Source organism: Canis lupus, chromosome 11 (assembly GCF_011100685.1).
Source record: "Canis lupus familiaris isolate Mischka breed German Shepherd chromosome 11, alternate assembly UU_Cfam_GSD_1.0, whole genome shotgun sequence".
NCBI lineage: Eukaryota > Metazoa > Chordata > Mammalia > Carnivora > Canidae > Canis > Canis lupus.
In genome coordinates, this window is record NC_049232.1 from 14522587 (window position 1) to 14594675 (window position 72089).

Here is a 72089-nt window from a genome sequence, read left to right on the forward strand (position 1 = left end):
AACCTGCTAGAGCCGCTGTTATGATCCCACACCAGGTGACTTTGCCCAGCCTGGGACTGGCAGCCAGCACCTCCCAGCCTCAGGGGCTTTGTGGCTGTGCTCTAATTTATCCCAGAAGGACTGCCCAGCCACTGACGTCCAGGAAATTAATCACAGAACACTGCCTACTTTAGGAAAATCCCATATTCAGCTTATTATATCATCACAGAAGTCAGCAGGACTGGGGATAACCTCAACACTAAGAGGCTGCACCAGATATATTCTTTGAGCTCATCTGCCCTGAGATTTTATTTGACTGGGTTCCTATTCCTTTCTCTTCAGATGGGAGGTGTCCTAGTTGGGATATGTTCTCACCTGTTTCATTTTGTATTGTGTCTTCTTTCTGTATCAGGTAGGCACCAGATGCCTGTCATGCAGTTAGGAATTTACAGCCCCTCTTCTCAGATAATATAAATCAGGACTGTAGCAAGTAACCAAGAGGGTCGTGAAGTCAGCCAGGATTGTTCCATGAGGGTGAGCACTTCAGAAAGTTTTTATTTTCAGGGTTTTGAGAATGTATTGTTTAGTGTAAGTTTCACCCTTTGATTTTGTTTCTAACCTACACCAGGTATTAGTTGCCCTTTGCTACATAGCAGCTAGTATTAAGTTATTATTACTTTTTTAAAAAAGATTTCATCTATTTATTTATGAGAGACACAGAGAGAGAGGCAGAGGCACAGGCAGAGGGAGAAGCAGGCTCCCTATGGGGAGCCTGATGTGGGACTCCATCCCAAGACCTCAAGATTATGACTGAGCTACCCAGGTGCCCCTAATTATTATTAGTTTTATCAGCAATGCTTTTATTCCCATTTGATTTAAGCCTGTCTGGGGGAGCTGGTCTCCCAGATCTTCCAAGGAAAATTCTGATCCCACTACCTCTGCCCCATACCCCCAGCCCTCTGTTCCTTACACACACACACACACACACACACACACACACGGTTCTGCCCCCAATAGGCCTCTTTCTGCCACATTGGCTGCCCATTCCTTTCTGTGCCATTCTTTGCACATTATTTACTTTGCATAATTTTTTCTTTCATTTGTATATGCCCAAGAAGGATGTGCCTGGGAATGGAAAACTTTCTTTAGGCACATACCCAGCCTATTCTCACAGTGGCTAAAGACAAAGCATCCTTTCCAAGCAGGGTGGTTATAATCCAGGGCTCTGAATCAACATCAGGCCTGGTATGAGTTGCACACTTCACTGTTATCTCCAATTTACTGTCATCAAATGCCCAATTGACCAAATTCACTACTTTACAAAAAGTTACTTCTTGTATCAACTTATTAAGTTGTAGGCAATCCCCATGGAAAATAATTTTAACAGTTTTTGTCGATTTCCATGAAATTACATTTGACTGTTGAAAAGTTCTAGCATGGTTTAGTGTGATCTCAGCAGTGAACATTTTATTTTACTGTGGCCAGGAAAAGCTTATTGATGTCTGGATTTTTCTGTAATTTTGCTTTACAGTTTTTGGAAATGCACATTTTTAGTGTGTTTTGAATTACCAGTACTGTGCATATCTTGATGTCAAGGATTTTATAAACAATCAAGTAGATTTCATTAAAACATATGCAATACAGTCCTTGCCTTTTGGCCCTTTCAGGGTTCACAGATATTTTTATCCACTCAACTCAAATACATTTTGGGTATGCTTCAAAAATATGAGAAGTCTCAACATTGGAAATGTGAACCGGACACAGAACTGACTCTGAACTTCGAAGGACTAACAGATTTATTGTATAATCAACTGGGTGAAATGAGTACAGTGAAATAGAAGCTTAAACTCAATCTAAAACTAAATAGAAGACCAAACTTCGAAACAGAGCCTTAAGGACTGTTGAAACTTCCAGAGTAACTTTGCTATATACTCTAAATAGATAACAGAAAACAAGTATTTGGAGAATCTGTAACCTGGCTAGTAGGCTTTCAACAAATTGGGTTCGGCAAATTGATTTTTGGTAAATTGGTTTCTGAAAAATAAGCTTTTGGTACATGAGAGAAGTTGAAAAATTTGACAAATTGGTCATTTGGTCAAGTGGCTTCAGAAATTGATTTTCAGAGAATTAGGTTCTTCCACAACTCCCCAGAAAGAAAAAATAAATGACACAAGAACAAGATGGCACATGGTAATACCAATTAGGTGTCCAGTAAGACATCAGTGTATTTTTTCTTTCCACTTGAGAAGTTGTGACTGCAGACTGACTTTGAGGACGAAAGCATTAAGCAGTCCATCTTCTGAGTTTAAACAACTACCAGGGATGCCTGGGTGGCTCAGTGGTTGAGTGTCTGCCTTTGGCTCAGGTCATGATCCTAGTGTCCTGGGATTGAGTCTGCAGGGAGCCTGCTTCTCCCTCTGTCTATGTCTCTGCCTCTCTCTCTTTTTCTGTGTCTCATGAATAAATAAATAAAATCTTAAAATGAAACAAAACGACTACCAGTAATATGTGCCCCTTAGAAAGCATAAAAAATCAGTACCGGTCCCACCATGTTTCACTAGCATCCCCTCTTAACCTCTCACATGCCCAGGCTGAGAGGCATGTCAGTTGTGATGCCTTTTGGAGAAGTATAGTGTTGTTGCAGGAAGGTAGTTCCCTTTCCAAGGTCAATGGACAGGGGAGCAGACCGCAAGAGAATTACTCTTAAATATTGGCACTGCACAGAAGAAAAGAAGACTGGTATTTATGGCCGGCCTCTTTGGATGCATTCTTGGCTATTAAACTTGCTGACCCAATCCTGTACTACATGATCTAAAGAAGAGAGAATTAGGGGCACCTGGGTGGCTTCAGTGGTGGAACGTCTGGCCTTGGCTCAGGTCATGATCACAGGGTCCTGGGATTGAGCCCTGCATTGGGTTTCTTGCTCAGCAGAGTCTGCTTCTCTCTCTCCTTCTAGTGCTTGCTTCGGCAGCACATATACTAAAATTCTCTCTCCCTCTCCTCCTCTCCCTGACTTGTGTGCTCTCTTTCTCAGATAAATAAATAAAATATTAAAAAAAAATAAAGAAGAGAGAATGAAAGAGAGACACTGTGGCGAGCAACAACAGGGAGGACAGAGGTTCAAATGAGTCCTCAGGTTCCCCACGCTGAGGTAAGAGAGATGGATCCTGCACATGCCAGCAGGTCCTGGCGTTGGCTGTGTTGCACAGATGAGACCAGAGATGCCATCCTGTTGGAGTTAGTGACACATGGGAGCAAAGATGTACACAAATGGGAGAGATGCAGTAAGTACAGCCCTTCCTGGAGCTCATGAGGGAGCCAGGCTGAACCTCACAGAGGACTACTAGTGTCTAGTATTGGGCTCATGATCCTTTCTCCCTGAATCCACAGATAATAGCAGATGCAGCTAATCAAGGAGAGGACGGTGCTCCTGCTTAGCCATGAGATCCTTGTGCTTTTCCCTTTTGCTCCTTCCCCCCTTAGCACACTGGATGAAGTTGTGAATAAAAGGGAGACTTGGATGCTTCCGCATCTGCCATCCTTTCTTCAAACTGTTGGAACCACAGGTTCCACGTAACAATGAAGATAGATAGTTAGGTGACCATCTCTGCATGGAGCCTGAGATTGGAGTTGTTTTACCTTTTTCAAGATTTTATTTATTTTAGAGAGATAGAGTGCATGTGTGTGAGTTTAGAGAGGGGCAGAGAGGGAGGGAGAGGGACAAGTAGACTCTTGTTGGGTGTGGAGCCCTTCCTGGGGCTCAGTCTCATGACTCGCAGATCATGACCTGAGCCAACATCAAGGGTCAGGTGCTTAACCAACTGAGTCACTCAGGTTCCCCAAAATGAGCAAATTTGGAGTTTTAAGAATAAATAGACCTGAACCTTACATAGAAAATGATACTATTTTTTCCTAAGATTTGTTTATTTATTTTAATGAGAGAGAGAGAGAGAGAGAGAGAGAAAGAGAGAGAGTACTACAGGACCAGGGGAGGAGGGGCAGAGAGGTAGAGAATCTCAAGAAGATTCCCTACTGAGTGTGGAGCCTGATGTGGGACTCAATCCCATGACCCTGAGATTATGACCTGGGCCCAAACCAAGAGTTGGACTTTCAACTGACTTTCAACCTGACATTTCAGGTGCCCCAAAATGACACTATCTTTTGTAACTAAGATTCAAGAAAGTTATAGGCACCTGGTCTAGAAAGGAAATTTTCAATATAGCTCAGCTGGGGACAGTTACCAGAAAAAAAATAAAAGGATTTCAGGTTTAAACTTCCATGAACTGGATTCATCAATAGATTACGAAAGCCCATGGAGTGAATTAGCCAAAAAGTGGTGGAACTAGAATTAAAGTGTTTTTAAGGGGATGGAGAAGAGGGACAGGGTTTGTTTCTTTTGTTTTTTTGTTTTTTTTTTGGGACAGGGTTTAAGAACAATTTAGGGTAAAGGGTTTACAGGACTTGGCAACAGAGTGGATATGGAAAGCAAGAGTAGAGGATGACATGTACGTTTCTGGTTTGGGTGTCTTGTGTTGAGGTAATTGAGAGACAGACTGGAAACACAGGTGGAATGGAAGAAAAATTTAGGATTGGAGTTTGCCGTGCATGCAGAGGATCCTGAAGGAGGCAACAAAGAAGAGAGAGTGAATGAGAAATTTTTCTCCCTTTCCTCACTTAAGAAATAAAAGATATAGCTGGGAATTTCCAACTATATATACACACACACATATACATACACACACATACACATACACGCATATATGTATGTGTGTATATACATAGGTATATATACACATATGTATATATATTATATATAGAAAATAATGTGATTATTTAAAAATCATAAGGTAAAAAGTGGGTATGTAGATGTTGAAATGAAGTAGTAGGAAGCACTGTTCAGAATGGAATGTACCTGATTGTGAGAGATTTTGTAAAAGATGTTTCTGTTCTAAACATATTTTTCTTTTTCTTTTCTTTTTTAATTTTTTAAAAAAGATTTTATTTATTTATTCATGAGAGACACAGGTTGAGAGGCAGAGACATAGGCAGAGGGAGAAGCAGGCTCCCTGTGGGGAGCCCCATGCAGGACTCGATCCCAAGGACCCAGGGATCACAACCTGAGCCAAAAGCAGACGCTCAACCACTGAGCCACCCAGGCGTCCAAAACCATTTTTCTACTTTGTTGAAAGTCTCTCTTTCATTATCACTTTTCCCCTCCATTAAAAGACAAGAAATTGCTATTTTACTTTTAAAAATAGGTCATATTTTTTTCTGTGTGGAACAATAATACTTATTCATAGTAGAAAAGGTGGAAAATATGGAGAAGAATAAAGATGTTGTTCTCTGTTATATACATGTTTTATTGCATGTGTTTAAGTAAAAAACATCACTACGTATCCAGCATATAAGACTGAAAACAGGTTCAGGTGAGCTAGGGCAACTGCTGATTTCTGCAGAACATTCTAAGGATAGATTAATAGAAGTTTGTGAGTGTGCAGTATGCATGTCTGTGTTTTGGTGGCAGTTACATCAAGTTAACAATGACAGTTTTTGTGTTGTTAATATGAAAATAGAAAGTGTGAGTATGTCCTAGATACATGACAGCATATTATTTTTGTTCAATGGAAACAGATGTTATAAAGAAATTGAATCAGAAGTAATCTTGATGGAAATATTTGCACAATGTTATATACTGTGTAAAGATGCAAATTCCTTTTCTCTTTTTAGCTGTAACTTCAACTCTTTTGGGAAATAGGGGATATATATATATATGTGTGTGTGTGTGTGTGTGTATATATTTAAAGCAATATATATATTATATATATATAATATGTATATATATTAAAAGCAATAAATAACCTAAATGAAGAAAGTAAACTTTAAAGGTAAAAAGTCTGGTGCCCAGGATGCTTCCAGTATAAGCTATTTTATTCCAGCCAAGTTGTTTCCCTCTTCATCTAATGTCTAGAACATAAAAACGAAGGTAGAATCAGTCAAGAGCCAACTAAAATGAAAGTAGCATCTTAAGTCACGAAATTGACTATGTCTTTTCCTTCTTTCTGATTTGTAAAATGTCCAGGGGAGTTACTATTCTCATCTTGCTCATTTAGGGCTATTTAGACAAATGTGAGCTCTACCTGTAATGTTTTCTCACTCATCATTAAATCTTTAATTTTTTAAAGTTTTCAAGTCCTAAGCTCTCATGCTTAGGATTTTGATGTAGTTCAAATCGATTTAATAATGTATCAGTCACGGTTCAGTCAGAGAAGCAGAGTGGCGATGATGAATGAATATACATGACTTCCTTCTCTTTCTTTCTTTCTTCTTTCTTTCTTTCTTTCTTTCTTTCTTTCTTTCTTTCTTTCTTTGTTCTTTCTTTCTTTCTTTCTTTCTTTCTTTCTTTCTTTCTTTTCTTTCTTCTTCTTCTTTCTTTTTCTTATCACTAATTTAATGTGTTTGGTTTTACTGTTGCTGTTTAAATTTTTAATGTACTTGCAGTGCATTTGGGGTTAGGAGAGGTGAAGGCAGTGATTCAGATTTAAAACATTGAATTTTAAAATATGCAGATTTCTATTTCCTCTTTCCCCTAATTTAGGGGTCAGTAGTTTATTTTTATTTTTTTTAAAGATTTATTTAAACCAAAGATGTAAAGGATCTATACCCTAAAAACTATAGAACACTTCTGAAAGAAATTGAGGAAGACACAAAGAGATGGAAAAATATTCCATGCTCATGGATTGGCAGAATTAATATTGTGAAAATGTCAATGTTACCCAGGGCAATATACACGTTTAATGCAATCCCTATCAAAATACCATGGACTTTCTTCAGAGAGTTAGAACAAATTGTTTTAAGATTTGTGTGGAATCAGAAAAGACCCCGAATAGCCAGGGGAATTTTAAAAAAGAAAACCATAGCTGGGGGCATCACAATGCCAGATTTCAGGTTCTACTACAAAGCTGTGGTCATCAAGACAGTGTGGTACTGGCACAAAAACAGACACATAGATCAATGGAACAGAATAGAGAACCCAGAAGTGGACTCTCAACTTTATGGTCAACTAATATTCGATAAAGGAGGAAGGACTATCCATTGGAAGAAAGACAGTCTCTTCAATAAATGGTGCTGGGAAAATTGGACATCCACATGCAGAAGAATGAAACTAGACCACTCTCTTTCACCATACACAAAGATAAACTCAAAATGGATGAAAGATCTAAATGTGAGACAATATTCCATCAAAATCCTAGAGAAGAACACAGGCAACACCCTTTTTGAACTCGGCCACAGTAACTTCATGCAAGATACATCCATGAAGGCAAAAGAAACAAAAGCAAAAATGAACTATTGGGACTTCATCAAGATAAGAAGCTTTTGCACAGCAAAGGATACAGTCAACAAAACTAAAAGACAACCTACAGAATGGGAGAAGATATTTGCAAATGACATATCAGATAAAGGGCTAGTTTCCAAGATCTATAAAGAACTTATTAAACTCAACACCAAAGAAACAAACAATCCAATCATGAAATGGGCAAAAGACATGAACAGAAATCTCACAGAGGAAGACATAGACATGGCCAACATGCACATGAGAAAATGCTCTGCATCACTTGCCATCAGGGAAATACAAATCAAAACCACAATGAGATACCACCTCCCACCAGTGAGAATGGGGCAAATTAACAAGGCAGGAAACCACAAATGTTGGAGAAGATGTGGAGAAAAGGGAACCCTCTTACACTGTTGGTGGGAATGTGAACTGGTGCAGCCACTCTGGAAAACTGTGTGCAGGTTCCTCAAAGAGTTAAAAATAGACCTGCCCTACGACCCAGCAATTGCACTGTTGGGGATTTACCCCAAAGATACAGATGCAATGAAACGTCAGGACACCTGCACCCCAATGTTTATAGCAGCAATGGCCACAATAGCCAAACTGTGGAAGGAGCCTCGGTGTCCATCGAAAGATGAATGAATAAAGAAGATGTGGTTTATGTATACAATGGAATATTACTCAGCTATTAGAAATGACAAATACCCACCATTTGCTTCAACGTGGATGGAACTGGAGGGTATTATGCTGAGTGAAGTAAGTCAGTCGGAGAAGGACAAACATTATATGTTCTCATTCATTTGGGGAATATAAATAATAGTGAAAGGGAAGGGAGGAGAAATGTGTGGGAAATATCAGAAAGGGAGACAGAACGTAAAGACTGCTAACTCTGGGAAACGAACTAGGGGTGGTAGAAGGGGAGGAGGGCAGGGGGTGGGAGTGAATGGGTGATGGGCACTGGGGGTTATTCTGTATGTTGGTAAATTGAATACCAATAAAAAATAAATTAAAAAAAGATTTATTTATTTATTTGAGAGAGAGAGAGAGAGAGGGTGCATACGAGTGGAGAGAAGAGCAGAGGCAAAGGAGAGACAGGATTTAAGCAGACTCTACTCCCAGAGTGAAGCCCAACATGGATGGGGCTTGATCTCATGACCTTGAGATCATTACCTGTGCTGAAACCAAGAGTTTGACACTTAACCTAGACTGTGCCCCTTAGGCACCCCAGGAGTCAGTAGTTTAGAGGATATTCCACCCACTGCATTCTGCATCAGCAGTCTGTGGTTCTCTAATAATCTGTGACACTCTCTTTCAAGTGCAGTGCCATCCTCCATTTCTTTCTATATGCAAACACTCATGTTATTCATCTTTTCTTAATTTCTTTTCCCTTTTTTACCTTTCTTAGATCAGATTGGTGGAAACAGAGTCTGGGGTGGAGAAGTGCCTGCAGAAGGCTTATTGGGGTGTGCCTTTATGACATACGTACACAGTGAAGAGTGTAGGGAAGCACCGGGCTTTGAGAACATGGTTGCAGCTGAGGGCTGAGACATTCCTGCAGGGAGTGCTGGAATTGGGACCACCCTCTAGAATGATCCCAAATCGTGGCAAGGGGACTGGGCCTTTGTAACCTTGTGTGAGCCCATCATTGTTCCTTGAGAAGGGAACCTTAAGTGAAGCAGTTCACTAGGACCAGAAAGTGTCCAGAAAGTCTCTTAGCTGTGGCCCATCAGCAGATGATCTTCCCAGCAACGGGGGATGTATGGTTGGCCTCAGTGAAGGGTGCACGGTGGGGTGCCATGCATCTACTGTACTGCTGGATGGGAAGCCCTCATCCCTGATTTTTTAAAAAAATTTATTTATTTATTTATTCATCTGAGACACAGAGAGAGAGGCAGAGACATAGGCATAGGGAGAAGCAGGCTCCTTGCATGTGGGACTTGATCCCAGATCCTGGGATCACACTCTGAGCCAAAGGCAGATGCTCAACCACTGAGACACCCAAGCATCCCTCGTCCCTGATTTTTATTGTCATTTTCATCTTTTGCTCTGACATTACTGCAAAACTTCCACTCTGGTTGGAGCCTAAAATTACAATAAGTTTTTATGTAGCTACTTAGTTATTTTTGGCTGTGTAAAGATTTTGTCAGTATTAAAGCTGTTTCTTCATTTTTGTTTGTCTCTGTATGAAGAAAAGTTAAAGATGTGAATATTTGATTTCCTCTACCAATCCTTTTTAGAGATGAGTATTTCTCGAAGTAATTATTCTGGAATGGAGATCAGGGGCCAAAAGGACAATTAATTCCCAGAAATTTCACAGATATTGGTGTAAGATGATTTATGAGCACATTGAGTATCTCCCAGGGAGAAGTCAGGGGCTTGTGGAGATAGTATAAGGTATAAGGCAAGGACATTGTCCCTAAAGAGCATGAAGTTTAGAAAATTAGAAACTGTAACCGAACTTGTTCAGCCACGAGTGACAGAAAAACAAACTAAATTGACTAGTGTGATAGTTAGTTTTGTGTGTCACATTGACTGGGTCAGGAAATGCCCAGATTAAATGTTATTTACGGGTGTGTCTGTGAGAGTGTTTCTGGATGAGATTAGCATTTGAATCAGTGTACTCAGTAATGTACACTGCCTCCCCCCTTTGCCCCCAGGTAGATGGGGTGTCATCCAACCCTCTGAGGGCAAGACTGGAATGAAAAGGCTGAGGAAGGAGGAAACTGCTCTTTTTACTTCCTGCCTGTTGAGCTAGTACGTCAGTGTTTCCTTGCCTTTGCTCTAGGATTTATATCATTAGCTCCCTGGTCCTCAGCCTAGGACTCAGGTGGGGAGTTTTCCTGAGTCTCCAGCTTACGGATGGCAGCTGTCGAACTTTTCAGCCTCCATAATTATGTGAGCCAATTTCACAATGGGTATATTCCATTGGTTATATATATATATATATATATATATATATATGTGTGTGTGTGTGTGTATGTATATGTGTATATATATGTGTGTGTGTGTGTGTGTGTGTGTATATATATGGAGGGATTTGTTTTGTATATATATATTTGTTTTTTTTGTGTGTGTGTATGTATATATACACTCCATTATATGTATATAATATATATATATAATGTATATATAATGCATATATATATATACACACACACACATATATATATACACACACACTCCATTTCTCTGGGGAACCCTAGGGCAAAATGGGAATGTTTTGTTAAGTTTTTTTTTTTTAATTTATTTATGATAGTCACACCGAGAGAGAGAGAGAGGCAGAGACATAGGCAGAGGGAGAAGCAGGCTCCATGTACCAGGAGCCCGATGTGGGATTCGATCCCGGGTCTCCAGGATCGCGCCCTGGGCCAAAGGCAGGTGCTGAACCGCTGTGCCACCCAGGGAACCCCCTTTTTTAAAAATTTTTTTTGGGGGGGGGAGTTTTTTTTTAAAGATTTTATTTATTTATTCACGAAAGACACAGAGAGAGAGAGAGGTAGAGATACAGGCAGAGGGAGAAGCAGGCTCCACTGAAGGAAGCCCCATGTGGGACTTGATCCCCACCCCAGGATCATGCCCTGAGCCTAAGGCAGACGCTCAACTGCTGAGCCACCCAGGCGTCCCACAAAATGGGAATTTATCAGCAAACCTAACTATAAAGTTTGTGCCTCACTGGATCAAGAGATTCAAATGATGTCACCTGGAAATGGTATCTCTCCATTTTTCAGCTTGGTTTTATCTAGAGATCTATCTCTAACCTCAGACAAGCCCTTCCATGATGACCTCTGGTAATGGTGTGCCAAATCCAGAGACCAGTTCAAACTGCCCAAGAGCAGACTGTGTCTAAAGACCAGTAGAAGCCCATACCCTTTGGCAAGTTTCTTGGTCATTGCCAGCCAGTTTGGATTCTATTTCACAAGCAATGAGAAACCACTAGGAGGTTTTGAGCAATGGAGTTACATGACCTGACTTATATTTTTAAGAATCTTCTCTGGTTTCTGTGCAAAAGAATCAATTAAGACAGGTGATGGGACTATTGAAATAATTCATGCAAAATGATGGAGGTTTGGACTAGGTATAGTGGTAGAAATGGTGGGAAATGGTTGTTTTCTGTGTATTTTTGAAGTTAGAGCTGACAGGGTTGCCTGGTAGAATTAAGTTGCCATTACCTGAAATGAGAAACATGAGAAGGAACATGTTTAGGGTTGTGGGTCAAGTATTTACTTTGGGAGATTTTTAACATAGATTAAGTTTGAGAGGCCTATAAAAGTTCTAAATGGAGATATTGAGTGAGAATGTGGCAAACAAACTGGGACTTCAGAGGAAAGTTAGGGACCAGAATGTATATTTGGTTGTTATTAGCATATAGATAGTACTTTTACCGGATGAAATTCCTGATGCAATGAGTAAAATTAGGTAAGGTGAGTCAAGCTGGAGCCTTGGATCAATGGAATACTTAGAGGTTAGCAGTATGAAGAAGAACCAGCAGAAAAAGAGATGAGAGTGTCCAATGAACCAGGAGGAACATCAGAAGTGTTGTTCTAAAAGTGAAGGAGGTAGTCCATAGAAGGAGGAAGGAAGTAAAAATATTGTGTAACAATTGCTTCTGATAGAGTAAGATGGAACTTGGGTTTGGTTATAGCATCTAGCAATGTGGAAGTCAATGGTGATCTTGGCAAGAGCTGTTAGGAGTGGTAGGAACAAAAATCTCATTGGATTTGCTTCAAAAGAGAGGTAAGGAAAGGAAGTGGGAACAGCTATTTCACAGCCACATCGTTGAAAAGGGAAAGGAGGCAATTACTGAATACCTATGTTTGATCATGAGAGATTGTTTAAGTATGTTTTCATGGTCATGGTTCACCCAGAAGGAAAACCGACTTTGCGGGAAGGAGAGAATAAATGCTAGTTAGACCAATACCCATGCACAGATGGGAGGGGTAACTCCGTGCATAGCTGATGGGCATGCTGATGGTCATGGTCCTTGATAGGGGAATAGACAGTTCATCTATAGAAAGAGCAGATTCTATGCAAGGAGAAGAGTATGTTTGGTAGTAAGAGCCTCTGGATGCTATTTAGGTAACTCCTAGTTCCTTAGAAAAGTAAGAGAAAGGCTTTTAGATGAGAATGAGGAGTGAGGCAAAGTTTGAGATTCTATGGAGAGAGTATAACGTGAAAAATATTCTCTGGGAAAATGGGAAGATGAGTTGATCAGAGAAATAAATATAATGCAGGGCCATGAGTGTGAGCAAATAGCACATTCCTAGTAAGTGAAATTAAATCTCTGTAAAGCTAGAAATACTCTTTCCTTTGTGCTGCCTTTCCCACTCCTAAAATGTATTCGTCGTAAAACCTACTCACAATAAAGTCCAAATCATAGCCATTTATCCATTTGAAGCATCTGTAACATCTACCTATGTTAAGAGAGAACTGGGACCAAGGCAGATGAGATGGGGCGTGCAAGAAAAGTAGATGGATCCACAAGCTTGTAAAACCTTATTTCTCAGCATTTGAGGTTTAGGATCCTTGGGCAAATAGAATCATAGTTATTTGAAACTCAAATGCTTATGTTTCCAGGTCCAAAAGAATCTGTGTGAGAATGGCTTTTCAGACTTCGCAATTTATAAACTTATCTTTTTCAAGTAGTCTTCAGGTTTTCAAGAGGATGGAACCTAATTAATATGAATCACTTCTATGCCCCATGTAGGTTAAAGTGTTTGAAGTGGCAGAAGAAAGTAATAATTGCTGAAATATTTTTTTTCTTGTGTTGCATTAGGACTTTTAACAAATATTAACTTGCTTAATGCTTAAATCATCCTAGTCTGGTAGGTATTTGTAGTACTTTGGTCTTCTCATTGCACTTTTTCTAGTGGGAGAGGCCCATCACTCATCATTTGTGATTTTGTTGGAACTCTGTTTGCTAGCATGGATGTGTGATGCAGATGGTTTCTCAGCATTAACTTTCTTCTCCAAGTGGGCTAATAGAGTCTTCTGTGGGAGTTGATATATGGGTACTGGGAAAGAAAGGGTGTGCATTTATTCTCTAACTCATTTGGTGAATATTAATCAGTATCTACTACGTTGCAGCCACTGTTCTAGGTTTTGGGGATAAAGTAGTGGGCAAATCAGTGTTTCTCTTCTCAGGGAACTTTCTACCCTCTGAGATGGAGTATTTTATGAATCATGTTTGTTATTCAGGAGAATTTATTTGTTGTGCTTCTTACTGTCCAATCTGCTTGAGAATGAAAAAAAAAACAAACCCCAAAACCAAAAACCAAATCAAACAAGACAAACAAACAAACAAACAAGCCACAGGGAAACTGAGTTAAGAGACTATTAATTATAACAACACTAGTATGTCAATCTTGGATACTTGGTTTCAGCCATTCCTTATGCCAAATCTATTCCTTGACCTATAAGTTACTTTTCTTTTGGTTTACTTCTCCTTAAGATAGTTTCAGTTGGGTTTTCATTTAAATTGTAAAAAATATTTAGTGAGTGCCTCTGAATAGACTAAAACTCTCTTGGATGTGGAGGATATAGAGAAGAAAAGACATAAGGTCTTGGTGTTATGGAATCTTATAGGAGGAAGGCAGATAATAAATAAATGATTAATAAAATTTCAGATAGTAATATGGCTTTGAAAAAATGAGAAAGTTTAATGGAGTAGAAAATATATGTGTGCATGTGAAAGTGTGTGGAGACAACTTTATTTTAAAATGTCAAAGAAAGTCTCTCTAAGGAATTGACATTTGAGCTGGGATCTGGGTCGTCAGTGAGCCAGCCATGTGAAAATCTGGGGCATGAGTATCCCAGTACAAATACAACGGGAAAATACAAGTATAACGTCTCTGAAATCCACATGTGCTTATTGTATTCAAGTATCAGAAAGGTCATGATGAACAAGGTTGGTGTGTGAGGCATGATTAATTCATGCAGAGCCTCTTAGAACCTGCTATAGAGTTTGGATTATATTCTAATTGTAGTATGAGTCCACTGGTGGCTTTGCAGTAGAAGCATACACTTATCTGCATTATGTTCCAAAATAATTACTTAGTCACACGAAGAATGAATGACAGCTGGACAAGAAGAAGAGTGGTAGAGATACCTGGTAAAGTCTATTAACCTAAGCAAGGGATGTTGCTGGCTTGAACTAGGGTAGTTGTGGCGAAGATAGGGAAGTGGATATATCCTTAGACAGAGCAAGCAGGACATCCTGATGGTCGGATATATGAGTGGAGGGTGGGAGATGGAGAGTAGGAGAGGAAAATCAAGGAAGCAATACTGAGGTTTCCTAGGTTCTTGGCTTAAGCAATTAGATGAATAGGGGAGGTGGAAAGGTATGGAGAAGAAAAGTTTGGCAGGTCTGAAGGTGAGGTGGGTGGATGGATGTTACAATTTTCATATGGGATGTGTAAAGTTTGAAATGTTTCTTACCCATCAAAGAGCAGAGGTTGAGTGGACTGTTGTTGAATTTGACAGGATGGAGCTTGGAGGTGGAGCTCCACCAGGCTGGAGACATAAATATATATTCTATGGGAAGCCATGGGAGCTGATGAGCTCTTTCAGGGGGTGGGGATACATAGAGAAGAGGGACAAAGTTGGAGCCCTCGGATATTCTGACACTTAGAATTTAGGCAGAAAAAGAGGTACCAGCAGATGAGATTGAGAAGTAATCACTACTGAGGTTTAAGAAAGCCCAAGTGATGGTGATATGAAGGAAGTCAAGAGAAGGAAGAGTTTCAGGAGGAAAGAATGTGCTCAGCCATGGGCACTGAGGATCAGCTCCTGAAAGTTGGGAAGAATACTGGTTTTCTATGTTGAAAAAGAGAAGTTCCAATTGACTGGTCAGAGAGTCAGGAGCTTACTAATGGTTGTCTGAAGAGAGGTGGAAAAGTCAGAATGTGGTCACAGAGCATCAGCCTTTCTTTGGGAAGAGCTTAACAATGGAGGCAGTTGCCGGAGGAAATACAGAGTCCAGGAAGGGTTGCTCGTGGCCAAGAGTCCTGGACAATACTGTGTCATTATCCTCATTACACAGATGAGGAAATTGGGGCTCAGGGAGTGTGCATAACTTGCTCGATGATACGTGCCTAATATGTGGTGGTATTACAGTTCAAAGTCAGGGCTGTCCTGCTGAAGTCCACACTCTTTCATACCACAAAGTCAGCTTTGCTGTTTACTCTGCATACAGTATCCAGCATTAATAGACAATATTACAGTGAATAATAATTGCAACATACAATGTATCATTATATTGTTACTGCTGTTATGATTATTCTGATTTCCAGGAGTCCAGTACACTTTTCCCATGGTGCCCATCACATATCTCATCTACATCAAGCAAAAAAAATACTACCAGGTGACACGTGTTTACATAGTCTGGATTCTGGAGCGTGATGAACCTAGTGATTTAGCATATGATGAAAAGTTTCAGAACTCCGAATTCTTTATTTCATCATCTATGCACAAAGGTCAAAAGTAATCACTAGTCCCTGGGTGTATAAAACAAATTAATTTTTTTTTTCGAGAGTGTTAGAAGTTGGGTGTTTACCTATTCTCTGGAATTTCATAGTTCCTAATTGTCAATTATTCAATGGGAGAGGTATACATCCATGTGAGAATTTGTAGGACGGTCCTCTTATGAGTCATTGTATAGTTGTCATTCGTGTTTATATTCTGCATTTCTTCATTGAGGCCTAAACTTTAAATTCAATGCCCAGTATGCCTGTTTTCTGAGATACACTTTCTTCCTCTTAAATCATTAATTTGAATACTTACGACTTTCTTTGTACCTTTCCTCCACATTATTCGCCTATATGTTGGTAACCTTGAATTTGTGAGATATTCTTTTTTTTTTTTTAAAGATTTTATTTATTCATTCATGAGAGAGAGAGAGAGAGAGAGATATGCAGACACAGGCAGAGGGAGAAGCAGGCTCCATGCAGGGAGCCCGACGAGGGACTCAATCCCGGGTCTCCAGGATCATACTCTGGGCGGAAGGTAGGTGCTAAACTGCTGAGCCGCCCAGGTATCCCGAATTTGTCAGATATTCTTAACCCTTGTAGAGTTTTGACCGAATTACACGGTCTAACTGCTTTCTGGTGTAAGCCAAGCAATGGGCACCATTGCTTAAAAGAGAAATCTAATTGCTGCCTCACTGCTGATTCCTTTTGTGATTCTGGATAAATGACTAGCCTGCCCAGCTTCCTTCTACTCTCACTACTGAGCTGGTAATCAACAATCTTCTCTTCCCAGACTATTAGGTTCCGGGCTTTCCGTGATGTCAGATGTTGTGATGGTTTGTGCTGTTTTTATTCCAGAGGAGGAGTAGTACTTACTAATCTTACAAAAGTGTTGTGAAAATTAATTGGTTAATGTTCACAAAGTACTTTGAAGATTAAAAGCCCAGCATAAATGCTTATTATTGTTTTATGCACACTAAGGGCCTAGCTGGGCAGCCGAATGTGTTTCCCAGAGATGAAAGGATTGTGTGACATAGAGAATTGTGGTTTGTGCTGTAAGGTTGGCAAACAGGTTACTCAGGATCGCCTACGTGGGAATCATGCTCACCTGACCCAGGTGTTCCACCAAGACCTGGAAGAAGGTTATTTGTCGCAACTAGTGTTGACTTCCAAAGTAGCCCAGCCGAGATGACGACTATTTCCTGATAGTCCGTGTAAGGAGGGACTGATGGATTTCTTAGGTAGAGACGGAAAGAAAGGAGGAAGGTAGCCCTGAGAAGCTAATGCTATTGCAGAGTGCTCAGAAGCCTACGTGATGATGATAAGACGAGGGTGATTGCCTGGAATCATGCTTGGTCAGGCTCAATATGCCCAGCAGGTTCCCACTGAGGTCAGAGCCATTAAATAGAATCTGCAAGTCTGCAAATGCATTTCTTAATCCTGAACACTGCTGGAAGAGTTTGCATTGGTATAGCTTTTCTGGAGGAGGAGTTGATAATAATTACCCAAAGCATTAAAAGGAGACATACCCTTAAGCCATCAATTGCCCTCCTAGGAATTTATCTTTAGCAATATTTATCTGCTTACTTTGGTGTTATTAATAGTTGCAAAAATTTAAACAATGTAAATGTCCCATAATAGGGGACTGATGAAGCAAATAATGGTTCAAATATAAAATGAAAGGTTATAAAGCCATTAAAATGAGATTCTGGACCGTTATTTGTTAACAAGAAAAGATATTAACATAGTAAGTTAAAAATATATTAAGAAAAAGCCAGCTGTAAGCATAACCTATACCATGATAAAGAATTCTGAAGTATTTTTGTTTTCTTATCTGCTTATTCCTATTTCTTAATTTTTCTCTCTTAAGCATTACTTTTTAAAATAACTGACATAGAAAAAGAACACATACATTCCCATCGGTATCCATGGAGAAGGAAATATACAAAATAGTATGACAATGAAGATTGGTACAAAAACTTGAGAAAAAAAAATCTCTAACTCCTTTTGGGCTCACGGTTACCACCCAAAGAAACCTCTCCCTACATCCATACCCAGTCCTCTTCACTTCACGCCCAAGCTGAGGCTTAAAATACTGGAGTTTTACTCTATGGCCACACAAGCTAGTAGTAAAGGGAGTCAGTGTCCTGTGGGCAGAACCTTTGACCAAGAGAAGATCAGGAGCCATTGGGTATAGTCTACTTTCTTTCTCTGAATGTACTGCCCTGAAGTGCAGTAGGTAATATGCTTCTCAGAAGACTCGAAGGCAAGAATAAGCTATGAGCAGCACTCCGTGTACAGAGATAGTCAGTTCTATTAAGCACCCTTAAATTAGTCTTATCCCTCCTTCTCTAGCCCATTCCCGCCCTTCCCTCACTTCTGTTTCTCTGCATTACACTTGCTGACAACGTGGTAGCATCCAGGCTTTTTCTTAAGCTCTGTTTTCTGGGGAGCACCAAGCTAAGACACATTATGTGAGACACATCCACACGCACCAGATTCCCAAGGGACTTACTGCCATTCACTTCATGAGACTTAAAATAAGAATAGCTAGTATTTGCTGAATGGTTTCTATGTGCTAGGCACCAGACATTATGTCACCAAATCCTCATATGATTATGATTATGATTATGGGGACACGATTTTATGTTTATAATTGAGGACACTCTGGTCTACAGAGGTAAAGATGCCTGCCCAAAGTCACAGAGTTGGGAACCGAAAGTGAGGTGTGTCCAATGCTAAATTTGATGCCCTTCACACCACAGGGTATGTATAATCTAAAAGCAGGTGCTGCAGAAGAATCATAAGAGATGTCTCCCACCTCAAGGATCATAGTCAGGCGAAGCAGTCACAGGTAGGAAACATAAAACGTCAGTAAGGAATGGGAGATGGTGTTTAGTAAAATGTTAAATTGTGTGACACAGACTTTAATTGTTACCAGATGCAGAAATAAAGGAGAAACTTGAGAACCTGGAGGGAGTCCCTGACAGGGAGGATGTTGTACCAAAGCTGAATCCTAAAGGGTGAGTGTGATCTGAGAAGATAGAAGGAAGAGAGGAGTAAAGCCAAAGAAGCTCAAGGCTGAGCCAACAGAGGAGAGGATTAGTGTGACCTAAGTGTGGAATAGAGAGGGAAAGTCCAGGATAAAAGACAAATGTCCTGGGGTGGGATTTAGTAAACTCAATCGCTGAGGAGCCAGACTGCTGTGGTTCCTGAAAGCAAGCAGCACAGTTTAAGTCTGTCATGTTAGGGAAAAGGAGCCACTCAATCCTTCTGAACAGGAGAAAGGTGTAATCACGCAGTGGACAGAATGATTGGGTAGGGACGAAGAATGTAAAGGCAAGAAGGTTTTGCAGTTGTTTTAAGAGTAATGAAATATTCTAATATTTTGCTTGGTAGATGTCAGATCTTCATGTTTATAAATTAAACACACAGGTATGAGCGCGCGCACACATCAGATGCAATTACAGGTTGGTATCTCATGAGTCTTCCTTTCATGAAAATATGGGTTAGAATTCCCCAGAGACACCTGTCCCAGGAACGCAAGCTCCCACAACAGTAATTTTATTTCAGCTAAGATCATAAGGACAAATAGCATTTATTTAATATTTACTAAGTTGCAGGCACTGTGCCAAGGTCCCTACCTGTCATGAATCTCCTTACAACCCATTTAGTCACCACTGAACGATGAGTCAGAATTCAAATCTAGATCTGCATGTTCCTTGGTTGTAGCCTTCCATCCCCTGACACATTTGGGAGTCAGCTTCCCAAAGCCCTTCTCCTGGGAAGGTGTGGGTTCCTTGGGACACAAGGATGACACTTGTTCTTTCTGAGGATCCATGTCAATTAATTAAAGTTTAAGAACGTCTCTGTTTATGAGGACCTTAGGAGACTTTGCATTGCTCCAGCTCACCGACAGATTCCCAAGTTGACTTGTCATTGAGGGAATTTAACTCAGAACAAATTCCCGTCCGTCATGGACCCGTGTAACCTTAAACGATGAAAGGAAATTTGCTAACATATTTATGCTGACAGACCTGTTCACAGGGAGGAAAAAACAAAAAATAAAAAACAAAGTCCCCATGTTGCATGTTCCCTAGACAGTTCTAGGACTTGGAAAATGGGAAGTGGTGACACTTTTTAAGAAAAGCCAGCACCAGTTTTTTCCCAAGGGGGAATTTGCTGGGTTAATGTATTAGAGTATAAGTAAAACAAAATAAACCTTGGAGAGATAGACTTTTTTTCCACAGTAAAGGCCATCGCACCTTTCAAGAAATGTTTCAGTAGGACTAGATTTTATGCTCAGGTCAGCTGGTAGCCTTCTGGTGCAATTTGAGGGATTCTGGAGGAGATTTCTCAATCTAACAGAATAGAACAGCACATTCATAATTACAAGTGCTTGAATTTCAGCTGTTAGGTATTCTTGTCTGTCTTCAAATAAAAGCTTTGGGGCTTTACACATTACTTATTAAAATGTGAATACCCTGGGAGGTATAACACCTTGGATCCTTTTCAGATAATACGTTGAGGAAGATTCTGTTTAATTCAGTTTGTTTCAATTCACTTGACTTCAGTTAGATTTATATGAGCCCCTTCTAAGTGCAAAGGCCTTTGCTAGATCTTCACTGTGGGAGGAAAGATGACTCAGGTAATTCATCTGATATTCAAGAGTTTTGGCTTTGTGAGCTTTATACTCAATAATGCTCAACTCTGCTATTGTAGCTGGAGAGCAACATGCAAATCAATTTGTCTATGTTCCACTAAAACTTTATTTACCAAACGGGCTGTAAGCTGGAGGCTGACCTCTGTTCTAAATGCTTCTAAGAGGGATGCCTGGGTGGCTCAGCGGTTAAGCGTGTCTGCCTTGGGCTCGGGGCGTGATCCTGGAGTCCTGGGATTGAGTCCCACATCGGGCTCCCCACATGAAACCAGCTTCTCCCTCTACCTGTAACCCTGCCTCTCTCTCTCTCTGTGTGTCTCAAGAATAAATAAATAAAATCTTTTAAAAAAAAGATGCTTCTAATAGGGCAGAAGACTGACTTACACTCATTATCTGATGACATAAAACTCCAAAGAGGAAGTTGTAGGACATTGGACTTGATTGAAAAAAAAAAAAATCACTGGAATCACCTGGAAAATTAAAATAAAAAAAAAAAAAATAAGGCTGCCTGGAGTCCTTGCCCAGGTCCAGAGATCTAGATGGAATTGGTCTGGGGTCTGATTTGGGCAGTGAGGATTTTCTTCTTTTTTTTTTTATATATAAATTTATTTTTTATGGGTGTTCAATTTGCCAACATATAGAATAACACCCAGTGCTCATCCCATCAAGTGCTCCCCTCAGTGCCTGTCACCCAGTCACCCCCACCCTCTGCCCACCTCCCTTTCTACCACCCCTAGTTCATTTCCCAGTTAGGAGTCTCTCATGTTCTGTCTCCCTCACTGATATTTCCGGCAGTGGGGATTTTCAAAGATCAACACAGTTTGAAATCACCACGGTGGGACAATGCCTGGGAGATGTTGCTAGATGCAAGAAGGCTCCAGCAGGCAGTTTAGGGCCAGGGGAAAGGAGATTTGCAAAGCTGGCTGTGTGCTTCAGTTCTTTGGGAGAAGAGTATTTAACATGGAAACTTTCCTACTGCATTGTAGGACTCAGAAGAATGTTTTTTTTTTTTTTAAGATTTTATTTATTTATTCATGAGAGACACACAGAGAGAGGCAGAGACATAGGCAGAGGGAGAAGCAGGCTCCCTGAGAGGAGGATGCAGAACTCAATCCCAGGAACTGGGGATCATGCCCTGAGCCAAACGCAGACGCTCAACTGCTGAGCCACCCAGGTGTCCCGGACCCAGAAGAAATTTAAGAAACTTTACTACACTTACAGAAAGATAAATAACTGATGGTGTTTTACAAAATCAGAACAGCTTGTGTCTACCTGAACCTTGAAAATATTGCAGTCCTGATTCTTGCTTTTGGCCTTGATCTGTAATATCTGTATTCAGATGCTACCTGTATTAATTTTCAAGGGCTGCCATAACAAAGTACCACAAACTGTGTGGTTTAAAATAACAGAAATTTATTTTCTCACAGTTCTGGAGTCCAGGATTCTGAAGTCAAGGTGTTGACAGAGCTATACTTTCTTTGAAAGCTCTTGGAGAGCTTTGCATCACTCCTTTTTTATTTATTGCATGCCTTACTCCTAGCTTCTGGTGGTTACCAGGATTTGTTTGTTTTTGTTTTTGTTTTTGTTTTGCTTGTAGATGTACCACTTTAATCTGTGTCTCAAATCATACAGAATTCTCCTTTCTTTGTGTCTGTCTTGGTGTCTTGTCTTCCCTTCTTTGAAGGACACTGGTTATATTGTATTAAGGACTTGCTCTGTTCCAGTATGACCTCATTTAATTCCTATCTTACAACTATAAAGATCCTATTTCCAAATAAAGTCTCATTCACTGATACTAGGTGTTGGGACACTCCCACAGGAGCATTTACTTTACCTTTGTGTTTGAAAGGCAGAGGTAGTACTGAACAGGATGGAAGGAACATTCCACTTGATTCCTAAGGCAGATATCGTGACTTCTGGGCCTAAGAATCAGGAAAATGATAATCAGGAGACATGTGAAGAAATTTGAAAAGGAAAAGCCCTAGAAAATGTAAAGACTGCAATAGAAGAGGAAATCAAATAAATCAATTAAAAAGTACTGTGTATATTGTCTGGATTTGAGAAAGAGGCAACCCAAACTCCATCTGTGGCCTCTGCAGTAGCAGTGAAGTCCTGCTTCTACAGGCCAATGTTTTTGCGGTGGTGCCTTGTCTATTCAACCCCAAATGGCCAGAACCTTGGTCTGACCCTAATCACTGGAGAGAGGAGGAGTTGTGGTTTGGAAGGGTGTTGTCCCTTTCCTTTCTAGGATGGCACGAATATAGCCAGTTTGCCTGTTTGTTATAAAGAAGGGTGGCTCCTCTGGATCAATCACCTGCCTCCTTATTCTCTTAATCTAAATGGTCCATCAGACATGCCACTTCAAGCCTGGAGCATACTGAGACCAAGTGAGAAATTGCAAGTCATGGGGGGAGGCGGGGAGAATGGGCACCAGATAATGGGTGAGATGGTGTGCCTCAGTGTTCTCACCTGTAAACTGGGGATGAGAGAACCAATCCCAGACGCTTGCTGTGAATGTTCACTGAAACAAGATGTAAAATAAAGTTCCTAGCACAAGACCAGGAGGCAATCATGTTAATAAAGTACCAGGACCAAAGCCTGGCATTTTGATTTTCCACAATTCAAAACCCAGGATTAGGACAAGACTGTATTAGGGGAGGAAAGGGGGCAGAGACATGCTGTAGCACTCAAAAATGACTCCTTAAAGAGATTGGCGGTGCCCAGGGTGGACAGAGAGGAAGTGCTGCCAACTCAGATGAAAACTTCAAGAGGCTTGTCCCCATGAGTGCAGGAATGAGAGGGGCCACAGCCTCAGCAGGCATCCGTTGCTAGACAGTCAGTCTAGTTCCTACAGTCTGCTGGGCAGGTGCTCACCCAAAGGGCTCCTTATAAATAGGAGCAGTGCCATCCACAGCCACCGTAGGTTCCCAGGGAGGTAGGGCTGCCCCGGACGACCCAGAGTTTGCATTTAGAAAGAGGTGTGGGTTGGCACAGTAACCTTACTTTGTCGATGAAGTACCAATAAAGCTGAGACAGGCTGGGGCCTTCAGTTTTCCAAAGCTGAAATTTTAAAATGAATCCAAGGCTGGTGGAGAGTATTCAAAGGGCAAAGAAAAAAGTCTCTGTTTGTTCATTTCCCCCTTTCTTCCTCCTCCCAACTTCTTCAGAAACTCTTGCTCTCTTTGTCACCTTCTTGGGTGTGTATGCACACACATGTGTATGTGCATGTGTGTATATGTGTGTATGCTCACGTACAGGTGTGTATGTATGCATGCGCACGTGGGTATGTATGCATGTATGTGTGCATGTGTGTGCGTGTGCACCGGTGTGCATGTATGCACGTGTCAGGCATGCCAGGGAGAGTGTTCTGGGGCCCATCATTGGGCAGAACGAATCAAGATTAGAGACTCCCAGTCAGCAACGAAGGACGGGGTACCTGGGGGTGTGAAACACGATCAGACCTGTCTCTCTCCTCTGCCTTCTCCCCTGCCATCCGTCCATGCGCACAGAACAAGAGGGTATTAATCGCAGAGCCAGTAGAATGCTGTGGGTGGAAAGGTGGATTAGCAGGTGCCTGCTTCGAAATGCAGGTGTGCCGTCAGACCTGAGCAGTCGGGGACAGAGAGCCAAGCTAATGCCAACCTACGATGGGTGCTAATTCTCATTTCCTGGGATGACCGGGTGGCTCAGTGGTTGAGCGTCTGTCTGCCTTTGGCTCAGGGTATGATCCCTGAGTCCTAGGATCGAATCCCACATCAGGCTCCCCTTGAGGAGCCTGCTTCTCCCTCTACCTATGTCTCTGCCTCTGTCTCTGTGTCTCTCATGAATAGATAAATAAAATCTTAAAAAAAATAATTCTCATTTCCTTTTTCTGTCCTAAACTCTGGAAGCAAACTTAGCCTACTACATAGCAGGGGATATTAGGGCAAAGGGGACTATTTTGTCTTCTGTAGTTACAGAGTCCCATATACACAGTTCTGAATTTGGTTACGGAAGCCTGAAAAGGGACAAGTTGCTAGTGAGAAGTAAAGCAAATACATTCATAGAGTTGATCCAGACCCTAAAATCATTGATGGGGGGCTAGTATCTGCCTTCAGAGCAAATCACAACTGGCGGAATACAAGAAAATTCTGTCTACTTTTTTTTTTTTTAAGATTTTATTTCTTTATTCATGAGAGACACGAAGAGAGGCAGAGACACAAGCAGAGGGAGAAGCAGGCTCCCTGTGGGAAGCCTAATACGGGACTTGATCCCAGGACCCCGGGATCACACCCTGAGGCAAAGGCAAATGCTCAACCACTGAGCCACCCAGGTGCCCCTGTCTACTTATGATTGGGTGAATTTCCAATCAGAGCATCACACACCAGTCATAAAAAGGGTCATATTTTCAGTTTTCAAATGCTCATGTAATGCCAGAACACACTGTTTCACTACAAATCAACTATAAGAAGGTGCCTGGAAAGGCCATGGAGGGAAGAAGAGCAGCAGGGATGCACAAATCAGAGGCTGAGAAGGATAAGCAGCAGAACAAGGGGTGTGAGTAAACCGTCTCTCTTCGAGGATGCTTCTGGTTGGTGATGATGGAAGGCTTCTTAGGAAAACGGCATGTGAGGTGGACCTCAGGGATGAGACCAAGCCACTGCAGGGAGGACAGTGATCACAGAAGAGGAATACAGATGCAAGGGCTATATGTTGGAAGTGGGCTTTTTTTGTATGAAGCACAGGCAAAAGTAGACTGCCCTATCAGTGTTTCTCAAAACCCTGGGAACCCTTGGACAACCCAGTGACCAGGCCTCCTTATAGAGCAGCTGGATCAGAAACTCATGTGGTGGGACCAAGGCAACCAGAACTGTCTCGTTCTGGTTGGAACCACCAGGAGGTCCCAACATGCTAGCAAAATGAAGAAACTGGCTCACTTGTCTTGCTTGCAAGGCTGGCTTAGGCTGGCATTTGGGTTCTTAAATTTTAGGAAGGTTCTTGGCATTCCCTAATAAGAGTAGCTCCCTGTGTCTGACCTGTATCACATTTATGCTGAATGCCTGCTCTTCTTCTGGGGTTCTGGAATTTTGCTTTGGGCTGGTAGAGGGTGCCTATACGCCCAGCCTCCAGTAAAAACCTTGGGCACTAATTCTACTGACCTTTCCTAGTAGACAATATTTCACATGTGTTGTTGATGTTGCATGAATCCTTCAGCCATAATCAATCATAGCTGTGACTCTATATGGGTCCCGTGAACTGTCCCAGTGAATCATCAAATCTGGCAGTGATTTGGGGGACCAGTGATATAACAAAGAGGAGGAACATGAAGACCAGTCTCATCAGAAAGACCAAAAGATCCTGCACGAGTCCATTTTTAAGAGTTGAAGCAGATCCAGATGCCTTTGCGAGTCATAAGGAGAAAGATTTGAATTAAAATTGTTTATGCAGGCCTTCTGATTATAATGGAACTGAAAACTTTTGTTTTCTACTTGCTCGAAAGAAATAAAAGGTGAGCACAGTGAAAAGAACACATCATGAAAACAAAATTTCAAAGAAGCAATTATTGAGTCTTGGTACCTGTAGTAAAATGTTAAAACTTCATGGTTTGGGTCCTGCTGCCTCAACATCCCCCTCTACATAGGTTGTGAGCAACCAGCCCAGGTGACCAGGTGCAGCAGTGTGATAAAGTTGGTCCCTGCCATGGTTCTCCTCTCTGCGCTCCCCTGACCGTGATGTAGGGAGATTCAAATGTCCTGAAGCAATCCTGGTGAGCCCTTTTTTGTGTACCCTACCCTGACCCCTAGTAAAGGTGCTTGCCCATGGGTCCTCATGCTCTCTCGGCTTCCACCTGCTTGGCTGAGGCTGCTCCCTAGGTCTGCTCACATATGGCCCACTCTTGGTGTGCAATGAATGACTCTCTCTCTAGGACCTGTGAGAGTCTCCTAAACTTTGTTTTCCCGTGCCTTTCTTGTGGACACACCTCACGGACTAGAGACATTTGTTTTTCCATGTATGAATTCCAACCTCATAAAAGAAAAATGTGATAAATTCCAAATGAAGTAGAAAGGCTAATGAAGTGAACATGCCTGCTTTATCTGTCTTAGCTCAGGCTGCCATAACAAAATACCATAGATTGGGTGGCTTAAAGAACAGAAATATATTCTTTCATGGTTCTGGGGGCTGGAAATCCTAGATTAGGTGCTAGCAAGGTTGGGTTCTGATTCTCTTCCTGGCTTGCAGTTGGCTGCCTTTCTCACTAGAAATGCAATTTCACTCTTCCTCTTCTTCTAAGGGCACTAGTTCTGTGAGATCAGGGTTGTCCCTCATGACTTCATTAACCTTAATTACTACCCTAATGGTAGGATCTCCAATACAATCACTTGAGGGGGTGTGAGGGCTTCAACATATGAATTTTGTTCAGGCACAATTCAGTCCATAGCATTATCCTTCCCTCAGATCTTCACTTGACCTCCAGCCACCATCTTTCTTCATAACCACTTTTCTCAAATGAGAGGTTATAAGTGTGAGCAGCATTTCTTCACCATGTACCATGCCTTGGACCCTCTGCAGTCTGTTCTCCTCTGTTAAAAGTCCACTGGATTTTTTTCTCCTTCTCTTGGCCTTCACACACTTTTTTTTTTTTTTTTTTTAAAGATTTATTTATTTATTCATTCAGAGAGAGCAAGAGAGAGGTAGAGACACAGGCAGAGGGAGAAGCAGGCTCCATGCAGGAAGCCCGATGCCTTCACACACTTTTTGTATTTCTTAAAATATTTTATTTCTATTCATTTATTTTTAAAGATTTTATTTATTTGAGACAGAGGGAGAAAAGGGGGGCAGGGTGGTGGGAAGGGCCCAAAGGAGAGGTAGAACAAGAATCTCAGGCAGTCTCTGTGCCAAGCGTGGAGCTGGACTGGAGGCTCGATCTTATAACCCTGAGATCATGACTGAAGCTGAAATCAAGAGTTGGATGTTTAATAGACTGTGTTACTCAGGCACTCCAAGATTTTATCTTTAAGTTATCTCTCTGCCCAGGGTGGGGCTTGAACCTAAAACCCAAGATCAAGCGTTCCACCTGAGCCAGCCAGGCACACCCAATTTTTATACATTTTAATTTTCCTGTGTCACCCATTATGTTTTTGCCCCCTTTCTTCTAAAAATTCTTCCTCCTCATTACTTTTCAAACTCTGAATTCACACCAAGTTTGTAACAATCTCTGTCTCATTTTTTCCTTTTCCAATTGCTTTTTAAAAACCTCTACTTCAGAAAATGTCAAAACTACAAAATTGGAGAGAACAATATAACAAACCCTCGTGTAGCCACTTTATCAGATTATAGCATATCTTTTTTCATTGATATCTACCGTCCTGGGATTGTTTTGAAGCAAATTTTGTTTTGAAGCATTTTGTACATAAATATTTCAGAATATTTCTTAAATATAACAATTTTTAAAGTCACAACCACAATACTTAACATATCCAAAAATGTTGGCAATTTTTTAATATTATCAAATATCCATAATTTCTTGATTGTCTCATTAATATATTTTCATGGTTAGCTCGGCTCAAATAAGGACCCAAAATAAAAGCCACACATTGCCAAGAGTGATCTCTCAAGTGTCTTTTAATTTACAGATAACCTTTTCTCTTTCTTTGCTATTTTTTTCTTTCTAAGAAAGCAGGTTATTCATCCTCCAGAGTTTCTCTGTCTCTTTTAAAAGATTTTATTTATTTATTTGATAGAGAGAGAATGAGTGAGAGGGGCAGAGGGAGAGAGAGAGAGAGAGGACTCCAAGCAGACTCTGTGCTGAGCAGCAGTGCCCAAAAGGGCTCCATCCCAGGACTCTGGGATCATGAACAGAGTTGAGGGGCTCTTTCCTCTGTTTATAATCTGCTAAGCAGCTACTTTGTCTTGCTTAACTGCTATATGCAGACTAGGTCTTAATTTAGTTTAAAAAAAGAAGAAGAAGAAGAAGAAGAAGAAGAAGAAGAAGAAGAAGAAGAAGAAGAAGAAGAAGAAGAAGAAGAAGAAGAAGAAGAAGAATCTCTAGCCCTCATCTGAGTTTGAGTCCAGTTTTCCTAGCAGTACTGCCTTGCTCCTTGGGAATACACTGTTGTCAAACATAGCAGTGAAATCAGCTTCCTCTCAGCTAGATCCCTCTCCCCTTCTTGTGCGAAATGTCCTCCTCTTGTGTAGAACGTCTACTTTTTAGCAATGGACTCCAAGAATAAGGACTCTTTCTCAATATGGTAGCCATTGTCTTTCAGTGTATAGCACAGTCTGGGGCAGAAATTCACTGGTTCTTAGAAACATGAAGGAATGTCTTATCAGCAGAATGAAAGATATTAACTCTTAATTACTTCCCAGAAATACAATGGGCTCATGTTTGATTGCATTTGGAATCCCTATGGCACTTCTGCCCCCTTAACCTGTCCTACAGTGTTTCCTTCACTCCCTGAGTTAATGTTTATTAAAAATGCTTTGGGCTACACTCTGGGCACTTTATTTCCCTTGAATACATGCCATGGTTCCTCTTCTGGAAGGGACTCAATGTGGTGAGTGACATCAGTCACACAAACAGGTCATTATAACCCGGTGTGGGTTGTACAGTGATGCTTTACATGGGGAGTTAGGGAAGCACTATGGTAGTTTCATTCTTAACAACCTTGCTGCTCATAAGGCATTTTAAGTTCTCAAGTCTTGGGAGAATGTCCCCTGTCTTTCTTCTATCCACACAGCATGAATTGAACTGGGAGTACAGTCAGCATTGACAAAATTCTTTCTGGGAAATTCACCTACACCTGTGTTTTAGAAACCATACATTTTAGCCTTGTGATCTGAACATCTAGCTAATTCTCTTATCTTGTTTTTCTTCCTTTGTTAGGAAGAAATCATACAGATATAAATCAGATGAGTACTACAGTGTGGTTTGATGGCATCAAGTTTGAGAGAAACAAAATACCGTTGTGGCCACCTGCCAAAATGTCCTTCTGTGACCATCAAAGCCAGACACTGTCACACAAGGCCTCTCACACATCTGGAATCAATTCTTTTTGTGATGTGTGTGTGTGTTTTCTATGCAAGGGAAGTTCTAGATTTAGGAAAGTTGGAGTGAGAAATTTTTAATCTCATCAGGAAAAATTACTCACAGTTAAGAGGTCCTTTACTCCAGCTGTGGGTCACATGAAAAGTTCACAAACGGTCAGTGAATCTGCTTATTGACTTTTATGACTTCAGCAGTCAAGTCACGGAATGTTCTTTAGCTCCCAACAGAAATTACCCTCTAAAGTTAGATCAGAGCAAAAACCCTTAACTGGCCAGTAAAGCCCAAGTGATTTTTGTTTCACATATGGGGAGTAATTTATTATGTCAATCACAGAAGTTTAGTTTTGAATCTAACACTCGATGAAAATGTTAATCATTAAAGTGATAGTCTGTAAAAGCATTTTAATTTTATGTTGCATATTTTTTTCTTCTGACAAAAAACTAAAGGATTTTAAATTTCTCCTCATTAGTATCTCTGCAAAACCATAAGCCTTCTGCAGGCTTCAATATATAGAGTTATATTCGCACATGCATTTATATCTATACTTACCCCTCCTCACCTAGCCCCAAATTGGATTTATGTGTATACCGCCACTTCACACTGTGCCCAAAGGTCTTTGCTGTTGAGGCTGGAGTATATAGATCTCTTTTAAAGGTAACTTAGTTAAAAGGAATGAAACTTATTCTAACTTTCCCTGAGGGGGAGAACAAGATCTTTAATGATAGGTTGACTCTTCGGACTGGTGTTCCATGGAAGGAATAGATAATAATTAATGGGAATGATGGTTAAAATATTCTGAGTTTATTTCATGGAACAAGTCACTTGTTATCTATCATTTCTGAGACAGATATAATTTCACCCATCCTTCTGTCTCATCTATTTATTTACTTTATTTATTTAGTTATTATTTTTTAAAGATTGTATTTATTTACTTGAGAGAGAGAGAGAGAGAGAGAGAGAGTCAGCACAGGCAGGCAGGGAGGCAGGCAGAAGGAGAGGAAGAAGCAGGTTCCACCGAGCAGGGAGCCTAACACAGGGCTCGATATCAGGAGCCCGGGATCATGACCTGAGCTGAAGGTAGATGCCCAACTGACTGAGCCACCCCGGGGGTCCTATTTATTTATTTTAGAGATGGAGCAGAAGTGGAGGGGCAGAGGGAGAGGGAGAGAGGGAATCCCACACAGACTCCGAGGGAGCAAGGAGCTCGAGCCCAGGACCCTGAGCCAGAATCAAGAGTCAGAAGCTTCACAGACTGAGCCACTCAGGCACCCCCGGCTCATTCCTTTACCCTGCAGATTCTGTACTCGCTACTGTTTCTTTTTCTTAGCCACAAATGGGCTTAAATCACATTATTATCATCTTTTGTTGTTATTTTTCCAATGATTCACTTTTTTGTAGGTCAGTAATAACAATTGAATATAATAATTTTTTTTTTGGGGGGGGGAGGTAAAGTATAGTACTTTGACACACACTATCTTGTAACTGAGCTTCCCTATCCGCTTGCAAGGAAAGCTGAGGACATAGCAATATGAGAAGCTAAGGCTTTGCGACTCTCAGTGAATTCCCTAAGGTCTCACCACCAGGACCAGAAATTGCTGAGTCTTAATCCTCACTGTCATGTCTCAGATGCTCTTTAGACCATCCCTCATTTTTTTTCACTGGGCATCCAGGGTGCAAACGTGCGGTGTACCTGATCGGTATGTGTGGAATATTCAAGCACATTTATTTAAAGGTCACAGGATAATCAGTCAGGACTGACCCAAATAGACATAGCTCTGTACCCACAGGAACAGCAGGTTAGAACGTGGGCAGGGAGCCCAGAATGTGTCTCCCCACAGGAAGACGGACAGGAATCTCTCTGGAGACTGGCCAGGAGGCCAGAAGGTCTCCCAGAGGGTCAAGAAGGCTGCCAGGAGGAATCTATAATGCTTCCACTTTAGGCTTAAAAAACATTATAGTCACAGCAGGCATATCTTGTACTCTCCATGACGCTGCCAGAAATGCACATACATCGGCTTCCATGTGGATGCTATCTTGCTGTGAAGGGTGAACCTACAGGCCGCTTTCTAGTTCTAACTTTCGGTCAAACCAACCAACGTAAACCGTCAGCGGTGTATGTGGGATGACAGTCTTCCAGATCTTTGCTGATTGTACTAGGCGGGTAATTAAGTCGGGCATAAGTCATGGTTGGACTGCTTTGCCACTGCATGCTCAGATTTTCCCCACGGCCGGCTGTGGGGAGGCTGCTCCCCACCTACCCAACCTCCACCCTTCCTTCCTCCTTTAGTCATAGAACCCTGGTTTTATGGAGGACAGCCAGGGCACAATTAAAAAATCATTTTCCACGCTCCACCTTGTAGCTAGGAGTGGCTGTATGGGTATGTTTTGGTCAACAAAACGTTAGCACAAGTATTCTGCGGGCCGCTGGGAACCTTTCTTAAGAGGCAATGGTTTGATCTGTCTTCTTGCTGCCTGGAATGTGGTTGTGATGGCTGGAGTTCTAGAAGCTATCTGGAAAGCCTGAGGACAAGGGCAACATCCTAGGAACTGATGAGTGAAGGACAGTAAGGAGACCGAGTCACAGAAAACTCTGAGGAGCTGCCATGACAGCCCTGGACTCTGACTTCCGGACCTATTTTAAGTGTGAGAGACATAAGATTCCACCTTGATGATGCCACAATTATTTGCATGTTCTGTTATACTGCAGTGAGGCCTTATGCCAAGTGACACACGGATGGGCACACGGTGAGAGAGGAGATCTAAAAAGTGGTAAAAAAAAAAAAAAGGAGGTTAAAATGATTTTAAAAATAAAAAAGGAAGAGGAAGTAATTTGAGGTCATCTAATAACAAAAGAGAATAAGCAAATCATGTAACTGGACACTATTTAATTCTGCTCTTTTCCTGTTCTTTCTGCTCCTACCCTTTGCTCTATAAACACCACTGTCCTGATAGCAGGAATGGTACACAGAATAAAGTGCCAAATTACCAGCTTCTAAAGGTTTATGTAGACTTTTAAGAGTCTAGAGAAGAGATGATAATATATATTTTAAAATGACTTAACTTCTTATTAAGGAGAATTTACAACTTACTCAACAGCAGGAATTATATTATAGTAAGTCCCAAGTACTCATCACTCAGTCCCAACAACCACGAGTCCATGGTTAACTTGTTCCATCCAGAGCTCCATGTTATTCTCCTTTCTCATTACTTTTTTTTTTTTTTAAGATTTTATTTATTTATTCATGAAAGACACAGAGAGAAAGGCAGAGACATAGGCAGAGGGAGAAGCAGGCTGCCTGCAGGCAGCCCGATGTGGGACTCAATCCCAGGACTCTGGGATCATGCCCTGAGCCGAAGGCAGATGCTCACCACTGAGTCACCCACCCTTCTCATCACTTTTAAAATAAACTCTTCATTTTGGAATAATTTTAAGTTTTCAGAAAACTTGCAAAGAGAGCACTGAGAATTTCCACATACCTTCACCCAGATTTCCCTCTTATTAAATATCTTTTTTTCTTATTAAATATCTTATGTTCCCATCATGCAATTGTCAAACTGAATAATTAATAGTGGTATTTAACTATTAATTAAATTCAGACTTTTTTCTGATTTCACCAGTTTTTTCCCAGTAATTTCCCCCCCCCCTTTTTTTTTTTAATTTTCCTTTTTTTTTTTGTTTCAGATTCCAATCCTGGATACCATGCTGCATTTAGCCCTGTGTTATTTTGAAGCATATCTTAGACATTAAATAGTTTCACCTGTAAATGTGTTAGTACAGATCCCTAAAAGACAAAGACTAATGTTAGTGAAGTGCTATTGTTACACTCCCAAAACATCAACTCTTTAATATCATCTACATCAAATCAAACACTTTCTTGTTTGTCAAGGTCATGTCCTTTTTTTGGTACTCGTTTTTCCTAGTCCTAGATCCAAACATGACCCAAATATTATGATTGGCTTATAGACTTTAAAACTTCTTTTGTTCAATGGGTTTCTTCTTTTCTCTCTCTTTCTTTCTTTGCAATTTATTTGTTGAGGAAACGAGGTTGTCTGTTTGTCCCCCCCACCCCATCTGGTTTTTGCTGATTCCATCCTAGAGGAGTTGTTTCCCATGTTCCCCTATCCTGTAATTGGTACTAGAGCTTGATCAGATTAATTCATTCATTCGTACAATTAGTTTTGGCAAAGATATGTTATAGACTATGGTGGTACATTTCCATTACTTTCTGGCTCTCTTTTTGCAATGTTTGTGGCTGTTGAAATCCTTTGTTATAGAGATTACAAACTGATGAAATTGTAATTCTAACATTTCTTATTCATTTATAAGCTGCAGTATCCTCCCTGCCCCCACTATTTGGTTATTGTCATCATATAAGAAGGCAAGATAAATACCCTTATTTACCACTTAAAAAAAAAAAAGAGTTGATCTCTTATCCTCTAATGTTGATAATGAACTTACAGTCCATGGTCTGGGAGAACAAGCTTTTCTTTCCTTTCTTTCTTTCTTTTCTTTCTTTCTTGATTTTATTTATTGTTTATTTGAGAGAGAGTGAGCATGAGTAGGGAGAGGGGGGAGGGAGTGAGGGAGAAGCAGACTCTCTGCTGAGCAGGGAGCCAGATGTGGGGCTCAATCCCAGGACTCTGAGATCATGACCTGAGCCAAAGGTAGATGCTTAACCAACTGAGCCACTCACGTGCCCCAGAACAAATGTTTCTTATGTTAAGGTACTGAATGCTTATGACAGAGAGTATTTGTTTAGCATTTCTACACTTCTCATCTGAGAGCCCAAACAACTGACCTGGAGAAGTGTGATTAATAATATAATTAAAACAGAATTATAAAATAAATAACATATAATTTATAAAAATAAAGTATATAAATAAAATATAGTACCATGAGACATTGCACAGGGAAAATGAAACAGGAGCTTTCTTTCCCCTAATTAAACAGAGAGTGGGAAGGGTGAGCACTACAGAACAGACCTCAGTCTGGGAATCCTGAGGAGTTAAAGCTCCCACTGTGTGTGTGTGTGTGTGTGTGTGTGTGTGTGTGTGTATGCATGTGTGAGGGAAACATGCAGGTAGATTTGGGGGAATCTGGGAGGGGTGGTGGACTTTGCACCTCAGTTCTCAAAATATAGCTAGGAAAGATGTAACTTCGTAGAGAAGCCTCAGGGTTGGACTGGCCCTGGAGCAGCTGGCATTTGTTAGTGGCTTGGTAAGGAGGCAGATATGGAGGCAGGGAGGCCAAGGAGCAACCCCAGGAACAACTCCAATGCAGGGAGGGTGCAAGGCCTACAAGTGCTGACACGACTGGGCTGTGGGGCTGGAGGACACCTCATGGTTGGTGGGAGGTAGACATCAGAGAACAGCTGAGTACAATGGGCAGCTCATGTTCAGGTGGGCGACCTACACCCAAAGGAGACCCAGGCACCAGAATTTAGATGACCCTGGCCCAGGGGGAAGAGATCTCAAAGCATTCTCTTGCACCTGCTGCCATGTGAGGATTTAGCAAGAAGGCCATCTAGGAGCCTGGAAGGAGGGCCTTCCCCCTTCACTGAATCTGCTAGTGCCTGGATTTTGGAATTCTCAGTCGCCCTAACCATGAGAAATAAATGTTTCTTATTTAAGCCACCCAGTCTATGGTATCTTTGCTATATCAGCTCAAATGGACACTATTATTTTCTAGATTCATGTGTGTGGATTACCCTTTATGTCTCTAGGTTCTATCTCTCCATTTGTCAAAGGAAGAGAATTTGAATAGAGCACTAGACAGGCTGCACCATGATTCTGCAAGCTGCAGTTGGTTCTCTCACGACAGCTGCTATAGTAAGTAAAGTAACCCAGGAAGCTCTATCTTACACAGATAGCTATAGTTTTGGCCATATTATATTTAATAAAACCAAACATTTTCCCCAGGATGGCAGATAGCTACTGTTTACCTGCTCAGCAACTACTCCTTTTAGTTTGAGGAACTTCTTTTTCCCCTTACTCTAAACACAAAGTTTTATTTCACTTGCCACTCTGAGGTCCTGGATTATCTGGCTATGGGAATGGTCACATGACCCAGGCCAACCAATAAGAGTCTTTCTTGAGAATTTTTGTTTCTTTTGTTTTTTATTTACAACCAGAAGAAAGAGCACTCTCTGATGGCAGAGCTGGGAAGATATAAGATATTACTAGTTATGGTTTCGGCCTCAAAGAAAACTTTGGCATGTGGAGAACTTTAGAAAAAGAGAAGCAGAGAAGAGAATCCTATTCTACTTGAGTTCCAGTTCCTTTCGCTCCAAGTGTTATATCACCTTCATAGAGATTGGGATATGCCAACAACAAAGACCTCTTATGACATAAAATAGATAAAACTTACTTTTATTTGTAACCGAAAGAGCACCAATTAAACCAAAGTCAATTGCATATGGGCTGAAAATTAGGGAGGCATGAGAAGTGGCTTAGCATGACTTTTGGAATAATACCACTGCTCCTTATTGAATGCCAGAATATAGGCCTCACTTACACTGCTTAAAAAATACATTCTAGATAAATGAAAGAGGTAGGCCAACGTAGTTCAAGTTCTTTGCACAAACATTTTGCGCTATTGTTCTGTTTTTTCATGAAGTCATTTGTGTTCCAGTCCTCAAAGCCTCGTGGCTTAGAGATTGCAATACATGGCATTCTCTATATAGCCTTTTAATAATCCCCAAGCCTGAAGGTAATCCACATATATCTCTTTCAGGTCACTACAAAAAACTCAACTAATTCAACCAAGATCAGTAATTCTTAAGGGTACCATCTGAGTCACTATGAGCTCTTTTTTAAAAGACAGACATTTAGTATAAGTAGGTCTGAAAACTCCACAAGTAGTACAAAATGCATCCTGATTAAGATTCACTTCACTGGATTTTCTTTCAACTTCCATGAGTATAGAAGAGCTGTTTAGATACTGGTGGGTGGTCATGAGGCTACATTAATATACAACTATGCCAAAATCCAAAAAAATGGTCAACCTCTAAATAACTATCCTTGTCTCCAGTTTTACCCTGTTAAAATATCTATGGTCAGTTTGGTTTCCTCCTTCCAAAAATAGATGTCACACTTTGAACTTAAAATATTTTTTGGTCATAATGAGTCTTAGACATGAAATTTCTTTCTATTATCCTCCCTGCCTATTTCTCTCACACTCTCTCATATCCTTCTGGTTGTAATTTCAGCAGCCCTACATTCCCAACATCAAACAGAGGTTAAGTACCGTGTTATTTAAACAAGATGAGTGTATTTGATAATGACTGAGTAGAAAAAGTGGAGGAAGAATAAAGCAAAGAGAGGCAACTCCCAACAGTGGGGCAGAAGGAAAAATGTCTCAGCAACACCACATTCATCGGTCTCCTCAGTAAAAATACTGCTCTCATAACATTATAATTCAGCTCCCTAAATTTTTATGTTTCCCACTTTGGAAAACAGCTCTGTCTAGTATATAATTTCACCCTTTTATTATGACATTTGAGAAAGTAGCCAAGACTGGTTAGGTTTAATTACCCCCATCAAGTTATTTTAGATGTCAGTTTCTACAAGTTATTCACAAATGGGCAGATGGCAGAAACATGTTATTCCAGAATGACCAGACTCTGGTAGAGCTAGGGAAAAACACTGACTCCCCTCTTTGATGTTTGCGGTGTTTTGTGAATACATATCTTGTATGTTTGCTTTGGTGAGCTCATTGTATGATTTTAGAAGAACCGTCAGCTGATTTGTTTGCTGTTTCTTTGAATAATAGTAAAAAATATGAACCAAGTGTTTTCAATTAGAGATAATAAAATAATGGATAATTGTCCTGAATTCACCATTTGCTGTAGTTATTTTCTTCAAGGTACGGTCCTGAACTTGATTTTGAAATGCTAATGCATTCTGATTGCATGACTTCATCTGAATGTGCCAGATGAAGAAACGGAATTTGCACTCCTTGAGAATCTGTACTCTGCAGTGTTCTTAGCTTTGGTAATCATATACCCCTGGACTGCGTGTGTGTTCAGAATGGACCACATGTGGACATCTTTGGTCAGTGGCATAAGCCTTTAATTACTGTTCAAATATAGATGAGCATTTTTCTTTTTTAAAGGATATATTGTGGGTATAGAATAAAATAAGCTTTTATATATATAAATGGCCTGAGAACAAAACACTGAAAAACTTACAGAAGTAAAATTATTAGTATTCTTTTTTTAGATTTTATTTTTATTTGTTTATTTAATTTTCAATGGATGAGGATCCAGAATAGGTTTATTATATGGAAATAAATTTTTAAAAGTTTTTATTTGAATTCTAGTTAGTTAGCATATAGTGTAATACTCATTCCAGGAGTAGAATTCAGTGGTTTATCGCTTACATACAACACCCAGTGCTCATCACCTATTTAGGTCATCCCCCACCCACTTCCCTCCCTCAATCCTCAATTTGTTCTCTATAGTTAAGTCTCTTACAGTTTGCCTTCCTCCTTTTTTTCCCTTCCCCTATGTTCATCTGTTTTGTTTCTTAAATTCCACATATGAGACAGATCATATGATATTTGACGTTCTCTGTCTTACTTTGCTTAGCATAATCTACTCTAGCTCCATCCATGGCATTGGAAATGTCAAGATTTCATTCTTTTTTGATGGATGAGTAATATTCATTGTATATGTCTACCACATCTTCTTTATCCATTCTTATTAAATCACATTGCATAACATTTAATCTTTTGATCTAGTTAGGGTACTGATAATCTACTCAATACAACGTGACGGTTCTGAGATTTTACCCTATTGGTAAGATTACAATGGTTTGCCTGCCAGGGTCATGGATTTTGACAGAAAACCAGAGACTCCTGGGTCAGAGACAAAGCTATTATTACTCACAACAGCAGTATCCACAGATTGCCCCAGATTTCTTACTGTGAAGGACAGGTAATGCCGGCACTTACAGTGGGTTATGTTACAGGAGAGGAATCCTGAATTTAGGTAACAGGAATCATTTATTATGGGCAGTGAGCAGGCCTAAAATTTGCCCTGAAAAGAGATACTATCTTTATTTTATTGGATGATAAACAAATATGCCTTAATTTCTTTGGAGGAACACTATATCCGAGGTATACCAAGACTTTTTAACTATACAAACATCCTTAAAAATATAGTCCTAAAACAGGCAGTCAGTGGCTTCACTCTATGATGTGTTCAAACAGGGGAGAGTCAAAGAGTGGTGTCTTACAATGGATGCAGTGTACAGAAATGTAAATTTCCTTTTTTTTGTCTCTGTAATCAAACCAAACTTAGCTTGGAAATCACCTTTCCTTTTTTAATGTGGAAAGCTTCCACTTCTTAAGATAAACTCAGTTACTTCTAGCTTAAAATGTATTTCCATTTATAAATTTCAGTTAATTTGAGATCCTCATACTGTTTTTCTGCATATCTTTCAGGAATAACAATTTAGGGGCAAACACTTGAAATTATACTTAAAAAAAAAGATTTTATGTATGTATTCATGATAGACACACAGAGAATGGTAGAGACATAGGCAGAGGGAGAAGCAGGCTACCTATAGGGAGCCTGATGTGGGACTTGATCCTAGGATTCTGGGATCACGACCTGACCCAAAGGCAGATGCTCAACCACTGAGCCACCCAGGCGTCCCAACACTTGAAATTATACTCACCACATAATATCCTAAGCCATCCATGTAATTCTTTTAAATCTTATACATATGCAGTACTCATGGTCTTTACTTTATCTGTAGAAATTAAGGCACTAGGGAGGTCATGTTGCTCTAAATTACGTAGCTAGTAAGTGGTAGAGCTCAGATTCCATATGTTCTCATTCATGTGGGGAATATAAATAATAGTGAAAGGGAATATAAGGGAAGGGAGAAGAAATGTGTGGGAAATATCAGAAAGGGAGACATAACGTAAAGACTCCTAACTCTGGGAAACGAACTAGGGGTGGTAGAAGGGGAGGAGGGCGGGGGGTGGGAGTGATTGGGTGACGGGCACTGGGGGTTATTCTGTATGTTGGTAAATTCAACACCAATAAAAAAATAAAAATAAATAAAAAAATAAACTATAAAAAAATAAAATAAAATAAAAATAAAAAAAGATAACTAAAAAAAAAAAAAAAAAAAAAGATTCCAACCGGGGGTCTCCAGAGTAGGTGCTCCTAACCTGTATAAACTTTCTAAGTTCTCTAGGCTCTCTGTGCTCCCAAAGACTTATATACCATCTGTACATCTAATCCAGATTTAGTTGAGTTCCCTCTGGCTTCCCCTGTTGTGTCTTGTCCTATAGCATAGCCTCTGGCTTTATCAGCTCAACTACCAGTACCTTGTGAGACTATCTGCCAACTCCCACCTGCTTCAGAATTTCTCTCCAGGGATTCAGAGCTCCCTGATGGTATGGGGAGGCAGCTCGGTGAGGCCTTCCACAAATTCATCTACCAAAACTGCCCCTGAGTGACTGCTTTTCCATTATTCAGGGGTTGCATTAAAAACATGGTTTAAATCTCAGCTCTGCCACTTACTTGCTGTATAACCTGCAGCATTTTGGCTCTCTGTGCCTCAATTCCTAGACCTCTAAAGGAGAGATAATAAAACTGTATCCCTCAGAGGGTTGATGTAAAGATGAAATGAGTTAATTTATACTTGGCAGGTAAAAGTGCTACGCTAACTGTTTAATCTATTATTACACATGAGAGGAATGTCAGGAAAACAGCTTTAGAGTATGGAACTGACAGAAATTTATAACCAATAAAACATGTTCTAAGTTAGATGTGGTTGAGGTGATCTTGACAAGTTTAACTTTTCTGCCACATAGACAGAGGCTTTAGTTTGGTTTAGTTTAGTTACAGAGAAAAAGAACGTTCATTTCTGCACATGGAGTCTTGTGAATTGTAATTGTGAAGTTTTCTTTGTGGTATGTGTAGTTATGCAAGCCAGAAAAGAGCATTTTTAGATAGAAACCTCTTCTTTTCTGGTGTTCTGGTACATATTTGGTGTTTCTACAATTTTATAAGGTTTTGTTCTGTTAAGGGAGCAGGAACAGGACCCATCTCAGGTGTCCCCCGCTACCCACACTTAAAAAAAATATATTATTTATTTATTCTTGAGAGACAGAGAGAGAGAGAGACAGAGGTAGAGACACAGGCAAAGTGAGAAGCAGACTCCCTGTGGGAAGCCAGACACGGGACTTGATCCCAGGACCCTGGGATCATGCCCCGAGCCAAAGGTGGACACTAAACCACTGAGCCACCCAGGCGTCCCTGATACCCATACTTTTAACATGTTTCCTAACATTATTCTTTTACCATCTACTGAATGAATTCTTATTTAATTTCAAGTGGGAAAGTGTGAGCTTCTTACCAGCATGATGCATTTTCCCCATTGTGAGACTTAAGGTATTTATGCTATGACTGAATATTTAAGCTTTTGTTTCTTGATATGAAAACCCAAACTTTTGGGACTAAGAGAAATCTTCCCCCTTTAATCACCTGACTCTTGCAATAGAACACTGGAGCTTTTTCGTCTTTCTCTGCTATATATTTATAAAACCTACCCAGCCACTGAATTCACTTCTTTTTTCTGAGGCGTATGTCCTTTCTGTGAGGCAGTGACTGTATCACACTAATAGGTGGGGTACTCATGGCAATGAGTAAGGGGCTGGGAAGAATAAACCCAGATAGCATCTCAAAATATGTCACCCAATATACATAAAATGTTCCAGACAGTGAAGTCCTTTGACATGTGTTTTAGAAAACAATATGTTGGTAACTCCATGATGAAAATCTAGACTTGAATTCTTATGCTCATTGGAGCTTGCTAAGTTTAGGAAAATTATTGATGCCAGTGGCTCCAATTTCTGCTTCATTTTTCTCTGAAATAAGGGCCAGAACCAGGTCAAGATGAATGAGGTCGGTCAGATACTTGCCTTGGGTATAAAATTTAGGAGGTACCAAAAAATTCAGTTAATTAAGATAAATCCCATATTAATGTAATAACTTCAAAATCAAAAAATAAGGCAAAAATTCATGTTGAACAAAATAACAAAATTTTAAATAAAAACACAATCAGTATTACTGATATTTCCTTTTCCATCAGGCTCCAATGTGGCTGGATATAGTATTATTACCGGTTCTAAAACTCTTTTTCTCCCTATTGTTAGGCCCCTTTCTCATTAAGAGTTCTTCATGTGTGTGATGGCGTGAGAAAGCCTTCAAAGACTGATACTTGAGTGCATAAAATCTTTTTTCTTCCATTTACCTTTGCAGCTTAACTAGCTGGTATTCTTTGTAAATCTGCTTAAGGAACGAAAGCTTGATGGTGTTTTTTGCTTGAACTGTGTGTCTGTTTTCTTTAATCGCTTTGTCCTATGAAATTTAAGCAGTTAGAGATGTTTTCTTAGGAGCTTTTCTACCTTATTATTATATAACAAATATAACTTATTTTCCCCTTTTCCCTCATTGTAGAAAACAGGGCCTGCCCGTGAAAATAGAGTGAGATTTTCATGATTTTCTTACCCAGTTGGCAAAAATCAAGCCAACCCAACAAAACTACTAATAGCATTTTAATACTTGGGAGCCAGTGAGGGAGATAATACATTGGAGACAATCATGTTGACATTTTATTATTTCTTCAAAACTGAAACCAACCTCAATTTGTAACAGAGAAGTGCTTTCAAACTTGCAAATGGTTCATCATTTCTTTTCTAAGGTTGGACCATCTAAGTATTGAAGAAGATGTTTGGGGTTGGCCCAGAGTGAGGCCAATGAGGCCAGAAACACTGACATAATTGGAAGGAAATGACTTGTGACTCTGACCTCAAGGGCCAGGCCTGAGGGTATCTGGAGGTGGGTGGAGGGAAGAATGAAGAATGCAGCAAGAGAACATCTCCATGGAGAGCCAGGTTGCTGTATGACCCTATTAACCGAAAGGGTCTCTGGTGCCCAGTCTGACAGACAGCTGGGTGGAAAGAGGATCCTCCCACCTCACAGTTGTCATAACACCCTTTTTTATTCTAGCATCATCAGGGACTGCTTTTAAGAACATTTTGATAGATGGCATTTTCTGCAGTGTTAGTAGTGGGAGGAGGTGGGGGGTAGAATCTATTTGCTGCACAGACAGTTTCTGTGATTTTAACAAGACTTCCCCACCCCCTTCAAGCCCAGCCCTGTAGACAGAACACACACTCGCTTGTTACCACTCGCCTTGTGGCCTCTGGGATTCCTTTCTCTATAGCTGTGTTTCTCAATCCTTTGCATCTCTCCAAGGCAGAAGTAGCAAAAGCAGCAGGAAAATGGCAAAGGAATACAAGCCTGTGCTGTTTCTGGAACACACTGAGCTTGTGTCCACACTCTGGTGGTAGAAATTCTGCCTTAAGAAAAATATTCCACTACAGGGCTCTTTGTCTGCTTTCCAAAGCACACAAAATGGATTAACTTGAAATGTAGGCATCCAAATGCCTGACATGGAGATGACCCCAACTAAAGTGACTATGCACAAAGTAAGAATATAGAAGGGTCCTCAGGATGTGAAAGACACATCCCCCACTAGGGTATACATAACACACGATGGTGTTCAGGAGGGCTTTACTATAAACATGCATGTCTCTTCTAGGGGCTGCTCCTCCCCCTTTCTCCCATTCATCAAAGTGTTTCAGAGTCCAAGTAACAGAGAGCTTTCAATGAGTGTACACATGATTTGGTCAATATTTTTTTTTTAAGATTTTATTAATTCACAAGAGAGAGACAGAGACAGAGACACGGGCAGAGGGAGAAGCAGGCTCCACACAGGGAGCTGGATGTGGGACTCGATCCCGGGTGCCCAGGATCAGGCCCTGGACTGAAGGCAGCGCTAAACCCCTGAGCCACCAGGCTGCCCTTGGTCAATATTTTTTAAAAAGTAAATCAGTTGCAAAGTTCAGTACTTTTACTATCTGCAGAAACAAATTTATTTTCACACACCTCATTTCTAATCAACACCCTGCAGCTTGTTGAGAGACCTTGTGTTGGGAACCCGATCCAGTATCTTCTCTTCTAATATATGCATTCACAAACCCAAGTGATAACACGGCATGTTCCATCTATATTTTGGCACCATTTTGAGAGGGCGTCAGAAAGCGAGATATAGGCAATTTTTGGAAACGCATTTTCATTCTTTCTCTAAGGCCTTGCAGAAACAGAAATACCTGCCTAATGAAGAAGAAGCGATGGATGGTGGTTTTTTTCCTCCAGCTGCTGAGAATGGAGAAGCTTTTGGGGGGACTACTTGGAAAACTCTTAGCTGCCAGATGGAACCCAGTGAGTTTTATTCTAGGTACTGGTGGATTTTCTCTTTCTAAGATGAACAGCACAAAAAGCAACTACAAATTTTCCCAAAGAAAACCTGTATGACCCTTTGCAAATGTATTACAAAGAGTTCCCAGAAAATGTTAGGAAATTCACTGAGCATTGCTAGCCTAATCATGTGACCATCATCTGCTCAGTGTTTTCTCTTATTTTCAATAAGAGATTGATATTGGGAGTATGATGCTTGCTGGAGCAAGAGGTTAAAAAGGAAATCATTTCCTTTCCTATATTTTAAGAATGTTCCCTTTTGGCAGTGCATAATCTCTTAAAAATGATCTCGCTTTCAGATAGCTACAAATACATCATTTAGGGCTTTTTTGTATGAATGCAGGCTGATAGATTTAGATACCAGGGATGGATCGCAGGGTTTTCATTACCATAAATCCCATGTCACATCAGCAGCATGATGGAAGCATTTTGATAGATAACATAAACTCATTAATCACCACTCTCTTAAACTAGGCACCACAGAAAGAATTTTAAATGTTCCACATTCCAGCATTGGTGAATACCTCCCCCTTTAAAACTGCCATCCTTTATTAGTTCATGCTGTCGAAGATAGCTTGAGTTAACTCCATGAAAAGAGACTGTGTACCAAGGGAAGAAAGAACTGGAAAGGGGGGAGGGGGAAGGAAAAGGAGGCAAGAAGATTAAATTCCATCTTAAATCCAAACACGGGCTAGATTGCATGCTAGCATTAATGTCTTCGTCCTCTTCCCAGAGAATGTTGGCAGACTTCCAGTTTATTAAAACAACAATCCAATGCCGATCTTCTCTCTGTATACACAATTCAAGGATGGATCATTTACTCAAACAGAGCTGTTCACTGAGGTATAGAAGCAAAAATGCATTTTTAGGAGAGGTTGTTTATGACTATTGCGTAAAGCACTATACTGCCGCTTTTCATACAAGCGATCCTGATCATTATTAAGTGAGAAGAGAAAGCCACGCTGTCATTCTAAAAGCAGTAAGCGCAAGTTACGTCCAGGGATTTAATGACACTGTTTAAGCTTGTGAAACTGTCCTAAATATAGGTGTGTGTTCCCCTGAACAATATTTTTACCTGCCAAACAGATGCATTCTGGAATGAGTATTCGTTTACAAAATGTTTTCTCCCCCTCCCAGCACAGCACAGGATTTATTTCACTGATGGGTTTTCCTACTGCACTTAACACTTAGAGAGTATCTGTGAATATTTAACTCTCTTGGCACGTATTTAACGATTAAAATGAAGTTTATCTGTTCACACATTCATTGCCAATATATGGGCGTTGAGAAAAGTAATGCAAGCCCACAGTTACATCTTAGCGGTAAAAATGCCATTGTGTTTCTTTTGTCACATAAAATTATGTAATTTAACCAGATATTTTCAGGATTACAAATTCTGCTGGGTACCCACAGGCGGTGACAAATGTCAGACAAACACATACCACACTAGAAGACCCGTCTTAAGCACCAGACCTGGTCTCAGGGATAACAGCCTGTTAAATGGGCTTTGTTTCCAGGTAGCATTTTGTAAATTTAAATCATTGATAATGACCCAGTATACTGAGTGGTGACTGAATGGCTGTTGAACTTTTAAGATATGATTCAGCACACCACTGTGAGAACAGAGCACAATAACACTAAACATCGGATGGTGTTTCAAAGTCTACCAGATACGCAGATTCCTCATTTTTCTCAACAAAAGATTAGCAAGGCCTCATGTCTAAAAAAGAAAAAAAAAAAAAAAAAAAAAAGGAAAAGGAAAAGGAAAAGGGAAAAGAAAAGAATGAAAAAAGAAGACGAAAAAGCCCATTAAGATAAATGGGATGATTTGGTTTTGTCCTGCCTGACTGTTCTAGGAAAGCCATCTGAATGGATCACATTACAAACTAGACTTCAGATCAAAGCATAACCACTGCCGTGGTGGGTCAAAGTGATCTGAACTGTGTCGACCAGATCAGCATGAAACCCTAAACTGTGGGCCAAGGAAACATGTCTTTCCCGAACAGAGACCTGGACACACCAATTAACCAAAGCATGTGCCTCACTGCCTTGGTGGAAATTGGAGAGGCTTTCCGCAGTCAGGCTCCGGTGTGGATACACAGGAGAGACCGGCATTCCTGCAACATTGCTTAGATTATTGGGCTTGTGAGTAAAATCATTTAACTGTCCAGCACAGAAGTTGCCTAAGGGCTGCTGCTCCACTAGAAGTGACACGTGAGGCTGGTTAGGGAAGCCTGAATTTACTTCATGGAAATGAGAGCTCATGTGATTGAGTGTGTGTGGACAATGGTATGGAAGGAAAGTGTGATGACAGGTTTTAGGTGTCAACTTGGCTGGGTCATAGAGGCCAGAGATTTGGTCAAATGTTATTCTGGATCTTTCTTTGAAGGTGATTTTTGGATGAGATTAGAATTTAAATCTTTGGATGGGGAGTGAAATGGAAAACCCTCGTCCAATGTGTGGAAGGCCTTAATAGAACAAATACTGACCTCCTCGAGGAAGAAGTAATTCTTCCAGCAGATGCCCTTTAGACAGAATTGTAACTCTTTCGTGGGTCTCCAGTCAACTGATCTACCCCATCAGACTTTTTGGACTTGCCAAGTATCCATAGTTGCAGAAGCCAATTCCTTAAAATAAATCTCTTTCTCTCTAATACATCCTATTAGTTCTGTTTCTGTGGAAAGCCCTGAGTAATAGGAGAGGTACAAAATATATAAAAAATAATGAACACTCACAACACTTCTGCATTTGAGAAACGAATTAGCTGGACTCAATGGTCTCAAAGGTCGGCTCCAGAGCTAAGATTCTGGGGTAGTTGATAGATTGGGGTGGTAAAAATCTACTGGTTAAGGGCTCTGGCTTTGGAAAGAGATCTAAATAGGAATTCTGGCTCCATCGTGAGCTAACTACATCACTTTGCATACGTTCCGTAGGATTTTCAGGCCTCAGTTTTATTTGTAACATGGAATAGTGATACATACCTGGACATTCTGAAAAGAGGTGGATAAAAAAAGAACACAGACTTAAGAAATTATAAAAATGAGCAGAGAGGTATAAACCACAAATGATATCCCCAAATTTCTTAGTGAGAAGAAGTTAAAAATCTCATGTAATCCAAACCCAACAGAGATTACCTTACATTTATAGGCACCTAGAAGACACATAATCTTTTCAGTGCAATGGCTCCACTAGTCCTATCTCACCATATCTTCCCACCACCAGCACTGGGGCTTTTGTGGGAATCTTTATGGAAAAAAAAAAGGGGGGGGGTTTCAAAGATTATCTGGGCTCAGAGTAGAAGGAACTGGGGAACTCCAGATAAGTTGTGTGGCTTAAGGACATAGATCTAAGAAACATTCTGAGAAAACTGGTCTGCTCAAAATGGAGTCCTTCGGTTCACAAGAACGCTTCACTGATATTCCATATAATTTATTGGGGTTAATAAATATCACATTTCCATAATGAAGATACTTCTTTGAAGTTGAAGGGACTCTTTGGAATTTGCTTATGTGAGGGCATTGAGGAACTGACAATTTTGTCTGGGAGATGCCATATCTTCAGAGGATAGAGTGCTTTGAAAGACTGGAGGGTTGTCTGGGATGGATGAAGAGAAAGAGAAGAGTGGGTGCTTAACAGGCTCCAGGGTATGATGGGAATCATGGCAGGAAGAGGAGGCCTTAGGTAGTAGGAAAGGCCTATAGAAGAACATGGGGAATGACAAAACCACACTTTGTTTCAAAATTCTTCCCAGGACCCGTCTGTGTTCTCTTCTTCCCTCCTAGCTGTACATAAGCCCTGGGACTAGGATCCAGGATGAGGGTGATACCTACATGGGCCAGCCTGGGAATCGAACCACTATGATTCAGTTACCCCAATGGAGAACAAGTTCTAAGTTCAATATTGACATAACTTTTGAGAAAAAAAAAAAAGTAGCCTGATGTATAGTGTACATGAGAATAAGGATTTACATAACAGAAAGAAACAGCAGGTAAATTATAAAAGGACATATCAATTCAGGATTGACTTCACTATAAAATCCTCTTAAGAAGCAAATGTCTTAGGGGCACCTGGGTGGCTCAGTTGGTTAAGCATCTGCCTTCAGCTGAGGTTGTGATCTCAGGGTGCTGGGATAAAGCCCAGGGGTCAGGTCCTCGCTTAGCAGGGAATCTGCTTCTCCCTCACCCTCTGCCACTCCTCCTTGTTCATGCTCATCTCTCTTTCTGTCTCAAATAAATAAATACAATATTAAAAAATAAAAAAGAAGTAAATGTCTTAGAGATTTAAAATGTGACTTGTGATTTTCATGGAAATATCCATGTGGCCATATTAATTCTATAGAGAGGAACAAAAATCTATTTGTCGAGTGGCTTCTAGAGGCCACATAACTACCTTATGAAGTAGGCATCTTGAGACCTATTTTACAGATTAGAAAACTGAGATTTAGAGGGGGTAAGTGATATTATTTAAGGTCATACAGGCAGGAAGTGGTAGAGCACAACTTTTATTTTCCAAAACTTAGGCTTCTTCTCATTTTACCATGTATACCAGAGTAGTCTTCTATAATTGAAAATTTGGTATTCTTAATGACTGCAGGTTCTAATTATATTTTCTCTTTATTCCTTAAAGCAGGAATAAATCTATGCAATAGATTTATAAATCTATTATAAATAAATCTATGCAATGTAAAGATCTAAAGCCTGATCCCATACAACTCAATACAAAAAGACAACCCAATTAATAAGTGGACAAGGATTTTAATAGATATTTCTCTAAATAAGGTCTACAAATGGTCAACAAGTACATAAAAAGATGTTCAACATCATTAGTCCCCAGGAAATTGCACATGAAAACCATAGTGAGGTATCATTTCACATTCATGATGATGGATATAAGTAGAAAAGAAAATCTCAAGTGTTGGTAGGGATGTAGGGAAATTGGAAGCCCTATATATGACAGATGGGAACGTAACATGAATCATTGCTGGGGAGAACAGTTTAGAGTTTCCCAAAAAAGTTAAATGTGGAATTACCCTATTACCCAATAATTCTACCTCTAAGTAGATACCCCAAAAGAATTGAAAACAGGTACTCAGACAAATATATGCACACACATATTGATAGTAACACTATTCACAAGACCCAAAAGGTGGAAACATCCTAAATGTCCACTAACAAATAAATGGACAACTGTGGTTATGTCCATACAATGGAACATCATTCAGCCATAAAAAGGAGTGCTATACTGCAATGAATTTTGGAAACATGTTAAGTGAAAGGAGCCAGATACAAAAGGCCTGATCTTCTATGCTTCCATTTGTAAGAAATATCCACAGTAGGTAAATCCACAGAGATAGAATGCAGGTGATTGGTTACCAAGGGTTAGGGGTTAGGAAGAGGTAGGAATGGGGGAATCATGCTTAATGGGTATGGATTTTCTTTTTTGGAGTGATGGAAATGTTTTGTTACCATATAGAGGTGGTGGTTACACAATACTGTGGATGCACTAAATGTCACTGGAAGATTAATTTTACATAAGCTTTACCTCAAATAAAGAAAAGTCCAAGATCTGCAGAATGTCCCGGTTATACCAGAAACTGAATTTGGGAAAAAACAGGGACTCAATTGGGTTTCCAGACAGATGTCCATGGATACAAACAGCCATAACAAATCTAAGGAATTCATCATCCAAGTGAGTAAAAGAAAGAGTGTCACAATCTACCCCACTAGACACCCTGTGTCCGCATGGTGATTTACAGATACCCCTAAGTATCATCTCCAGGTAAAGCAGCTATGAAATTTGAAGTTGGCACCTAACAATGACTGTGGCATGTTTCTCCCCAGGGACACAGTTTATCACCTAAAAACTGGACCAACTTTCTTTGCTGACCACTCCCTTCATTCCCTGACATTCTCTCATCATGAAACGGCTTAATTAGGCTACATTAGGGACCTATTTAGAACACAAGAGATGCCTATCTTTATGTTTGATTTTAGCAGGGGCTGTAGGCATTGAAGGGTTTCTGTGGGAGCCAGTGGCCTAGTTTGAGGTAAATAATAAGCTTTTTACTTAATGCCACATCTCTCTTTTCAGCTGCAAACAGTCTACATCCTTTCTTCTTCCCAAGGTTGGGCTCGGTGAAATGCCACTTTCAGAAAGATGAGCGTGTCAAAACCCCCGGTGATTTCTAATGCTGGTGGAACACATTGCATAGGAGCAATTTAGATGACAAAAAGAACACCCTTCAGTCCAGATTTACACTGTGTTCCTATTCACCGACACATCAGCAAACATTATAAATGCCTTGCCTGAGTAATGAATGGTTTCTGAGCGAGTTCCTCGGCTGGCAGCAGGTTTGAAATTCTATAGAGTCAGGCAAGGGGGAAGGTGACGAGGGTAGAATTACGGGAAAGGATTAATGAGGGGGTGCTGGCTGAGCATACTGCTCTACTGTTCTCTCAGTCGCTAGACTGAGGAGTCACTGATTTTTGCCTCCAGGACTACTTTTATAACTTAAAACAAGCCTCTTTAAACAAATCTGCATCAGGCAATGTGTCAACACTTCATTGGTTTCAATAGAATTAGTTTTCTAAATGCTCTTTTCTGAAGCAATTTTTGTACTTGAAAATGCATTACAAGGAACATTTACTATAACTACAGTACAACGATATAGAATATGACAAGTAGGGTTTTAATCAGTGCAAGCTGTGACACTGAACACGTTCTACGCTGGTCCTCCCCCCTTTCCCCTCAGCATCAATGTTAATCAACCCAGGAACTGGAGGTTATTTTCACTGGTATTTGCTGTAAATAATAGCCAGGGCCTTAATTGTATTTGCCCAGATTGAACTAGGCTAACAGCCTTCCAAAGACACCCAGGCAGGTTGTGATTTAATAGCCTTACATAACTCGGGCCCTTACGTCGTACCCCAAGCCAAATAAACCATAAGATCATTCTGCTAGCTGAGAGATAACATGCCAGAGCCTGAACCAAGTAGGGGAAACCACACGTCAGCACTCCGTGAGACCTGCCCCGGTCAAACTCAAAGCACAGTTAGAAGCAGCCAAGAGTTACTGAAAATTCAACATCCCCTATTCTGGCATGTTCTGCAGGACATGCTTCCTTGGTAAGATGTCTGTAAATACGAGCAGCATGAGGGCCTGCAAAATGGTAAAGTGTTTCTTTTATACATTCTTCTCATTAGTCTGACCATGTGGTCTTTTGGCCATTCTTTTTTTTTTTTTTTTTTTTTTGAATTCTCGAAAAAGGAAATAGAGAAAGAATAGGGCCTTTCAATAGCTCTAATAGTAAGAGATTGTGGGTCCTATTATGAAAACCCATTTAACCTCGTTTTACTTCACTTTCACCTCTTTCTAAATGTGGCTGGAATAGAGATAAAAAGGCAGTGGCCACCGAGTCTCTGATGTGTTCACAGTTCACAAAGGGAGAGGTGTGGCAGCAGACAAATCCTACATGACTGTGTGTGAGATGTCCCAAATATGTTCTTTGGGACTTGCTGGGAACAGAAAGTAGAGACAAATGCCCTGCACATGCTCAGCCTTTCCCATTATCAACATCGGCCATCGGAGGGATACATTTGTTACAAATGATAAACCTATACTGACACATCATAATCAGCCACAGTCCACAGTTTACCTTATGGTTTACTATTCACAGATATGGAGTGAAAAGGTACATTAAGAAAGAATACCCTGACTTTGATTTGTCTTTAGTTTATATTCACATACATGGTTCTTTTCTGGGGCTTTATGTGGAAGAAAGTATAGTCTTTTTTTGTTTGTTTTTTACTCATCTGAAAATTGAGTTGATGTTAGGATTCCTTGTAAGAAAACAAAGAATCTAGTTGCTATCATTCAATAGAAGCTCTAGAAAGAGGGGACATAAGATCCTCACAAAAGTACATGTGGTCACCAAAACATTAAAGGTCGTGCCCTTCTTTACAAAAATTCTACTTGACTTGATATCCCCAAGAAGGCCTGGGATGGGCCTGTCTTCTGATTATTGTCATAAGAACTTTTGATCGTGATACAATCCTGACCCTTGCTAAAAAGACTTGTTTAAATTCAGTCAAAGTGATCTGGGTGGATGATTCGAAGCCAAAGATGTAAATTTAATGATCCGGTTTGATATTTTTGAGGCTTTTGCTCTACAGTCTCTTTCTTATTGAGATTTTCTTTGATCCTTCTATTAAAAATTTCAAACCCATTAAACATAGTACTGGAAGTCCTAGCCACAGCAGTCAGACAAGAAAAAGTAATAAAAGTCCTCCAGATTGGTGAGAAAGAAGTAAAACTTTCACTATTTGCAGATGACACAATATATATACATAAGACCCTAAAAATTTCACCAAAAAACTACTAGAACTACTAAATGAATTCAGTAAGGTCACAGGATACAAACTTAATATACAGAAATGTGTTGCATCTCTATATATTAATAATAAAGTGGCAGAAAGAGAAATTAAGAAAACAATTCCACTTATAATTACATCAAAATAATACAATACCTAGAAACAAACTTATCTAAGGCGGTAAAAGACCTGTACTCTGAAAAAAATTTAATATATCAGTGAAAGAAATTGAAGATGAAACAAAAATATTTGTTTGGAAAGATATTCCATGTTTATGAATGGGGAGAAAAATATTGATAAAATGTCCATACTATCCAAAGCAATCTATAGATATAAGGTAATCCCTATCAAAATATCAACAGCATTTTTCATAGAACTAGAACAAAAAAAAAATCCTAAAATTGATATGAAATCACAAAAGACTCCAAACTGCCAAAGCAATCTTGAAAAAGAACAACAACAACAAAAAAAACTGGAGGTACCACAATCCTAGATTTCAAGATATACTACAAAGCTGTAGTAAAAAAAGTATGATACTGGCACAAAAAGAGACACATAGATCAACAGAATAGAATAGAAAGCCTAGAGATAAACTCACAATTATATGGTCAATTAATCTATGACAACGGTGGCAAGAATATGAAATGGAAAAATATTGTCTCTTCAACGAATGGTGGTAGGAAACTGGTCAGTAACATGCAAAACTGGACTACTTTCTTATACCAAACACACCCAAAAAACCCTCAAAATGAATTAAAGACCAAAATGTGAGATCTGAAATTGTAAGGATCCTAGAAGAGATGACAGGCACTAATTTTTCTGAATTACCCATAGCGACATTTTCCTAGGTATGTCCCTGAGGCAAGGAAAATAAAAGCAAAAATAAACTACAACTAAATAAAAAGCTTCTGCACAATGAAGGAGACAATCAACAAAACTAAAAGATAACCTAACAAATGAGAGAAGATATTTGCAAATGATAAGGGGTTAGATTCCAAAATATAGGGCAGCCCGGGTGGCTCAGTGGTTTAGCGCCACCTTTAGCCCAGGGCCTGATCCTGGAGACCTGGGATCGAGCCCCACGTTAGGCTCCCCGCATGGAGCCTACTTCTCCCTCTGCCCATGTCTTTGCCTGTCTCTCTCTGTGTGTCTTTCATGAATAAATAAAATAAAGAAAAAAAAAAGATGCTCAACATCATTCATCATTAGGGAAATGGAAATCAAAACCACAATGAGATACCACTTCACACCTATCCGGATGGCTAAAATAAAAAAAACTTAAGAAACAAGTATGGGTGAGGATGTAGATAAAAAGAAACTCTTGTGTACTGTTGGTGGGAATGCAAACTGGTACAGCCACTGTGGCAAACAGTATGGACCAGTAATTCTACTACTGGATATTTACCCAAAGAATACAAAAGCACTAATTCGAAGGGAATTATGCACCCCTATGTTTGTTACAGTATTATTTACAACCATCAACATATGGAAGCAACCCATGTCCATTGATAGATGAATGGGTAAATTATGGGTAAAGGTAATGAATGAATGAAGCTAGGGTATAATGCTAAGTGAAATAAGTCAGCCAGAGAAAGGCAAATACCATATGACTTCACTCCTATGTGTAATTTAAGAAACAAAATAATGAACAAAGAAAAAAAGAGGCAAATAAAAAACTTTTATTTATTTTAATTTTTTTAGTAGTCTTTGAATTATAGAGAACAAACCAATGGTTACTGAAGGGAGGTGGGTAGGGGGATGGGTGAAAGAAATGAAGGGGATTAAGAATATACTTATTGTGGTCAGCAATGATTAATGTTATATAATCAATGAATCACTGTACTATATACCTGAAATTAATATAACACTATACATTAATCATACTGGAATTTAAAAATAAATTGCAAACCCCATTTTCTACTCTCTTTCCCTGCTTAACTTTTCACCATTACATTCTATCTATTTACTGATTTTACATATTCTTTGTTTCTCCCCCTAGACTGCAAGCCCCGTGGAGGTAGGCAGTTTTGCCTTTCTTTTTTTTGTGTGTCCTGAAAATCTCTGGCTTCCAGAGCCAGAACATTTAGGCACATTGAGCACTTGACTATTATGTTCTGTTGAATGATTGATAAATTAGAGATTAATAGTTGGGTTATAAAAAGCAAAGGTTAGATAACAGTCTTGAATGAGAAGGTTGGAACAAGGCAATTTAAGCAGTTCTGCATATTGATGTCATAGGAAAGTTTTAGTTTTCTTCTGACGGTTGCAGAGAATAATAGAAGAATGAGAAGACTGGATTCAGGGGAGAGAAGATGGGGAAAAAGAGTCCCTAGTGTGTATTCTCAGCCTGAGACTCTTGTTCACTTATGGAAACCTAGGATCTGCCTAGTGTTCCTGTACTCAGCAAGTGACCCACCACACAGTCTCTGTCTAATCTTATTGGACTTGAGAAAGTCACCTGATCTGAGGCACCGGGACAGAGATTTCTTGGAGTAGAGAATGGTCAATTAATACTGATTTCTGATTTTCAATATGAAGCTGTTCCTTGTGCTGTGAGGTAATCAGCTTGTCATCTTCACATCTCACTACATACAAGTGACATGCAATAGAAATTCAAATTGAGAATATTACAAATGATTTATTTAAAAAGGATGAAAGGGTTGAGGGAAGAGAACATACAGCAAAATTAAAAGGGAAAGAAAACATGAAAGAAAAAGTGAGACTGTGAAAATGAATTAAGGTTCAATATTTGTTTATTGGAGAATATTAAAAAAAAGGCCAAGAGAAAATTATCAAAAAATGATGGAAGAAAATTTGCCATAGTTGCAAAAAGTTAAGAGTCTTCATTGCAAATGGATTCCACTGTGGCCAAATGATCTCGCCATTATGTCACAAATTTTCTGTAAACCAACTTAGTGACAAGACTCTAAAAGCTTCTAAAAAACCAAAAAGTCCTGTGAAGTCTGACACTAAACATATCGGTATCAAATTTATCTTTAATGATAATAAGTATATTTTTAAAGCGAGATCTATGTATCTAGCCAACATTTTGATTTAGTGGGAGGTATAAATGAAGACATTTTAGACAAGGTCACAGAAAGCTTCCTCAAGGTCACACAGCCAACCTGAAAAATATACTTAACAGTATGCTCTAGAGAAGAGTAGGGGAAAAAAACCCTACAATTGGGTTTTGGGGGAGTGGGAAGCATTGGGAAGGCATTAAATAAAAGATGCGGCAGAATTAACCTAGCACAGGAGGGAAATATATGCCAGAACGTTAACTGGGGAGCACGGAAAATAGGGATTCCTAACTAGTAGTACAACATGGACTCCAAGACTCACATCAGGAAGAAGGAAATGGACCCATTCAGTTGCTGCAAACAGCTGGAAGATCTTACTGAAAATAATTGAGGAAAATATATGGCAATACTGATGTAGGAAAGAGATGTTAAGGAAAGACATGGCCAAATGCAATGCAAACTGAGACGGAACATGATTTTGAGATATTGATGGAACCTAAAAGAAGGATCCATTTGATCTTGTCACAGAAACATGTTCCTTCGGGTCCCCTAGGGTTCATCACATTGGATCAAGAGAAGCGGAAACAGAATCTTACCACACCACATGGCTTTTCTGGATAAAAATACATTTACACTGTCATAATACTAACCATATTTTCAAATATCAATATCAACCTATTGATAGAGCATTGAAGAATTATTTGCAATGTAGTTCTAAAAGTAATCAGCAAAGTTATAGCTAACAAAGGATCGCAGATGGGTATGCAAAGGAGGTACTGAGAGTCACAGAACCCACTGCACCTTATGTGTTGAGATTAAGAGGTGCTCTAAGTTTCAGGGGAAGTGATCTCAAATTTTAGGCATATCATTTATCCTCCCAGCTATAATGGATAGAATCCTCTCACCCACCAAAGGACACAATTACCTAAAATTGGGAAAAAAGAGGTAGGAGGGGATTGCATGGGGGGATGCGAAAATGACCTAATTCTCATCTGTCATGGTAGAGCATTCATAGAAAAAGTTCAAAGTTAACACATTAAGAAATAGAATTGTATTTGTTATTAACTGCTGCACAAGGAATTACCCCATAACTCAGCAGCTTGAAACAATGTATTTATTATTTCTGTGTATCAGGAATTTAAGGAGCTCAGCTAGACAGTCCTGGTCAGTTATTCATGAGGTTGCACTTATCCTAAGGCTTGACTGGGGCTGTAAAATTCACTCCCAAGATGGCAGGAGGCCTCAGCTCCTCTCCACCTCTCCATGGGGTTGCATTAGTGTTCTCATGATACAACAGCTACTTCCTCCTGACTGAATGATCCAAGAAACCAATAACAAAAGTTGACCCCCAGACAACATGGGTTTGAACTGTGTGGGTCCATTTATATGCAGATTTGTTTTAATACATACAGTACTGTAAATGTATTTGTTCTTCCTTATGATTTTCTTAATAACCTTTTCTTTAGCTTACTTTGTTGTAAGAATACAGTATGGAAAATATATAACACACTGAATATAAGTTAATTGACTCTTTATGTTATCAGTGCTGCTTCCGGGCAACAGTAGGCTATTAGCTGTAAATTCTGGGGGAGCCAAACATTATATGAGGATTTTCTACTATGCAAGGAGTCGGTGCCTCTAACCTCCATGTTATTTGGGGGTCAGCTGTATTACCTAGCCCCTCAAATCACAGGCTGTCACTTTTCCAATATTCTATTGGTCACACAGTTTATTCTTTCTACAAGTGGACCTCACCAGCACATGAATATCATGAAGTGAGGAATACTGGGGACCACTGTGTGAGCTTGCTGCCACAAGAGGAGGGAGCCTATTATTTAGAAAGCGTGTAGTAAGTATCAAAAGGCTAAAACAGAAATGGCAAAAGAAGTTTTTCATAGTAGTTGATGTTTTTTCTATATGTACATAAGCTTGATTAAAATTACTTCTAGGCATTTTTGAAAATATAGAAAAATATGAAGTAATAAATATTACTAGTAACTGTTTAATCCAGATACTGTTCACATTTTGTTTCTTTTCAGTCCTTGTTCGTTTCATACTAAAGCATATATAAACAAATATAAATAAATAAAACAATAAATTTCATTTTCTAAAGATTTTAAAATATTCCTTTTATAGGAAGTAGAATAATATAATAATATATCTTTACTTTGAAATGTTTAGAAAATCACCCACAGTCCCATCATTCAGCTAGACCTGCTAACTTTCTAGAGAATATTTTAGATTCTTTCTCTCTCTTTCAGTCCACATATATATCTTGTTTAAAGTGGGAGTCCTCTGTAAAACCTGAGGGCTGTATTTTATTTCATTATAAAGGTCTATGATAATTTATCTATCCTCCTGTTATGGGACATTAACTGTTTCCAATTGTTATTATAAGAAGTGCTTTATAGCAATCGGTGTATATCTCATTTCTGTTGGGTAAATTCTTAAAAGTAGAAACACTATGATGCAGCTTATGAATATTTTCAAGGCCTTTGGGAGAAAAAAAACAAACAAACAAACAACAAACCATAGGAAATCCTCCCCCTGAAACCTATGCTGGCACCTACAGTACAGTGTATACAACATGTGTCCCACTGCACTTTTGCTCTCTTTTGTGCTGTTATCAATACATACTGGATGGAAAATGGATGGTTCCCTAAGGACAACTTGGACCAAAGGAAGGAATTTACTCAGAGGTGCCAGCTCTGAGATTTAGGTTCAAGGGGGAAAGCCCAAGCAAAGCAACAAACAACAAAACTCTTACTCTTCTTGGGTTGCCCCAGTGGAAATGACTTCTGCATCATTATTTCAAAATCCCTCCTTTGCACGGTGGACTCTTTCCATTTTCCCTACTTCCATGTTCATAAACTCTTAAATTACATTTACCTTTACTGGGATATAAAGGTCAGATGTAATTTACCTAATAGAACCAGTTGATGGAAATCTACACAGTGGGAGATATTAGGCTGGAAACACGGAGAACATTTTGTCCCTGCCTCTGTGCTGCTCTCAGCATGTTTTAAATACGACCCAGCATTTGTTAACGGATACCACATGTCACCATCTTTAAATGACCTTATCCATCTTATCACCACAATTTCGAAGAAAAAAAAAAAAAAGCCACCGCCAAATGATCTTGAATGATGCTGCCTCTCATGTTAGCTGTTGGCAGCCTTGACATGGTCAGTAATTCTTGCAGGTATTTTATCATTTACCAGATTACATTGAAAATAAAAATCTCTTGAAAAACATCTCTCTCAAATTTTGTCTTCTTGGTTCTCAATAGAAGAGTAGTGACAAGAAAGAAATTATTTGATTAATTTAATCCTCCTAGAGAAGCAAATCCAATCATTCACACCTGAGAATAGATCAGGAGACCTGTGTCCACATTCCCAACTCAGTGCTCATGGGCTTCGCTCCTTCACAGGGACCCCGGCTGCCCCTCTTGCTCTCTACTTCATCTACCAAATGAGGCCAATAAAGTCTTTCTTAGTTAATGCTTGGAGCTTAAGGATCAAATATATTATAAAACTCTCATTTAGTAAGTATTATGTTAGTAGTAGGAGTCAGGAGCAACAATTTAGACCTCACAAGTTTTTTTTCAAATTATTTTTTTCAAGCTTGGATTAGCTCAATTGTTTTGAATTATTAGTAACAGGCCAATAGGACTTTATAGCCAGTTTGCTGAATATCACTGACTTGAAGTTTGGGATCTATACTCTTTTGTTAGTCTAAGAATTTTAACACCTACTCAACTAAGAGTGTAACGGTGCTTTAAATGATAGTATTTTGTGAATGATACATTCTGTTTTTCTGGTCTCCTGTATGGGTCTCACTGCCCCTCTTTGAATGTGTTTTACTTACCTTTGGACAATTCAGGGCTTTTTAACCAGTTTGATGAAAGAGACTAACAATTTTTAGAAATGTTTCTAATAGTCTTAATCATATCTCAGCATTTTACTCAGAATAGGTCCTTTTTCCAGCTAATTTGCAAAGGAACACTAAACAATAAAACACAATTTATATACCAACATGATCTTCTAGAAGTCTGCCATTTCCTTTCTTTCAAGGACAAATTCCAGAAACCCAATTAATCATACCATTGTCCAAAGAGAATAGAGCGGGGATCCCTGGTTTGGCGCCTGCCTTTGGCCCAGGGCGCGATCCTGGAGACCCGGGATCGAATCCCACGTTGGGCTCCCGGTGCATGGAGCCTGCTTCTCCCTCTGCCTATGTCTCTGCCTCTCTCTCTCTCTCTCTGACTATCATGAATAAATTAAAAAATTAAAAAAAAGTAAAAAAAAAATTTATAAAAAGAAAAACAAAACAAAACAAAAAAAAACAAAGAGAATAGAGCTGATTTCTCTGTGTGACAACACTGACACTGCCTTTACTACTTTCTCAAATGCATTTTAAAAAAAGCCAATATGCGGTGTGCCTGCATGGCTCAGTTGGTTAAATGTCCCAGGGTCCTGGGATTGAGCCCTGCATTGGGCTCCCTGCTCAACCCCCTCCCCTCCCTCTCCCCAAATCATGCTTTCTCTCTCTCTCTCTCTCTCTCTCTCTCTCTCTCTTCTCTCTCCCTCTCTCAAATAAATAAATAAAATCTTAAAAACAAAACAAAATAAAAAACCAAAATGTTCCCAAATCATTTACTTGCCAATATGGAATTTAGTCAAGATTCTGTAGGGCAGATCCCACAGAATAAAACCACAGGTAACAAACCAACCTCCCTAAAAGGCAACGTTCCCACTTTATGTTGCCAGAGCTGCCATTTCAGGATCTTGCTGGTCTGCTTCCAGGCCTTGTTACATTCTTACTTCCAACACCTTCTAGGACTTCTCCTGAAAGGAATCCTGCTCTTCAGTTTCATTTACCCGGTGAACAGTGAGTGGGGAGGGTAGACGGAAAGAGTGGTGTCATGTTGGTCTTGTATGCTGAGGTCATGGCAAGGACCTGCCAGACCTTCTCATTCTAGGTCTCCAGACTTTGTGGCCTTCTGACCCAGCTCTGACCTCAAAACTGAGCACAGACTCTGCACTGTTGCCTCTATAAAGAAAGACACTGACACATTAAAAAGATAGGATTTTTTTTTTTTTATTGGTGTTCAATTTGCCAGGATATAGAATAACACCCAGTGCTCATCCCATCAAGTGCCCCCCTCAGTGCCGGTCACCCAGTCACCCCCACCCCGCGAGGATTTTTTTTTAAAAGATTTTATTTATTTATTCATGAGAGACACACACACAGAGAGGCAGAGACACAGGCAGAGGGAGGAGCAGGCTCCATGCAGGGAGCCAATAGGGCTCCAGGATCAAGCTCCGAGCTGAAGGCAGTCCCTAAACCGCTGAGCCACCCAGGGATCCCCCAAAAGATAGGAATTTTAAAAACGATTATGGTCATACAGGCTGAGGTATGAGAAGTGTCACTGGCAATATGGTCAGGTACTCATCAGTGCAAGCAGTAAGGGTGAGGCCACCTGGCAAGACTGGTCTTCCCGCCCTGTGCAGTGCTACTCCAGCCAGTCTCTGGCCTCAAGCCCCCTGCCAGCAAATACTGGGGCTTTTAAAGCTCCATCTAGCAAAGGTTGGTCTTGCCTCCTGAAAGGACTAACTGGCCACATGGCAGGAATGGGAACATAGAGGGGCACACAGAATTACTGGGCAAGCCTCTCAGAGTCTAGGATCCCCATAACATGGAGTCAGTAGTAATCTTGGAGAAAAATAAGGATGTACCAAAGGGGCCCCAGGAGGAAGAGAGTCAAAACCGATTCCTAAATTCTGAACCTGGCTACTGGTGAGAGCCACAGTGAAAGCTGGTCAAAATCACCTGGGGCATCGAATTTGATGTGTCAGGGTCCTATCAGATACCTGTGGTCTGTAAATAAAAACCACATTATTTATATTTAGATTTCTGCTTTTTTTTTTTTTTTTTTTTTGCCTTAAGATAGCGCTTCATTGCATGCTAGAAATGTTCTGATGTTTATTTTCCTTTGTGCACTTTCCTGTGCTGATCAGGATTTCTTGCCAAAACGAGGCATCTGCAGCTTAAGGATACAAGTCGCTCATCCAAAGTACTGTCAGACTTCGGAATGTATGATTTCCAGAACTGGGGGACTAACGACATGCAGATGTTTTAAAGCTGTGGTGTTAAATCCACCCAGATGTCTCTGATTGCAGCTAGCTCATCTTCAGTCCTCTGCTCATCTTGTGTGTTCCATTTGTTTAATCTGCTATAAATCAGGATAGCTTTGAATTTTTTTTTAAAGGAAGTTTGAGGAGATCCAATGATATGACTATGGAGAGAGTATAGACATCGTAAAGATATTCTTAGGTCTCCTAATAAAACAAATCCACGAGTATTGGAGAATCAGAGAGCCCTGGGACTAAAAGTATTCTCAGGGATAATCTGGTTCAGTTCTTTCATTTTACAGATGGGAAAGCTTCAGTTGTGAGGATTTAGGAGATTTCATGAAGACTGAACAAGATAGCAGCAGAGCTGGCATTAGACACCAGGAGTATCTGGTTTAGGATTGTATAGTGGATTGTGAAAGCCAGGTTTTTTGGTTTTTCTTCTTTCTTCCTTCTTCCTTCTTCTTTCTTTCTTCTTCTTCTTCTTCTCCCTCTTTCTCTTCTTCTTCTTCTCCCTCCTCCTCTTTTTTTCTTCTTCCATTTCCTCTTCTTCCTCTTTCTCTTCTTCCTCTTCCCCCTCCTACCTTCTTCTTCTTCTTCTTCTTCTTCTTCTTCTTCTTCTTCTTCTTCTTCTTCTTCTTCTTCTTCTTCTTCTTCTTCTTTCTTCTTCTTTTCTTCTTCATTTTAATGAAAGCAAAATGTATGAAGAGTAGAATAGCTTTTCTATGTCCTCTTTCTCTTCTGCATCATCCATTTTTCTCCTCTACAGGACCATTTCCATCAGCTTACAAACATATTCCTACTTCCATTAAATAAAATGTTCATTTGGTCACACATCCTCCTCTAGCTACAATTCTGTTTTTTTTTTTTCTTCCCAGCAAGTCTCTCATACAAGACATGTCTATACTTACTCTCTGCAACTTCTCATCACTAATTCTCTCCCTCTTTGTCATAAGGCAAGGGCCACATGACACAACGAACCATTGTAAGGTGAACAATTCAGTGGTATTGAATACATTCAGAATTTGTGCACCTACCACCTCTATCTAGTTCCAAAAACATTTCACCAGCCCCAAAGGAAATGCTGAACCCATGAAGAAGCTGTTCCCTATTTCCTCCCTTCATGTGTTTGCTCCTGGTGTTCTTTTCTGTTTCTATGTATTGACCTATTCTGGATATTTCATGCACATATACATGTACATATACATATTTCATGTACATATACGTGTATATATACAAAAATGTGATATTTTAAATGTCTGACTTTTTTCACTTAGCAAAATGTTTTCCAGGCTTATCCACATTGGAGCATGGATCAGTACTTTATTGCTTTTTATGGTTGAATAATACTCCACTGTTTCATCATTCTCTCTCTCTCTTTTTTTTTTATTGGAGCTCGATTTGCCAACATATAGTATAACACCCAAGCATCATTCTCTTAAACCCACTCCAAATGCTTTTTCAAAAGTGCTCTTGTCAAGGTCACCAGGGACCACTAGGTTGCTTAATCCAATGATGAAGTTTGTATTTCTTTTTTTTTTAAGTTTTATTTATTTAAGTAATCTCTACACCCAACATGGGGCTCGAACTTGTGACCCCAAGATCAAGAGTCGCATGTTGTTCTGACTGAGCCAGCCAGGCACCCTTAAGTTTATGTTTTTTTAACTAGATTTATCAGCAACTTTGATATAGTTGACACTCTTTGCCTTTAACTACAATCTTTGTTTGGGTTCTAGGAGACACACTTTCCTGGTTTGCTTCTTGGGTCTCTAGGCATTTCTGTGACTCCCTTGTGAATTGCTTTCTATCTCTTAAACCTTAATGGGGAGTACCTTGGGAGGTACTTTCATGGACCTTTTTTTTTCTCAATTTACTCTTTTGTTACCTTATTTAATATCATTGCTAACATTTAATTTTATAAAAGGTAAAAATCACAACTTCCATGCAAACATACAATACCTATGTGTGTGTGTGTGTGTGTGTGTGTGTGTGTATTTTATTTACTCATTAATGAGAGCCAGTAAGATACTAAAACTAGTTCAAAGAACATCTGAGTAACCACTGGCAATTCAGTAAAAGAATGTGTTGTATAATAAAAAATTTGTCTGGTCTTTGTCCTGGGTGGGTCCAGAGAAAAAACTTTAAACCTTTGGCATCTTCTGAGTAACTGAGTAATAGGAGAACATAGTTTGTATTCTCACCTCTTTTAAATTAAGTCTTTGCTCAAATGTCACATTGGTGTGACATCATCTGACCACCACATTTAGAACTCCATCCTGGTCCCCACTCTTCCTACCCTGCTCTTCCCTCTGAATTATTTTTCTCTATAGTGCTTATCACCATGTGATAGGATTTATAATTTACTTATTTTACTTATTGTGTATTCCATCTATGAGAACATAAGCTTCATGCAGGCAAGTATGGTTTCTAATTTGCTAGTTTTATTCACCGAAGTATTTCTAGTGCTTAGAATAGTTCCTGAAACATTGGAATTTGCAAAATATTTGTTGAATAATGAATTCTGACACATTGATATTATTGAAAAGTAAAGAAATACATCACTAGCAATATTATATGCAAATAAAAGCTGTCGATCATAGTAGTTTTAGGTAGCTCTATAGTTTTCTTCCATGGTTTGGAATTGATTTAAGAGGCATCTTGGAAGTCATTAATAATGTCAATTTAATTACTCTATAGTTACAGCTCATTTTAGATCCCAAAACTGAATTACCCATCTTGAACACCACCTTATTCATCAGACTTGGCTCTGGTAATGACGTGGTGATAAGAGCCATTTGTTATTTTCAATAATCTTTTCCTTAGTCAATAGTTTTTTTAACTTTTTATTTGCAAGTCACAGACATATACTTAAACTATCAAGGTGATATAGCTTGTTCATATATTAATTCAAATCAAGTTTTCTTTGCATCTTTCTCTTTACAATTCTCAAATAAGTTAGTTGGACTTTTGCCTTACATTGCCTTAGGATGGTTGAGTTGCAAGGTCAAAGCAGAAAAAGCCTGAAATCAATTCTCTTCCTGGTTTCTTCTGTTTGTTTACAGAGACTAAACTCTTATGCTAGGGTGACCTAGGGCAGGAAGGCAGTGCCATTGAGGAGATAGTGAAGGATGCCTGAGTGGCTCAGTGGTTGGGCATCTGCCTTCTGCTCAGGGCGTGATCCCGGAGTCCCAGGATCAGGTCCCACATTGAGCTCCCTGCATGGAGCCTGCTTCTCCCTCTGCCTATGTCTCTGCCTCTCTGTGTGTGTCTCTCATGAATAAATAAATAAAAATCTTAAAAAAAAGGAGACAGTGAAGACAGAAGAGATAAGAGGGGCAGACAATTGTTTTTAAGACTAAGGAATAGACTGTGCTTGGGTTCCCTGAACACATCATTGTCTGTTCTTTTGTGTTCTCCACCCCCCAAAAGTGACAGAATGTTGGAAGACAAAGACTGTATGGTGCTTGTACGGTTCCTCCTCACAGAAGAGGGGTATACCAACCAGGTGTCTCACTAAATCCAAAGAAGATAAATGAAATTGAGCCACATGAGGCATGAGATTTGGAAAGCATAAAATCTGTCAGACACCCAGGAAAATGAAAACACCATCTCTTTATGAAATTGAGTCTTCTTTCCCTCTTGGGGTTAATTTTGTCTGCCCCCAAAATGGCTTCCCTAAACCTGGATTTCTATCACTTCCCATTCTAAGAGGCACTCTGGCAAGAGTCAGTCAAGTTTTTTTTCTAGCACTAGGGCTTTTGAAATTGCTGTTCCTTCTCTATGAGAGTTGTGAGCAGGAGTTGAAAAAGAACATAGCGAGTCAGTGAATTTATGAGCAAATCATTCTGCTTTGAAACTTTGGTACCCAGAAAGCTGTTGTGACTATTTCCTGGTCTCTAGGGTAGAAGCAGTTTGGTATCCAAGACAAAGCTTGTCCATGAAAGTTTTTGTTTTTTGTTTTTTTTTCAATGGGAGAGTGAAAGCTTCTGGACTAAATAAGAACATGGGATTGGGGATCCCTGGGTGGCGCAGCGGTTTGGCGCCTGCCTTTGGCCCAGGGCACGATCCTGGAGACCCAGGATCGAATCCCACATTGGGCTCCCGGTGCATGGAGCCTGCTTCCCCCTCTGCCTGTGTCTCTGCGCCTCTCTCTCTGTGACTATCATAAAAAAAAAAAAAAAAAAAATTAAAAAAAAAAAAAGAACATGGGATTGGTTCTCCATTGTCAAAGAAAAATATAATTGTTTACTGATGAGGCTTTTTGAAGAAATGAGTCAAATCTGCTTGTGGATCATTAATGGGTGAAGTGGGCCCAATTTACTGTTACATGTGAAAGACTAGATAGGGCAATCAGGATAATAGCAACTTAAACATCAAATCTTTCTATAGTTAACACCAAGATACTATCACAAGATCCTAAATACAGACGCTTTTGCAGATTAGTAAGAGAAGGAAGGAGAGTGTAGACACTTCTTTCTTATTCCTAAAATCCTGGCTCTCAATTACATTTAGGAAAATATTAATTTGATTTGATGATCAAAAATAGGTTGATTATATAAAAATAAATAACAAATGAAGAAAGAACAGATCCAGAATTATAAGAAATAACCAATACATATTTATAAATAATGTAGCAGTATGTAGTTTTATAGATAACTGGTAGGTTACTAAGTACAATGACTAAAGCCATGTGGACAGTTTTATATCCTGATTGTAGGGAATATTTTGGTAAACTTCTAGAAATTTGCTTTGAAAGTTCACTCTAGGCTTGGAGGTTTAAATGTCAGAAAGCTCAAGCACACCTGCAAAAATAGCCACCTAAGCCTAGGAATGATGTAAGAGATGCGTACGTTATGAGAGATTTCAAGGAAAGAAGGGTGTCAATCTCAATGCTTTGACAAGACTAAGAACTTTGACCTTTTCCCGACATAAAGTATTCACCACTGAATTGTAAAAACTGTTAGAACTTAATGAAATTCAGATCAAAGGATAATATCATCACACTGGTAAGGCAAAGACATATGTAGTTGTTTTACTTACTTTTCAGCTTCACCTGTTTCCCAAAATTATGAGTGACTTAGAAGAAAAAACTAAATACCCCAAGACAGGACTTTTGCATAAATACATAAATATAGCCACACATACCATAAAACAGATTTAAAACATAAACCCTACTCTCTCCTCAGTCACATTGTTTAAATGGTCTAATATGTACCATTGACTTATGGTATTTGATTTGTGTGATCATTCCCTCTTTAATTCTTTCTCAGTATCCTTAAAAATGTGTTACTTACCAAGCTGTGTAAATAACAAAAACATGATAAAAAGAATGCTCTCAACTCACTTCAGAATTAAATGCCAGATTAAGAGATAGACTTTAAACTTTTGGATCTGTGACTTACTTGGTTTACCATCTGAATGGCACAGAGAACCAACTCATAGTTTGTGCATCTAACATGAGACTAGTTATATCTATATCTATATATCTATATCTATATCTATATCTATATCTATATCTATATCTATATATAAAGTTCTTTATCAGATTTTAAATTCCCTAAAGGTGCTCTTGTTCAGGTTTGTATTTCTTGAGGACAGAGCCACACGTATGTGGTCATGTAGGGAATTAAATTAGGAGCAAGTCTCAAAAAAAAAAAAAAAAAAAGGAGCAAATCTCAGTGGTACAAGATAAAAGAAACAAGACCCATCTTGTTCAGTAAGTTTTTTCTTTAACTGAAGCAGGAGACTTTAATAAAGATATAGCCAACTACTGAGGTAAAGGTCTTATTTTTTGCTTTGAATTAAAAAAAAAAAAAGTTTCCAGAAAGAGCTGGTAGAGAGTGCTTCAAGCCCCTGATATAATTGTATGTGAGGGGGCAGGCAATAGTAGAGCCCCTCAGATGGGCAAAATGTGGAAGGAGAAACAGAGACAAGAGAGCCCTCTGTATAGTGTAGATGTTAAGGTCAGATTTATTATCATCCCATCCTTGTCAAGACTATATTTGTTTCAATGAAGTCATAAGATATTTAATGTATTAATATTTTCACATTTTGTAGCTGATTTGCTTTTCTATGATCTTTGCTCATTTTCCCCCTGAGTATTCCTCCCCACTGCAATAAATTCCTTAAAAGAAATTTTAGTTGATTCACCTCACCTCTTGTCTACGGTTTAGAGCCAACCTAATAATTTTCTTTACAACTATCAAAATATATCTTTTCAAATGAATAAAAGATGCCACCTGAAAAGAACCTGTAAGAATTGTAAGTGCCTAAAAGAAACATAATAGACACTAACAATATTTTATGTCCCTTAATTAAGATGTACATGTGACTTTGTCATGAAAAAATGTGGTCAAAGGTTAATTAAAAATGATAAAGATAGTTGTCATAGACTCTTTTTAAAAATTCATTATTCACAACCATCAATTGTCCAACAATTCTGATTCTTAAAGAATAAAACATGCATTGATTTCACAGAGAATTATCAAGCAACTCCTCCATGCCAGGTGGTACTATTCTAAGTGCTTGAAATGAATAAATTACTAAAATATGGCCTGTGCTCTAAGGAATGAAGAGCAAAAATCTTTGGAAAGCTTATCTGATTATCCCATTTAATTCCGTTGAGTAACATGTCTTTGGAAGAAATCTTGCTTGAAACAAAAAAAGGTATTCAACTGGGTTAAGTGGTATTATTAGGGAATTTTGTAAATTCTGCAGTCTGAGAATGCACATTATTGATCTTAAATAATCAAGAGAGCACTTTCCAAACCAGAGCCTCACCCTGGCTCCTAGTCCGCCCCTTCAGGCTTCAATTTCTCCCAGGGTTCTTCCGTTAAAATCATGTGTTACACCTAGATGAATATTAATGTCTCTGAGAACTATGTTTCTCTATTTCTTCAAAATATGACTGATTGGAACTTTATCCTCCTTCTGCTAAGAGATTATATATTTGCATGCCCTGTGTCAATGCCATTTCAGTACAAAGTCATCTTACATACATGTTCCTGTTATCTCAATTCATTTGGAGGAAATAACAGCCTCCCTGAAGCTTTTATTTTCTTCTGTACTTGGATCTATAAGTAAACATGCAGGTGCGTTGGCAGGGAGTGGGAAGCCTCTAGGAGACTCCCTCTACTCTCTTCCATCTTATAAGATCTTGCAAGAAGCCCGCTACGTGTCAGGGCATCTCAGCTATTAATCCATTCAACAGCTTTGTAAAATAGTTATAATTCTCTTCATTTGTAGTAAGAGAAAACTGAATATACACAAGTGGGCCAGGTGTGGGTTTGGGTCTTCATAGAACCCAGGCTACGTTCTTAAAATGAGTACTAAAAGATCAGGATGGAAGAAAACATTTTGCATTTACTCTGCGTAAATGAGACGAGACATTTGCCTTACCATACATGCATGTATGCAGTATATCCAAGCCAAAAATGAGATCTAAGCTTATTTTTTTATATTTGTGCTTCGTTTCAAAAAACAGAAAAATATACCTACATATAAAAATAAAGTCTGTACCTATGCCTTTTAACCATTTTTGGGGAGAGAAATTATTCTGTGCATGATAGCTTACCATGATTTGGGTGCTTTGCTGAGGCTTAAGAAATTGTTAGTGCCAATTCCAATTTGCTTAGTTCATTTACTTTGCACCTAAGATGTAAATTAATCATTGCTGGTAACATCAATTTAGTTGTAATTAATCATAGAGGGAGGAGTAAAGCAGTCACATTGGTGCCAGCCATATTAACTGCCTTATCTGATTGCTCTTGTGTAATTTTCCAGCACTTTGATGAATATACAAGTCAAGAAATACTTTGGGGGCTTCCAAGAATATTCATAGTATATTTGGAAATAGATTTGAAAGATTATAAATAGTTGATTGCTGCTTTACCTGAAGACTTTTGCGGCTATTAAGTATAGAACTTTCACACACACACACACACACACACACACACACACACACACACACACACTTTGCCCTTGCTTTGGATAAATGACTTGATGCTTTCAGAGCAGGTGAAGCTAAAAATGGAGATTTTACTGGAGTTTTGGTGGCATGTTCAAGGTCGGGAGAAGGGGATCCCAACAAAGAGCAAGTATTGATGCTTCCTATGTAGTGTCCATCTATCAAATAACTAGGGGAAAATAAATTCTCATTTGCAAATATGCAATATTTATTAGCTCTTGACAAAAATAAAAAATTATTGATTTCTATAACATTACATTCAAAATATACCCATATATATTCTTATCCCTGATGGAACTTTAGGTGATTTCCAGCAGACGAACAAACAAAACAATAATACACTGATGTAAGAGGAAAGATGCATGAAATCGGTGTACTTTACAATCCCCATATGACTTGAGACTCCCAATCTTTTGTGTCAAGGCATTCTTTGTTTTAGGGTGAGGACAAATCCCACCTACAACATAGAAATCACAGCTTAGCGTAGAGTGTCAACACATATTCTTCAGTCCATGGCAAACTAATAGTCTTAAAGGCTGGGCTTTTCAAGTGTCCTCATGAAAGCAGGAGGAGTGTCTATGTTACACACTATTTGCTGGTTCCCCCATTGCTCCCTGAGGCAGAGTGGTTGACCAGGTCTTGTGCTGGGGATCCTGAGCTGGTGCTTCCTGCAGGGACTCAGTCTTGCTGGGTCCCTTTGGCCTGGCACTGCAGCTACTTCTGAGTTCATAGTTCCTGCCTTGAGTCTGGTCATAAGATCCTGCTACTCTCCTTGGCACTACCTCCGTCCTCTTCAGGCTTATGAGTCTACTATTGACTTTTCTGTCTCCCCATTGTGGTCTAGAGGAAAAGGGGGATCCTGAGCATGTCACAAATGGGCCTGAGGATGCTGGTGCTGCTATGTGAAGCCCACCTGCTCAGATAGGTTCCCATTACTATAAGGACCATGGGATCTCTCTAAGAGGCATAGCGATTCCTCAGGCCAAGCCCACTGAACCAAACCAAACCAAACCAAACCAAACCAAACCAAACCAAATCAAAACAAAAAACAAACAAGAACCAAGGAAATCTATCCTGGAATTTTCCAGATGGCATCTGGATGTTTCTACCCATTCTCTTGGGGTTTTGACCCCATGACCACACTCTTACTTTTGATTCTTTTCTCCTTGGCTCCTCCCCCAGCCTCAGAATGTGTTTCTCTTTTTGCTTCCTGTCTTATAGGAGCTCCTCCTACTTCACATTCTCCTGTTACCTCTGGGGTGTGGATGACAGTAAAACCTGACGATCTCAGTTTCCCAGGTTGGGCCCCGAGTATGTGGAGGGAATATTGTAATACCTGGAAAAGCTTATTTCCTTGCATCCAGTCAGTAACTTGAAGGATAGGAATGGGAGGAGTTACCCTTCAATAGGAACATTTGGAACACTGCCAAAAGGATGCAGTTCAAAATGTAAGAAGGTAAATGGTAAATGGTAAAAGTAGGTAATGCTAATGTTAAAAGGTAAATGGTAAAAGACAAGTCTTTATTCTACCTGAAGTATCCCTTAGGCACTCAGTTGCTGTCCACAGAGATCACCACTGTCTCCAGGGTTTTTTTAATCTATATTCCCAGAAGTTTTCTATGCCTGAACATATATGTATATGTATTTTTTTCTTTTTAAAACAATTTGTAGCATGCTAGGCATGCTGTTCTGTGTCTTTCACTTTTTTTTCTTTTTTTTTTTTTAACTGAATATCCCTTTATTAGTTCATATTACTACCGGGACCCCTGGCTTATTCTTCTTGATGGCTGCATAGTATTCAAAGATAACAAAGTAACATATTTCATTTAACTGGGCCCTTCTGACCTCTTCTGTTGTTACAGTATTTTTTTTCTGCAAACCATACATATTTTTCAATATGTCTTATTTTCAATATGCACAGGTTAATCTGTAGAATAACTTCCTAGAAGTGCAATTGCTATATCAAATATAATTTTTTATTAGGACAGATATGGCCAAATTCTTTGCAGCAGAATTGCTCTTACAGTCTTATCAACATAAATAGGAATCCCTGCTTTCTGTTGCCTTTACCAGCACATTGTATAAACTTGATCTTTGACAATGGGAAGTAAAAAACGATGTTTCAGAGTTTTAATTTGAGTTTCTCTTCTTACAAGTGAAATTGAGTGCTATGTAAGTTTTTTTTTAATTAAAAAGTTTTTTTTTGCTATATAAGTTTTTAAGAGTCTTTTAAATTTTCATTTGTTCTTATTCTTTCTTTCCAATTTTTCTATCAATTTGTTGGCCTTCCTGATTTTTAGGAGCTTTTCATGAATTGGGAATACTAGCTCTTAACTTGGAATATGCTATTTTGATATTATATTTTATTTATTTGTTATTTGTCCTTTAGCCTGTGTATGGGTATACTTTAACACACAGAAATTTTGTTATTATGTTATATAATCATTTAAAAACTTTTAGTTTTATGGCATATTAGCAAAGCCTACTCCATTCTGAGATTATAAAAATAATTCTCCCATGCTATTATTTATCCTATGGTTTCATTTTTTTTTTCTGTTGCAGTGTTTGATCCATTTGGAATTTATTTTAGTATAATGTACAAGGTAGAAATTGAATTTTTTTCCAGATGGTTACCTGGTTATATTGTGACCATCTCTTGAATAGTCCATTTTTCCACTTATTTGTAAAGTGAAAATTATATTATATAATATCATATAGAAATATATGATACAGCAACATAATATATAATATGCTGTTTATTTCTGGAATTTCTATTCATTTTACTGATCATTTTGT